The 60,948-nt window shown below is 40.7% G+C and overlaps 1 protein-coding gene across 2 annotated transcripts; it reads left to right on the top strand.

The window, feature by feature from the left end:
* The first annotated feature begins 12,194 nt into the window (after window positions 1–12,194).
* LOC106560940 (DET1 homolog) lies at window positions 12,195–30,526 on the top strand. 2 transcript variants are annotated; one of them, XM_014124412.3, is made up of 7 exons: window positions 12,195–12,466; window positions 12,950–13,013; window positions 15,756–16,546; window positions 16,681–17,034; window positions 27,291–27,481; window positions 27,702–27,893; window positions 28,877–30,526. In XM_014124412.3, the coding sequence occupies exons 3-7, from the start codon at window positions 15,818–15,820 to the stop codon at window positions 29,064–29,066; spliced, it is 1,656 nt and encodes a 551-aa protein (XP_013979887.2). In that variant the 5' UTR covers window positions 12,195–12,466; window positions 12,950–13,013; window positions 15,756–15,817; the 3' UTR covers window positions 29,067–30,526. The 2 variants fall into 2 exon arrangements, with proteins under 2 accessions (XP_013979887.2, XP_013979888.2); XM_014124413.3 differs by lacking the exon at window positions 12,950–13,013.
* The last annotated feature ends 30,422 nt before the right edge of the window (window positions 30,527–60,948 follow it).

Below are 60,948 nucleotides of genomic sequence, written 5' to 3'. Positions count from 1 at the left end.
ACATGCAGCTCGAATGTTGTACACTCATCCTTCCATTACATTTCAGTAAGCATCATGGTTAGAAAAAAAGTTGGGGGTACTGGAATGCAAAAAACCTCATTCAAAAAAAGTGTACACTCATAGTCCTGTCCTACACTGTGCGAACAAATGATGATCCATGTAACCCGATAACTCTCCTGTGAGCCTATCCATAAACCTTAAGGTGGCCCACACCTTCCATGCCCTCAATTTATAATTCAATTATTGTCTCATCAAATGACTATGTCCTTTCAGAGAGCATGGTGCGTGCACCTTAAAAGGCTGTTCATTCACCCCTTAAATTCATTAGCTGAACATCTCTCCCAAGGCACTGACTGAACAGAGTTAAGTATGCTACTTAGAGGCACAGGGGTGACTTCCTCCCTTTCTCTCCAGCCCTCCCCTCATTGATTCTGTCTTAGCAAGGCTAACTATGATGGTCATTGGGGTATGTAAGCAGGGCCGGACGGGGCTACTGCACGGCACGGACATCTCCTGGGCCATTGGTCATGGGTTAAGACTATCATATTAACTGCCATGCTCTGCACTGCAGACAGAGGCTTGGGATGCACATTATCCATGGCCTGCAATTTACTTTAATTAGCTTGAATTGTGTGCATCTGCGTACAAGTGGAATCAACCAGGGCAAAATAGAGTATTAAAGAAAGAAATACTGTCACACTGCAACAGCTGACACAGATAAGTCAAAATGGTCTTAAAATACTAGATGGTACATCTTTATTCAATATTTATTTTCAATGAATACATGTATTTTACCCCCCCCCCCCCCCCAATCCCCTTCTCTTGTAGGACAATTGACTTGCGGTAAGCCCCTACAAGCAACATCTATTTTGACTATAGAAGTTACACATGTAAATGGTACATGGCATAATTGCTATTGTTGTAAAAATGCTATGAGGAGAGTGAGGCTGCCAGGAAAGGCGGACAGACAGATCCACTGTAATTAGAGCCAGTAAGAGCATATGATTTGTGGTAATTGCCTTGACAAGGGGCTGAGCGTAGCTCCACTTAATTACCTGTGCTTGCTCTTTCCTAGGAGCCCTGTGGGAAATGGGCTTTCATTTTTCATTGCTGAAATTGGAAGGATGTGGGGGTGGGAAATGTGTTCTGCTCCCCTCTGCATCTGTCAAAGTGACAAAAAAAATTCTCAAGTACAGTAAGCATGTGTCTTTACCGAAGCCTAGTGCACCATATTTCATATGATGACAGGCCATTTGCCTTTTAGATGCTGTACAGGTGCACTCTGCCTGCTTTGAGTATGGCATCCTCATCAGCAACGCAGAAAGCTAAGGACCCAATTCAATCAATCAGAGATAAAGGAAAACTGCATTTTGGGTTTACTCACAACATTTACTCTGTATTTTCATGTCAGAGGTGGTTTCAAGTCAATATCAAATGACAATATTGCTTTCTAACCAAGGCAGCAACAAAGAAGTGGCTGAAGGAGAAAAACACAAGCACCCAGGCAAAACCTCAGAAGCATATAGCCTACTCTGGCTGCTGCCAAATCAATTCATCCAATTTTCTCTACACTGTAAGATACCATGTACAAGTCCTCATGCCAACTACTCTGAAATCGAATCAGCATTCCCACCATGCGTACAATTCAATACAATAGAAAAATAGTACATATAAACTGGACACATCAATCATGGCTTTAAAATGACATCAAGCACATTTAGCCAACCTGGATGAGCAGGTTACAACAGCTCGGTGCTTCTCCCCCCTAGACGCACTGCTGTCATCAACGCAGTTGTAGCCTATTTTCGTGGAAGTTTCACAAAATGATTGCTACTCTAAAAATGACAAAGGAAGCAGAGAGCTAGAATGGATAGACTGATAGAACACTGAACACTATTGTGTTCTGTCAGAGCCAACGGGTCAGCAGCATGTGATCATGGCTGTGATCACCACTCATGGGTAAAAGGATTGCATAGGGAGAGTTCAGTGACCCCATGCTATGGCGCTTTCCTGTGGATGCATGCTGGAGACGAGGCTAGCGGTGGGGGAGCTCTGGCTGTGGCAGTGGTGGGGGAAAGGCGGTCTAGCTGTGGGGGAGCTCTGGCTGTAGGAGTGGTGGGGGAAAGGCGGTCTAGCTGTGGGGGAGCTCTGGCTGTAGGAGTGGTGGGGGAGAGGTGGTCTAGCTGTGGGGGAGAGGTATGTGCCTGACGGGCTTTGTGACTTAAGGCCACTCGCTGGGTCCATCTCTGATGTTGAGTTTCTACCCTTGTCTGAGATTGCCCATCCTTCATCATCCCCTACCTCGCCCCCCATCCCCCTACCTCCCACTGACTTCCTTTTGGTTTGATATCTAGCTCGTACACCAGGACATTGTAAGGCTTTTTGTATTCCAGCCGGCTTCTCCAACCGGGTTGTGCACCTGTGTGCCACTCAGAACAAAGATTCATAGCAACCAGAGAAGGAGAACGCATCTGTAGGATAACACCTGTCATATCTTTAGGAACACTCATTGAAAGTAGCGGTAACCAAAGCAATCACATCTAAATTGAATAGAGTTCCAGTGAATGGGCTGGGTTTACAAGCTTCACACAGAGGCACACTAATCATCCACAGAAACTCTCTGACACAAATAGAGGTGATAGAAAAATGGCATTGCCACATACAGATATATAGATGAATGTACTTACAATACACCAGTGGAGAAGAAGGCAATGCTCGGCATGTCACTTCACACAACCGAGACCTTGAAAAATAAGCGGGGAATTTAATTGTTCAATCGATTCACATTTTTTGTAACGTAATACAATTAAGTGACAGATCCAGAACTGAAATTCTTGTTTGCAATTCTGTTGCAATTCTAACAATATATCACATTAACATCTTGGAGCCTCAATGGTAACTTATTGCCGAGACCAAGCTGAATCCACACGTATGCAACATGCAAATATTACAATCTGTGTCTTTCTGCAAAGAAAATGTTCCTCTGACTCACTTCCAGATCCATAATTAAATGTTACATTTCCATGAACACTCACTCTGTTGGAGAAAAACAGACCCTGTCAGCCAGAACCCTTGAGATCTGTCTCTGAGAATTGTCTTCAGAAAGAAACAAAGGCAATGTTAACCCATTTCACACATTTACACGGGGCGTAAGCATGGCACTTTAGATGTCACTTTGTGTCAGGATAAATCATTTACATGCAAAACGGGTTAGACAAACATGCTTGCTTTTGAGCATGCAATGACTCATGTAATGTCTTTATCGACAGAGTAGCTCAGCCTAACTGATGACAGTACATCGTATCTTATTATCACATTAACCCACCTCAGACACAAAACTGATCAGTCTCAATGCCATCTGCTTGTAAGAACTCTGGAGAAGCCCCTATGTTAATGTTCAGCCTGGTTATTCTCTCTCGCTCGCTCTCTCTACTGCTCTCTCTCTCTGTTCTCTCTATGCTGCTTGGGGGCACCTGGTCACCCCGGTTCATTCTGTGTTGTGCGGAGAAAAACGTTCATTCTTCAGACCCCAGTGAAAAGGCCAGATCAAACAGTGGTCTCAGCCTTCCTTGCTGCTCAGTGGGGCATCGATGCTGAGGGAAGAACAACACTGTCACTGCCATGCGTGCTGATTGTGATTGCACTTCAGACACAGCGACAAATGGCTCCCGCTTTACACAGATTCTGCTGTGTTTTGATGTCCCTCTAAAATGTCCCTATGGCGCTATTCATTGTTTGTTTTCCCTTAAAAGCCGCAAAAATGGAAGGTGGAGGGGAGGTTTTGTGTGAAGGTACACCTTAAAAACAGCAGATTGCCCTCTTTGGGATAAAACACCACAGCATGATGAGCTCCTGTCTGAAGGTCTCAATAGTACTGGTTCCACACATATTCATTTAGAACATTACCTCGTATTCCTTTAAAGTATTTATGATCCAAAACAATGGACATGATGGCCAATCATTCCACAAAGGGAAGCCATTATAAGTCAAATGTACTACAAAGAAGGCAGCAAGCTATCTATGTGTGCTAAGAGGGGAATGGGTAAATACTTACCCCCTGGGTATCTTAGCAAACAGAAGATGGTTGCTATTGTACAATACAATTGGATTTATTTGATATTAAATACATTTGTTTGCTGTAAAGACATAAGCCTACAGTCTCAAACAATCTGTTGAAACAGATAATGTCTGGATGTGTTTGTAGGTGTGGGGGTTTGGTTTAATTTAAGGCATGTGTGGGGTTCACACATCAGTGAATTCAGACAGGTGTTTTCCCCTAGAGATAGCAACTGCATACTTCTCCTTTATCCCTGCATGCACTCGTTGGACATTATTAAGTCGTAACCAAGCTGCCTCTAATTGTATTCATTGGATCAATGCACAAACTGTCTTGTTTTAACACCTGCTGTAAATTACTGTATTTCCTGTGTACAGACTGCATATGTAGCACATCCTTTCTGGCACCGTTATGGGGAGTGTTTCGCCACGTAAATGTGTAATCGTGACGCTTTACAGACAACCTGCCAGCCAGTGTGTTCAACATAGACACCGTGCAGAAGTCTATGAGAGCTGAAATACGGCTATACGATGCTCAAATTGTATAGAGCAGTAAGATATAAGGATCATCTCTAAATATGAAGTCCTTTTAAACAACCTCCTCATCTAATAAATGCAGGAAGTTACAATTAGGACGACCCACACTGTAACCTAATTAGTAGTCTAAAACATGTATGCCTAACAAGTGAATGGAAACATTTTATTGCGCTTTGGCTAAAAAAAAAATTGTTCAAAATATATATTCCATTCGTCTAAAATGGCCCTGAGTATTAGGACTAAACCGCAGTGCTGAAAATGACTAGCCACGAGCAGGAACGTTTCCTTCTCTACAGCCTACACAACATTGGAGCTGTCCACCCCGGTGGTGCTGAAATGGTTAGCGAACGTGTTTTTAACAAGTTGCTTCAAGCTAAATAGACAAGCACGTGCTTTTTTGTGTTATCCGCCTATATTTTCTGGAAATGTGAGTAAATGTTCATGATATTTTCTTGATTTCCAAGGCGGACTATTATAAAGTAATTTACTTGCTATGGTCTTTCAAAAACAACTTATTTATGTAAGCTTCCAGAGATCATCAACGCGTAGCTTACTTGGCTATGGTCATGCCAAAACGAGTTCACAACTTCCCTGTGACATGACATTATACTCAATTACTTATCAAATGCAAAAAATGACAATGAATCATTATTTAAACCATCAAACTGAAGTGGCTATAGCTTGATGGTCGAGGCTGCACGGGAGCATGTGTTCATACAGTATATTAGTCCATAGTAGGCCTATAAGATATCAAATAGAACGATAAATGAGTCACCCTAAAACAAAAGTATTGTAGGCTTCCCTGAATAAAAGGCAACCTGGGACAAGATTGTCCATCACAAAAAAATATGAAGATGTAGCCAACTGGCTGATATTGGATTTGTCAGGGACAACTGTAATAAAGAGCTCTTCAAAACTAATTATAGCCATTATGTAAACACGACAGGGAAATTATCTTTCTTTGCGGGGGGCTTTCCTATAATCAATAGAACCTATTCCCAAGCCTTTAGTATTCTCATTCTAACTGTCAGAGAGAAACCAGAACAATCTCACATTGTGAAACAGAAACAAAATGATCACATTTTTTTTATGGAGAGTTTAACGGATATCGTAGGCTAGGCTACTAATAATAGGTTATTATTCACATTGCCCATTTCTCATGCGAAAATATAAAGCCACAGTTTATGCTATAGCCACCTTTACAAATAATGAAAACAAGTTGTGCTCGCTGAGTTCTACCTGTTGATGTGATCACCATCCCATCGGGCTTGATCTCTTGTGGTCTCACCCCTCGTCCCCCGTAATATCTGAAAGTGTGGTAGAGTATGAAAAAAGGAATCAATATGAAAGTCACATTTCTGAAATAGTCAAATGATCAACTCAACAGAGGCACATTAGCCCAGGATAGCCTACAGTGAGTAACATATAGGCATATACATAATCTCCTTTCTATGCATTTCAGCTCACCCTCTCAAGTCTCAGCTTCATTAAATAGAAGGAAAGCCTTCTCGATGCCAAGCTTATAATAGTGGCAATGCTTATTTTTGTTCTTGGTCAATCAAAATCGGCGCACGCTTGTTGTTTGCAAAACATGATATATAGACAAGAGAAGACACTACCCTCCTTACATACTTGTGTTTCTTCAAATCCATACCTTATTCATTATTGTATTATTCAACCAACATAAAACAACACGAGTGGATCAGAGAGAGACTTAAGGTATACCTTGCAGATGTTGTCCGCGCCGCCGATGGTACTGGAACTGGAACCGAATGTATTGACCGTTCATCTTTGTGCCATGTGCGGTAACACAACCTCCAGTTTATGCGACGGACGTATCTCTTTAAATCCCGACTCTTCCCCGGGTGGCCTGTCAATTTCACGAGCGTGACGTCAACGAATGGAGGAAAGACATAAAAATCCCCCTTTCATAACAAAAGTCCTATAGAGGATGTATTTCAGAATGAGATGATATGCTTCAAATACATTTGACAATAATATCGTGCAAAAAATTACCTACAGGTGAAAAGAGTCAACTACACAAATAAGCATATGCTGCCACATTCTGTTCGGAAATGGTTTCTACATGTACTATAAACAGATCTAAAGAACAGACAGAGAAAATCTAGCCCCTATTATAGCAACAGAGGGAAATAGGATATACACGGATTTGTATGCATTATATGTTGTATTTGAGGTTTCTACCACGAATCTCAATACTCATGACTATTCTGATTTCCATGACACCAGATGCTGTTCTACTCAGTGATTCAATTAGCAGAAAATACAACATAGCCATTGTCTATACATTCAATACAAAAGCTACCCGAGAGACACAGAAAGAACTAAACAACTTTAATAATGTAATAACCTAGCATGTCATGTGCTATTTGAATGCCTTGTATTTTGATGACCAACAACAACCCCCCCATCCCCCAATACATTTTCTATGCCTCTTTTTTAGTCCGAATCCTTCATAGAAAGAGCCTCTCCCAGTCAGCACCATCTCCTTCACTGCAATAATAAGTGGGACTAAATTGCTGTCTATGCTCAACAAAGAAATTGAAAAATGTTGTTAGATTTGACTTTATGTGGATTTGACCAACATAGCAGATGACAGCTGCAAAAGCAGAATCCGCCATTGTACCTGCCCATGATTTTTGAAGAAAAAGCTGTACAACAGGTGTATTTTCAAACACAAATGTGCTACCCCATTGTGCTGAGAACTATTGTGCTCTCTTCCCAGACTCAAAAATGATTGAAATGCTTGATTCATTAAATTTGTGTCTCTGTGTGTGTCTCCATGTGTGTGTGTGTGTGTGTGTGTGTGTGTGTGTGTGTGTGTGTGTGTGTGTGTGTGGTGTGTGTGCGTGCACGTGTGCATGCATGTGATGGTGTTTATTCATGGAGGTGTGTGTGCATACTGTATCTTGACAAATGTTTCCTTTGAAATGCAAGTAAAGACCGTTTTTTTATTCTGACATGTATTTGAGGCCCCACTGAAACCTCACAATGGCTCTATTGTGTCTGATTCACAAGGCTGGGCCATTTTACAGAGCTACCGAACAATTACATCTTTAAGTATCAGGGCAGTTAGCTGTATATAGGGATACTGAAAAAATACCTCTGTCTGTAAGTGTCTGTACACTCTAAGAAAAAAGTAAAACATTTATTTTTTCGGCTGTCCCCACTGGTTCCAGGTAGAACCCTTTTTGGTTTCAGGTAGATCGCTTTTGGGTTCCATGTAGAACCCTTTCCACAGAATCAAAAAGTGTTCTACCTGGAACAAAAAATGGTTCTTCAAAGGGTTCTCCTATGGGGACAACCAAAGAACCCTTTAATGTTCTAGATAGCACTTTTTTTTCTCCTGAGTGGAGTGTTTTCTGTCTAGCCAACAGACCATTAGACACTAGTGTTTGAGGTTTTCCCTTACAGATACAAGGTCATATCATTCTGAGTGGAATGTGTACGCCTCTAACATAATGAAATATAACAACCAATACTTCAGGAACAGAGTGCTGTGTGGTTTCAGGGCTCCTGTTATGAGGATACAACATGTTTGACAACAACAATATGGTTTTAATATAGAAATGTCTTCACGCCAGGGATAATGTCCATTTAACAAGGTTTAGTAAGCCATGGGGGTCAATTTGGGGTTGTTGGGATGTTGTTTTTTATTCAAAGGGGGATAGTCTTCATCTAATGGTTTTAATCAGCTGTACAGCACTACAGCACAACTGATAAGAGTTCGGTTACCTATCGCTAAAGAGCAGCCAAGTTCAAAAGTTGCACTAGCAGATGTCCATATCAGTGTTATGCAAACCTGCGCAGAGCAATTCCTTGTTTGCCTAAGCGGCCTATAAGTAATTCATTGTGTTCAGTGAGACGGAGCATCTGTTCATCCATACCCCTGACCCACCAAGAAGCCCTGAACACCTGACACAAGGTGTCTCTTTTCCAGGTAACTGCGCTCATCAGATAATGACCTCGACTCGGGTTAATACTTACAAACAAGGGATTCTTTTTCTGGCAAAGCAGGGCCTACTGCTAGACTTTTAGACAGGGGGACTTTTAAAGAAAAAGGGAAAGAGTGCAAACAATCAGGATAGTCACATCAAACTCTTGCTGGGGTCAGAGTGGAAGTGTGCAATAGACGGACAAGTTCCAGTTGCACTAATGCGTCTTCAAGCCTACACTCAGCAGAGAAGTAGTAACAGAAAAGTGCCCATCACTCTTCTCTCAGCCGTATTCAGAAAGGGCAAAAATTGCCACCCTCTAAATCGACGGAGAAGTTGCGGCACGGACATGCGCAACGGTTACGTCCCTCACTGAGGCCCGCTTAGCTTTCCAGGAGAGGTAAGAGGGTAGCTCAGCCAGGGCCAGGCACTATTGCTTGACCTCTCACCTCTCACTCTCCTTTTAAGGCTAATTTCTTTCCCCAACTTCTCATCCATCCCCAGCTGACCTGAACTCCAAGGCCTGCTATAAAAGTATTGGCATTCGCCTGTTGTGTTCTTCACTTCACACAGTCCTTATGTGCTTCTTAAAAGCTTAATAATAGGGAGATGTAAAAGTGAAAATCAATGATAGAAATATAACTATAAAGAAAAACAGGAAAGTCTTATAACTGGATATAATAGCACTCTAAAGATTTTCATGTTTGAGATTATAAACTGGGTGGTTCGAGCCTGAACGCTGATTGGCTGAATGTCGGGGTATATCAGACCATATACCACGGGTATGACAAAACATTTATTTTTACTGTTCTAATTACATTGGTAACCAGTTTATAATAGCAATATAGCACCTCCGGGTTTGTGGTATATGGCCAATATACCACAGCTAAGGGCTGTATCCAGGCACTCTGCGTTGCGTCATGCATAAAAACAGCACTTAGCCGTGGTATATTGGCAATATACCACACCCCCTCGGGCCAAATTGCTTAATTATAGCATGAATCATACGAGCACACACATGATACTAATCACAAACACACATATAAATGTGCCAACAAGTAAGGCATGACTACATCCTATATGGCTGTGCTCCTTCTCTTCCTCTTTACTTTGAATACATTATTAATTCATCATTGAGAGATTTCTGTGGTAAACCAGCCTTTAAAATCATGCCATACTTGAAGAAAATTGAAAATGTGGAATGTTGAGCGGTAGGGTACCCCATTACGCGAGAACAAGGATGGAGCTTGGGGGGCTAAACACTATGTTCAGCCGGGAAATGGGCTTCAGAAAAACATTCCGAAATATAAATATGTCCTGTGATGCAGTTTCATTCAATAATCAATCAAACACAAAATGTTAAATTGAAGCTGCAGGTTCTGAAAGTACTTTCGTAAATAGGTGAAATGAAATTCAGGAATATTAAAATGTCATGGACACGTGACCACATACAAATTACATTTGGAATTCCATTTCATTATAAATATTTTAGAACTGTATTCCAAATAATCAAATATTGTAACTACTGTAAATAGATAATATTATGTAACAATTAATACTATCAACTATCCTGACACCAAATTGTTCCATAAGAAAATTCTGCAGGCTTTCCATTCCATTCCAAATTATTAATGATAATCCAATAATGACAGCCATCCAACAAAATGTGTTTCCTTTGAAAACCAAGTAATGCTCTCCTATATGAAATTAATAGAGAGTTGCACTATTGGAACTGATTGTCTGTGTGCATGCCAAGTAACTGATGTAGTTTGTAACATTCTCATTTACTTCATTTCTTTGTATGTTAAACTACTGAAAGTTGATGCATTGAAATTAACCTATGAGGACGACGTAACTTCTCTGAAAAGCAGAAATTCACAAAGACTTGAAAAGTTCAGGTGGGTAGAGTTACGCAGAAAGCATTCTATAATGCCGGTGAATTTAGTGTGCCTTGTAAAGTTAAAAGCTTTTCCAAAATGTCAAATAAAACCTTTTAGTGACATAGGCATACAAAAATGGTAAAACAATGCATGTCTGCCTGTTCTTTGTACTAAGAGCAACCTTTCCAAACTGCTATTTCAGCTTCAAGAGGAATTTCGCAAATATGTTATTTAGAGTGATTAATTGACACAAGAAATGCACAATTATTAACTATCAACATGTCATTTTCCTTCAAAAGTACTAGCCTACTATATGCTTCTACAGGTCTACATTTATTCTATATATGATTATTTTCCATTAGCTGGTAAACATAAGTCTCTGAAATGGTCCCTTGAGGTCTCTTGTCCTTATCCCAGTCCGCTCACAGAATTACAGCCTCCATGTGTCTGTGAAGTGTATGAAGGAAGCAAATGGATCTACAGTTGTAGGATCTTAATTTGATCAGTCTTTTGTTGATAGGAATTTTTCTGCCCAGCAGGAAATGCAAACTCGTAGTGTATTTGAGTTTTGAAAAGGCTTATAAAGTTAGAAATGTCAAATTTTAGCCTTGATTTGCTCTAATGACAAACGTATCAACCCCTACAAAAATGGCCATTAATTATAATCCTCATAATAATTCACATAATAATTCCTTTTGTTGCAGGATAATTTTCCTGCTGTAGCAAACTGGCTCAAATTAAGATCCTACATATGTATGCTCTATCCCTGTATTCCTCTAGAGTAGCCCAAGAGCGTTTGAATACCCCTTCTGCCACGTCCTTTTCTCAACCCAAATCATACTTTGCAAACAGCTGCTAAAAGCTGAGGTGAAAGGGGTATGGGATATTAGAAATGAATGAGTTGATAAACAAAAACTCAAAAGAAAAGTGTGGGAGAGGATACTCTCCCTGAAGAAGTTATTGATGGGCTACACACATCCCCTCTGAGTTGTAGAGCACCAGCTATTATTTTTGGCTATTCAAAAAAATACCATAGAAGGCCTACATTGCGTTACATGGTAAAAACTGCAGTACTTTGAAAAGTGGACTATTTAATTTTTCTTGACAATGTTTTTAGCACTATCTTTATGTGTTCACCGCACACTCTTACTGGAAATTAACGACTTGTAATCTACGAGACACGTGGGTTAGGGATAATTGCACATAAGTCCATTATCATGCTCTCAAGGCCAAGCATGAGGGCTTTCTTCTGTTGTCCTTCCTTCTGCTTTTTCTGTTCAATATTGGAGTCTTAAGAACAAGATGCATTTTTGGGTTTCATAGACAATTTAATAATTAAGCCCAATTTCTCTCTATACACTACTTTATAATGGGTTCAGATGATTTGACCTACTAGTATGGACAGGAGTGCACCAAGACCAAGAAAAACTTTGATCAGGTCATTGATCAGGTCACATGGCAAGGAAAACTCCTAAACAGAATTAATCAGGACTATGTGAGTGAGGTTGTTTCATTAAATAGCTACAGGCTTACTACCAGTTCGTATTTTTAATACAGACACTCCTGACCTGCAAACCAATATTTAATTTCAGAATTGGTAAAAATTAGGTTAGGGTCAGGGTTAAGGGTTTGGTTAAGGTTAGGGTTAAAGTACGTTTTGGATTTTGATTAGTCGTTGTGCAGGTCAGTTTCCTTAGTCTCCCCTTTGGTCAAGTGTGGCGTCTACGTGATGCGATACTATTTTCAACCTGAGTTTGCCGTGGCGCTGTGAGGATTGAGGAACAGTTCCACTGTAGAGGATACATCTCTTGCTGCCCTTGGCTCTCTCTTAGCTTGTTATCTAGCTATCTATCTAATGCTAACATGAAACATGATTCATGTTCAGAACAAATGTTCCAAGCTTGCCACATAATCGCATTTTATTGCCTGCCCCAAGACTGTAACTAACAAACGTTATTCCCGCATTTGATAATCTGATCGTTTTTGTAGCTAGATAGCATAATGTTACTGGCTTGACAAATTCACAGCAAGCAACAGGTGAGTAACGTTATTGTTAGATAATGAATTCTGCTGGCTCTGTAACGGCCTATGACTTGCTCCAAATGAATGAATGTTTAGCTTGCGATTCGGGAAGCTTGTGCCGTGGCATAAAATATGGAACACAAGCGAGCTAGTTTAGACTGTTTAGTTAACGGTAGTTTGTATGTAACGTTACTGTAAGGAGAAACGTGCCCAGTTGAAAAAAGTTACTGTATCTATCTCGATTTCGCCTAACGGGTACGATTAAATGCATAGAAATATAATGAATTGAACGGGTTTACACATTCAAATAAATGATTCGTCCGTTCTATTCATTATATGTGTAACTATGCATTTCAAAACGTTTTTAATCGAACACGAGATGTTTTAGGTCTAGTTATAGTGAAACACGTTAATTCTGGTTATTATTTTGACAGTTCGTTTTGGAAAAGTTATATATTTTGGTATTTTAGGAGTAAATCTAGCTCTTTTTACCCCTAGCGGTTCAACTCTACCATTGAAATCGTGATGTAGGGTCACGAAAAGGTGCCTACGTCATCTCAAGGTAGGGGTTCAGCATGAAATACACACCTTCTACTGACGCGTTCAACACAACTGGGAACTCGGGAAACAACGAACTCCGACTGGGAAAATCGTTTTGAACTGTCATCCAACTCGACTTTCCAACCTGAAGATCACTGACTTCATGATTTTGACCTCGTATTTTTCCGAATTCTCAGTTGTTTTGTACGCAGCATACACGTGCTGGATGGTACTACCTCAAGGCTTACTATAAAATCAGGCGTCGACGCGCCTTATTTGACAAAGGTCTTGATAAGTGGAGTGTGCCAATATAGCACTGTAGATAGCTAATTAGCACAGGTGGTTACCTCTCTTCCGGCAGTCTTCCGTAAACAAACGCCGTAACATGGAGATATGGCAGGGTGGGAACACTAACCCTATAAAGCCTTTAGTAAAGGTTTGTAGTAATTTAACCTTTTTGTTTTTTGAAAATTATTTATCGTTAATATGATAGATACGTTCCTTATGTTTCCAAAACCGTACCGCAAGCAATGCGTGTTAACATTTAGCGCAAGCAAAAGTCCGCCAGGAAGAAGATATATGCCTTCATCAATAGGCGCTAACTCTCTGAACCAAAATATAAATGCAAACATTTCAAGATTTTACTGATTTACAGTTAATGAGAAAATCAGTCAATTTAAATAAATTAGGCCCTAATCTCTGGATTTAACATGACCTGGCTCCCCAGTGGGTGGGCCTGTGAGGACATAGGCCCACCCACATTGGAGCCTGGCCACAAAATGACTTTATTACAGACAGAAATACTCCTCAGTTTCATCAGCTGTCTGGTATCAGACGATCCCGCAGGTAAAGAAGCCGGATGTGGAAGTCATGGTTACATGTGGTCTGTGGTTTTTAGTCCAGTAGGAGGTACTGACAAATACTCTAAAAAGATGTCGGGGGTGGCTTATGGTAGAGAAATGAACATTTAATTCTCTGGCAACTGCTCTGGTGGACATTCATGCAGTCAGCATGCAATTTGCACACTCCCTCAAAACCTGAGGCATTGTGTTGTGTGACAAAACTGCACATTTTAGAGTGGCATTTTATTGTCCCCAGTACAAGGTGCACCTGTGTAATGATCATGCCGTTTAATCAGCTTCTTGATATGCCACACCTGTCAGGTGGATGGATTATCTTGGCAAAGCAGAAATGCTCACTAACACTAAACAAATTTGGGCACAACATTTGAGAGAAATAAGCTTTTGTGCGTATGGAACATTTCTGGGATCTTTTATTCCAGCTCATGAAACATGGGACCAACACTTTACATGTTGCATTTATAATTTTGTTTAGTATAGTTAGTGTCTATGAATGGGCTAGTGAATGACTAGCTACAGATTGTATGCTAGATAATGTGAAATAACCAAATATATTTGGTGACCATTACTGGGTGGCAGGTAGCCTAGCGCGTTAGAACGTTGGGCCAGTAACCGAAAGGTTCCTAGTTCGAATCTCCTCACTGACAATGTGATACATTTGTCGATGTGTCCTTGAGCAAGGCCCTAAACCCTAATTTCTCCAAAGTCGCCATTGATAATGGCAGACCCTGGCTGTGACCCCACTCCAAGGGTGTCTCAAGGAGAGTTGGGGTATGCAAAAACACATTTCCAATTCACACGTGTATAATACACACTTGTACATTTGTAGTTGGATAAATATAAACACCCACCAAATTATTATTATAAACGGCCGCTATAGCTTTAAAAAAAAAAAAACAGCGATAACTCAAAGATATTAAATCCATGTTTTGTACCGTGCAAGGAGGTTCCTCACCATCTTAGCTGCTGCACATCTAGCATTTCCCAGCATCTTTGCAGGAACTAGGGTGTAGTCGTTTCTATGCGTCACAGTCATGTGTTGAAGTAAATGACTGCGCGTCACAATGCAACCAAAACAAATATCTACTCACATACCAGAGACATATCTCACACAATAAAAAACATGGATTTAATATCTTTCTGAATTTTCTGTTGGTTTTGTAGAACCACCTGCAATTGGAAACTGACATTTCTAAGATACTTTTTTCAACGAATCGAGAATGAAGTATCGCCAAGAACAGGTTAGTTAAAAAAAATCTATGGAGGTGGTTTGTATGGGGCTTTCCTGTAACAGCCAATAATGGACCTCACAAATCTTTGGTTATATCACATTATCAGGCATACAATCTGCAGCTAGTGAACAACATTACACCTGGGGTGCGTTCAGTACGACAGAAAGGTTTTCAAAGTTTAATTAAACAAACAGTACTATACAGAATGACCAGGAGTTTAGCAATTTCAAATGACCACACCTTGCCACACCCACCAAATGGGAGCAAATGTATTTCAAAGGCTGTTGAAAAACGGTGCACACCGTTTGGGGGAAATGTGTCATTCAGTACTACAAACTGTCACGAAGCGTAGCGTTAAATCGAACTAAGGGCAGCCCATTAGTATTCATTAGGTGTATTCATTAGTCGGACACTATTGCAAAACATTTTGCACCAAAACAAGATGATTTGCAATGGAAACCTATTCTATTGGACAGATAGGTTCCTCCATTTTTCGTTTTCCTTTGTTTCTGTTTGCTTCCGATGGTTCCAATTGGATCCTAGTGAATACACCCCTGATGTAACTAATTTGAGTTAGAAATTACCTGTGTGATATTACAATGCTGATAAGCTGTTGCACTTTCAAATTAATTGTGTATTGATTTAATTGTTTTGTATTACCTCTTTAACTAGTTGCCATACAGAGAGATTTGTGATGTAGCTACCAGTTGGTGGGAGTTGGCAACAATCAAACAATGGAAGATGATTCCCCGACTCTGAAACCCAGGCGCATCCAGAACCAGAATGTGGTCCATCGACTGGAGCGGCGGCGGATCTTCTCTGGCCGGGCTGCAGCCCACTGGTACCGCGGGCGCTGCTTCCACCAGAACCTTTTCCCAAACTTCACTGTGGTAAATGTAGAGAAGCCTCCTTGCTTCCTACGCAAGTTCTCCCCAGATGGACGCTGCTTCATAGCCTTCTCCTCTGACCAGACCTCCCTGGAGATCTATGAGTACCAGGGCTGCCATGCAGCGGAGGATCTGCTGCTGGGGCAGGATGGGGAGACCCTGGCCAACGGCAATGACCAGCGCTCCCTCAACATCTGCGGCCGCCTCTTTGAGCGCTTCTTTTCCCTCCTGCACGTCACTAACGTGGCTTCCAATGGAGAGCACCTGAACCGAGAGTGCAGCCTGTTCACTGATGACTGTCGCTATGTGATCGTGGGCTCAGCGGTCTACGTGCCCGAGGAGCCCTCTCCACACTTCTTTGAGGTGTACCGCAACAACGAGTCTGTGACTCCCAACCCTCGCTCTCCTCTGGAGGACTACTCACTGCACGTCATTGACCTGCACACTGGCCGGCTTTGTGACACCAGGTCCTTCAAGTGTGACAAGATCATCCTCTCGCACAACCAGGGACTCTACCTCTACCGTAACATACTGGCTGTTCTTTCTGTTCAGCAGCAGACAATCCATGTCTTTCAGGTGTATATTTCAGCCTGCCTCATCTTCTGTACCCTATGCTTACCTGGTAGTGAGATTATAACATTAAACCATCTTGATTGAATGTTTTTATGAAATTAAATGAATGTTTTTATAGTTCTAATGTCATCCTGTAGGTGACATCAGAGGGGTTGTTTCTGGACGTGCGGACCATCGGTCGGTTCTGCTACGAGGACGACCTCCTGACTCTGTCTTTGGTGTACACTGAGGCCCGGGCCGAGGGCCAGCCAGGCTTCTCCCGCCTCTACAAGGAGAAGACCATCAACTCCCTGAAGCACAGACTACTGGTCTACCTGTGGAGACGGGCTGAGAAGGACGGCAGCGCCACCGCCAAGCGACGCTTCTTCCAGTTCTTTGACCAGCTGAGACAGCTGAGGATGTGGAAGATGCAGCTGCTGGATGAGCACCACCTCTTCATTAAATACACCAGCGAGGATGTGGTCACCCTGCGAGTCACTGACCCCTCCCAGGTACACTTAATTAAGGATCTCTAGTGGTAATTTGCAACCAAATTATTTTTGGCAGTGGATAACAGAGCTAGGCAGGGGATAACAGAGCTAGGCAGGGGATAACAGAGCTAGGCAGGGGATAAGAGAGCTAGGCAGGGGATAAGAGAGCTAGGCAGGGGATAACAGAGCTAGGCAGGGGATAACAGAGCTAGGCAGTGGATAACAGAGCAGAGCTAGGCAGGGGATAACAGAGCTAGGCAGGGGATAACAGAGCTAGGCAGTGGATAACAGAGCTAGGCAGTGGATAACAGAGCTAGGCAGGGGATAACAGAGCTAGGCAGTGGATAACAGAGCTAGGCAGGGGATAACAGAGCTAGGCAGTGGATAACAGAGCTAGGCAGTGGATAACAGAGCTAGGCAGTGGATAACAGAGCTAGGCAGGGGGGCCTGTCCCACCTGTATAATGGTAGAGGAAACTGTGTAAAGCACTATCTGGAAATCCACTGTCTGCGATTGATTGAATTAGTTCTTCTATATCCTACATAAGGGGACTGTGGAATAGTAACCAAATCAAATGTTATTTGTCACATGCCGAATACAACTGGTGTAGACTTTACTGTGAAAGGCTTGCTTACGAGTCCTTCCCAACGATTCAGAGGGGGAAAAAACGAACACAAGAAGCGTAAAATAAAAACACAAGAATGGAGCTATGTACAGGAAGTACCAGTACCATATTAATAAGCAGAGGTACAAGGTATTTGAGGTAGATATGTACATGAAAGCAGGGTAAAGTGACTAGGCATCAGGATAGATAATAATAAGGTATTTGAGGTAGATATGTACATGAAGGCAGGGTAAAGTGACTAGGCATCAGGATAGATAATAATAAGGTATTTGAGGTAGATATGTACATGAAGGCAGGGTAAAGTGACTAGGCATCAGGATAGATGAGAGTTAAATAAAGAACAGCAGAGCAACAGCAAATTATGAGTGTAAAAGTGTGTAATGTGTGTGTTGTCGGTATGCGTTTGTGTTATGTCAATGTAGTGTGTGAGTGTGTTCATAGTGTGTGTGTATATATAGTCTAGTGAGTGTGTTCATGGTGTGTGTGTATATATAGTCTAGTGAGTGTGTGTGTATATATATTCTAGTGAGTGTGTATATAGTGTGTATATATAGTCTAGTGAGTGTGTATATAGTAGAGGTCGACCGATTAATCAGAATGGCCGATTTAATTAGGGCCGATTTCAGGTTTTCATAACAATCGGTATTTTTGGCCACCAATTTGCCGATTTTTAATATATATATATATATATATATATATAAATATATATATTTTTTTTACACCTTTATTTAACTAGGCAAGTCAGATTAAGAACACATTCTTATTTTCAATGACGGCCTAGGAACGGGGGTTAACTGTCTTGTTCAGGGGGGATTCGGGGATTCGTTTTTGCAACCTTCCGGTTACTAGTCCAACACTCTAACCACCTGCCTTACATTGCACTCCACGAGGAGCCTGCATGGCAGGCTGACTACCTGTTACGCAGGGCAGCAAGAAGCCAAGGTAAGTTGCTAGCTAGCATTAAACTTATCTTATAAAAACTTATCAATCTTAACATAATCACTAGTTAACTACACATGGTTGATGATATTACTAGTTTATCTAACGTGTCCTGCGTTGCATATAATCAATGCGGTGCCTGTTAATTTATCATTGAATCATAGCCTACTTTGCCAAACGGGTGTTGATTTAACAAGCGCATTTGCGAAAAAAGCACTGTCGTTGCACCAATGTACCTAACCATAAACATCAATGCCTTTCTTTAAAATCAATACACAAGTATATATTTTTAAACCTGCATATTTAGTTAATATTGCCTGCTAACATGAATTTCTTATAACTAGGGGAGTTGTGTCACTTCTCTTGTGTTCCGTGCAAGCAGTCAGGGTATATACAGCAGTTTGGGCCGCCTGGCTCATTGCGAACTGTGAAGTCCATTTATTCCAATTTGTAAGTCGCTCTGGATAAGAGCGTCTGCTAAATGACTTAAATGTAAATGTATTCCTAACAAAGGCGGTAATTAATTTGCCAGAATTGTACATAATTATGACATAACATTGAAGGTTGTGCAATGTAACAGGAATATTTAGACTTAGGGATGCCACCCATTAGATAAAATATGGAAGGGTTCCGTATTTCACTGAAATAATAAATGTTTCGTTTTCAAAATGATAGTTTCCGGATTCGACCATATTAATGACCAAAGGCTCGTATTTCTGTGTGTTATTATGTTATAATTAAGTCTATGATTTGATAGAGCAGTCTGACTGAGCGAAGGTAGGCAGCAGCAGGCTCGTAAGCGTTCATTCAAACAGCACTTTTGTGCGTTTGCCAGCAGCCCTTCGCAATGCATTGCGCTGTTTGACTTCAAGCCTGTCAACTCCCAAGATTAGGCTGGTGTAACCGATGTAAAATGGCTAGCTAGTTAGCCGGGTGCGCGCTAATAGCGTTTCAAACGTCACTCGCTCTGAGACTTGGAGTAGTTGTTTCCCCTTGCTCTACATGGGTAACGCTGCTTCTAGGGTGGCTGTTGTCTATGTGTTCCTGGTTCGAGCCCAGGTAGGAGCGAGGAGAGGGACGAAAGCTATACTGTTACACTGGCAATACTAAAGTGCCTATAAGAACATCCAATAGTCAAAGGTATATGAAATACAAATCGTATAGAGAGAAATAGTCCTTTAATTCCTATAATAACTACAACCTAAAACTTCTTACCTGGGAATATTGAAGACTCATGTTAAAAGGAACAACAGCTTTCATATGTTCTCATGTTCTGAGCAAGGAACTTAAACGTTAGCTTTTTTACATGGCACATATTGCACTTTTACTTTCTTCTCCAACACTTTGTTTTTGCATTATTTAAACCAAATTGAACATGTTTCATTATTTATTTGAGGCTAAATAGATTTTATTGATGTATATTAAGTTAAAATAAGTGTTCATTCAGTATTGTTGTAATTGTCATTATTACAAATAAAAAAATCTGCCGATTAATCGGTATCGGATTTTTTTTGGTCCTCCAATAATCAGTATCGGTATCGGCATTGAAAAATCATAATCGGTCCACCTCTAGTATATAGTGTATATATAGTCTAGTGACTGTGTGTATATATAGTCTAGTGAGTGTGCGTAGGGTCAGTGCAAGATAGTCAGTGCAGATAGTTCAGGTACCATTAATTGATTATTTAGCCACCTGGCTATTTAGCAGTCATATGTTTTGGGGTAGAAGCTGTCTCGGAACCTGTTGGTCTGAGATCCGGTGCTCCGGTACCATTTGCCGGACGTATGGCTTAGTTGGCTGAAGTCTTTGTCAATTTTTCGGGCCTTACACTGCCTGATATAGAGGGTCTGCATGGCAGGGGAGCTTGGCCCCAGTGATGTACTGAGATGTCCGAACCACCCTCTGTAGCGCTTTGAAGTTAAGGGTGGTGCATTTGCCATGCCAAGCGGTGATGCAACCAGTCAAGATGCTGTCAATGGTGCAGTTGTAGAACTTTTTGAGGATCCAAGGGCCCATGACAAATCTTTTCAGCCTCCTTAGGGGGTAGAGGTGCTGCTGTGCCCTCTTCACGACTATGTGGGTGTGTGTGGACCCGTGTCAGTCAGTGCCGTTTATGAGGGAGGACAAACATTTTTTTCCATGATTATTTCTATTACAGCATGTTGGATGACTGTCATTCATATTCCATTCACCCAGCTCAATGTAACATTGATAGGTTTAGACTACTACATGATACTCAAATTTTCTCTATGCCCGTCATGAGGTTACTACAACCTAGCCTATGAAAGAAAGTTTACAACGTAGGTGAACACAGGTCGAGATACATTTTTTAGATGACAGACAGAGACACATGGACAGTGACAAATTCAATACCGCATAACACTCTCTTGCCTACATCTAGCTTATCTAGGGTGTAGTCATTAGTCCAAGAGTTTCTATTGGACAAATTCAGGTATTTTTATCCCTGTTTTGTGTGATGCGTGGTTAAGAAACGTTTTTCAACAGAATCGGTGGATTGAATACACCTCTGATCACGCAGTAACAGAGTTAATTTTCATAACAGCCACATTGTATTCATTCTAGCCTCTATGCACTCTCCTCCTCTCACCTTTTCCCTTCTTTTGTGGACTCCAATGGAAAACGCATCAGCTGTATGTGACCAGGCGAAAAAACCTTTCCAAGCTTAATCATGTCATAACCGCTACACACAGCCTACCTCATTGTCACCATATTAGCTAAAGTAACGTCATAGTCAACATAGCTAATAGAACTAAAGCGTTAGTAAACCCGCTACAATCATACTGTAATGTTACAGTGTATAGTCAGTAAGCAGTTAGACCGGCGGGCCTCACTGGCAATACATTAATAAAACCAAAAGCTTACCTTGACTTGGAAGAGTGTTGTGTTGGATAGTCATAGCCAGCTAGCTATCATAGCATCCCTCTGTTTGAGCCGGGTGTTTGAGTAACTAGCCAGCTGCATTTGCTAGCTAAGTAAGTGAAACTGAAAAAAATTACACTTTCTCTTGCTTCTCCTTCATTTTTGAAGAAATTAATTTGTTGAAAACTGTTCAACTATTTTCTTTCTCTGAGTCAACTACTCACCACATTTTATGCACTGCACTGCAGTGCTAGCTAGCTGTAGCTTATGCTTTCAGTACTAGATTCATTCTCTGATCCTTTGATTGGGTGGACAACATGTCAGTTCATGCTGCAAGAGCTCTGATAGGTTGGAGGACGTCCTTCGGAAGTTGTCATAATTACTGTGTAAGTCTGTGGATGGGGCTGAGAACCAAGAGCCTCCTAGGTTTTGTATTGATGTAAATGTACCAAGAGGAGGACGGAAGCCAGCTGTCCTCCGGCTACACCTTGGTGCTACCCTACTGCTGTTGAGGCTACTGTAGACCTTCATTACAAAATAATCAATTATTTAGTGATGTGAATATATTTAGTATAGTTTTATCTGAAAAGGATCACTTCAATGTTTTACCATATTTATTTTTATGAAATTCACTGAGGAGTATGGTCCCCTTCCTCCTCTGAGGAGCCTCCACTGGTGTGGACCATGTTAAGTCCTTAGTGATGTGGACGCCAAGGAACTTGACGCTAATGTTCCCTCTAAACTACGGGCGGGCGCACAGCTCCCCTGGAATTGCCGAGCAACAGAAATACTGTATCAGCCCATGGAGAGAAGAACGAGAGTGAACTTCACTCAATTTTCTAGAGTTTTCCCTGTTAACCGTGTCAGTGTTTCCCTTTACTGTGGCAATTGTGATCGAATCAATGCAATATTAGCCACTTTCAATGCAACATACTGAAACAAAACAAACTATGCAAGAGATGTTGTAGGCAGAACACGTCGGAGTAGGATTCTATTGCATTGACACACACTACTCAGCCCGTACTGTACATAGACCAGTGCGGCATAACCAATCAGAGCTGCAGTAGGCCTATATGCAAATAGACCATTGCCATATATGGATCTGTGCCATTTACTTTGACCTGGACTGTCTTTACAGCTGTGGTCGTGAGTAGATGTGCTTGTGTTGAGATCAAAGCGACAGCTGCATGTAGCCACGTGTGCACATTTTGTTCATATTCTTTGCTAGTTAGTGAGTTATTAGCCCAGTTATAGATCATTTGTTGTCAGCAATAGGAGAGTGATTGCTTCCTACAAGAGCACGAAATGTGTGTACATTTCTAGACGTCTTTGAAAGTGAGTCAGGTAAATAACTTTTTTATGTGTTAAAGGGGCAGTGTTGTATTTTGAGACAGGCTTGAATAAACTACGTAGCCAATAGGCAGAGGGCATAATAGCATAATTTGTCTGATTCTATGTAATAATGGTATGGGATTAATAATACATTTTATTTTGTAAAGTGGTTTCTTGCATCAAACAACATGTTCAGTCACCTCCTTGTTTAAAGGATAAGTGGATAAGCAGGTTAATGTCAAGCCCTGCATGTTTTTTCACAAGTCTCATGGAATGTAGTCCTACTCAATGGGATGCATTTTCTCCATTGTTTTTGATGGTAGGCCACTATGGTAGGCCTACATGATGATCAAATTGCCACAGTAGCCTACTTGGCCACTTATAAAACTGTAACTTAAAGCGGGTACAGCCTGTGTTCACAGTAAACGTGAATCTTCAAAACACTCAAGTTTGCGCTCGGGGAGCATTGCTTGACACTCTACACAGTCCACAACAGCCCCGTCGATGTGGGCGTACTCTCCCCTCTTTCTCCTATAGTTCACGATCAGCTCCTTGGTCTTACTCACGTTTAGGGAGAGGTTGTTTTCCTGGCATCAAACGGTTAAGTTTCTGACCTCCTTGTAGGCTAACTCCTCGCTGTCGGTGATCAGTCCAACCACAGTCGTGTCTTCAGCAAACTTGATTACTAAGCACACACCCCTGAGGGGGCCCCCGTGTTGAGGGTCAGAGTGGCGGAGGTGTTGTTTGCCTACCCTCACCACCTGGTGCCGCCCCGTCGGGAAATCCAGGGAGCCTCATTTATCAATCATGGGTAGGCACAAATCTGTGCGTAAACCATTTGTGGGATAATTTCCATGCAAAGTGTGAGATTTATCAATATGAACGTTGGCTTGAGTGTGTGTAAATTTACGCACAGCCTTGACCATGCGCACGCACAGTGCCAAGTGGTGGAAAAGGAACTGCTTGTCAAGCGTAGAGTGGGGAAAATGTGTGAAATTGTGAGTAATCATTAAATAATTTTCCAATTTCATTGTATTCCCATTATGAATTCATGCAACATATCTTGACATGCCAATTTGACCATATCAGTGCATTTGTTAGGATAATCCATATAAAGTTTAGGTCATTTGTTAAATTAGAGGTACTGTAGGACTATGTGTGAAAGTGAAACCATTGTTGATATACTATAAAATACTGAGATAATGGGAAATCGAAATGAGAAATGGCTGATCTTGCTCTGTTGGAAGATTTGGTATTTGCTGCATTTCAAAGTGTTTTTTTTTAAAGACTGGTGGTGGTTTTTCTGCAGAAAGTACAGATTGGTTTTGGGAAATTATATCTGATGATCCAATCTTATAGGATTTTTGCAAGAATTTAAAACACATTTTTGGTTATGTAGTGTATGTGGACACCTGCTTGTCAAACATTTCAGTCCAAAATCATGGATATTAATATGGAGTTGGTCCCCCCTTTGCTGCTATAACAGCCTCCATTCTTCTGCGAAGGCTTTCCACTAGATGTTGGAACATTGCTGCAGGGATTTGCTTCCATTCAGCCACAAGAGCATTAGTGAAGTCAGTTCCAATTCATCCTAAATGTGTTCTTTGGGGTTGAGGTCAGGGCTCCGTGCAGGCCAGTCAAGTTCTTCCACACCGATCTTGACAAACCATTTCTGTATGGACCTTGCTTTGTGCACAGGGGCATTGTCATGCTGAAACAGGAAAGGGTCTTCCCCAATAACAGCACTTACAGTTGACCGGGGCAGCTCTAGCAGGGCAGCAATGTGACGAACTGACTTGTTGGAAAGGTGGCATCCTATGAGAGTGCCACATTGAAAGTCACTGAGCTCTTCAGTAAGGCCATTGTACTGCCAATGTTGTCTATGGAGATTGTTTGGCAGTGTGCTTTATTTTATACACCTGTCAGCAATGGGTGTGGCTGAAATAGCTGAATCCACTAATTTGAAGGGGTGTCCACATACTTTTGTATATATAGTGTACTTTAAAAAAGACAAACTCATGCCATTCCGGTCCATATCCAAGTGCTATCAACCCTTGGGTTTTTGGCAACAGGCACTTTTCAGCAGGAGCTTGCTGATCGGCATCTCACAGCCCTCAATGTTTTGGTTGCCATCATCAGCAAAACAAACTGTAATGTATACAATTTCCATACACCATCGCACAACAGGTTGAAGTCGAGGGGTTTCTTTGCCATGTTTTATCAATGGATTCCCAAATACGAACAGCGCAATAGACGGCACCCACCACATCGCCATAAAATCACCATCCCTAAACAAGGCTTCCACTCTTTATGTGCAAGTTTTGTGATGCACAAAATAAGCTGCTGAATGTGGTGGCAAGCAGTGGTGTAAAGTACTTAAGTAAAAATACTTTAAAGTACTACTTTAAAGTTTTGGTGCTGTCTGGTTAGCTTAATATAAGGAATTTGAAATTATTTATACTTTTATGTTTGATGCTTAAGTATATTTGAGCAATTACATTTAGTTTTGATATGTATAAGTATATTTAAAACCAAATACTTTTAGGCTTTTGCTCAAGTAGTATTTTACTGGGTGACTCACTTTTACTTGAGTAATTATCTATTAAGGTATCTTTACTTTTACTCAAGTATGACAATTGGGTACTTTTCCCACCACTGGTGACCAGGTGGAACGCATGACTCGTTCATTCTGCAGAATAGCAATTTTGGACTATGGGCCTACGCATAAAGGACAGAGCTGTTGAGGATGAATGGCTTATTGAGTGTTGTCTACTCATTTTAAGTATTTTTGCCATTGATAAAGCAACTTGAATTATCCTAACGGTCCTCTTTGTAGCTATTTAAAAAAAATAATTACTGAGCAAGCCACAACTGAGCTAGCCAAATAAAACCTTTTGGTTGTACTCAATCTCTGACACTAGCACCTCTATTTCAGTCTGTATTTAATGGTACGGGTTAAAGGGATGATTTTGACCATATATACACTGAACAAAAATCTAAAGGCAACATGTAAAGTGTTGCATGAGCTGAAATAAAAGATCCCAGAAATGTTTCATACGCGCAAAAAGCTTATTTCTCTCAAATGTGTTTGTTTACAACTCTGTTAGTGAGCATTTCTCCTTTGCCAAGATAATCCATCCACCTGACAGGTGTGGCATAACAAGAAGCTGATTAAACAGCATGATCATTACACAGGTGCACCTTGTGCTGGGGACAATAAAAGGCCACTTTAAAATGTGCAGTTTTGTTACACAACACAATGCCACAGATGTCTCAAGTTTTGAAGGAGCGTGCAATTGGCATGCTGACTGCAGGAATGTCCACCAGAGCCTTTGGCAGAGAATTGAATGTTCATTTCTCTACCATAAGCCACCTCCAACGTCGTTTTAGAGAATTTGTGAGTACGTCCAACCGGCCTCACAACCGCAGACGACGTATAACCACGTCAGCCCAGGACCCCCACATCCGTCTTCTTCACCTGCGGGATCATCTGAGACCAGCCACCCTGACAGCTGATGAGACTGAGGAGTATTTCTGTTTGTAATAAAGCCCTTTTGTGGGGAAAAACTAATTCTGATTGGCTGCTCCCAAGTGGGTTGGCCTATGCCACCCACAGCTGCACCCCTGTCCAGTCGTGAAGTCTTATTGATTAATAAGGTCCCAGGATCCAGTTGCAGAGGGAGTGGTTCAGTCCCAGAGCTTGGATGGGACTATGGTGTTGAACGCTGAGCTGTAGTCTATGAACAGCATTCTCACATAGTTATTTCCCCTCTTGTCCAGGTGGGAGAGGGGCAGTTTGCGGTATGCAAATTGGAGTGGTTCTAGGGTGTATGGGATGATGGTGTTGATGTGTGTCATGACCAGCTTTTCAAAGCAATTCATAATCACAGATGTGAGTACTACAGGGCGATGGTCATTTAGGAAGGTTAACTTGGAGTACTTGGGGAACTGGGACAATGGTGGTCAGTTTGAAACATGTTGGAATTGCAGACTGGGACAAGGAGAGATTGAAAATGTCTCTGAAGACACTTGCTGGCTGGTCTGCGCATGCTTGGAGAACGCACCCTGGTATTCCGTTAATCTGTTTAAGCGTTTTGCTCACATTTGCCATGGAGAGCTGGTTGACATAGTTATCCGGACAAACTTGGGCTTGCACGCAAGGCAATGTTATATTCCTCGAAGCGAGCATAAAAGGCATTTGGCTCGTTTGGGAGTTCTGCATCGCTGGGCAACTCATGGCTGGGTTTCCCTTTTGTAATCCGCCATCTGCAAGCCCTGCCACATACGACGAGCATCTGAGCCGGGTTAATAGGATTCCACCTTCCTCCTATACTGTAGGTCGGGGCTCATGCTCAGTCTCTATTGTGTAGAAAACGTATTCTGATTTGAAATATTGATTCTGTCTCCGAGTGCAGCTATATTTCAAATATGATTTCTTGCTAATGTGAAAGTGCATATCCTTTTAATTCCTAACTTCATATCTGTCTGCTCTTCTCTCAGCCCTCATTCTTTGTGGTGTACAACATGGTGTCGACAGAGGTGTTGGCAGTCTTTGAGAACACTTCTGACAAACTTCTGGCGCTGTTTGAGGACTTCTGTGACCTGTTTCGTAACGCTTCGCTCCACAGCGAAGCTGTTCAGTTCCCCTGCTCAGCCTCCAGCAACAACTTTGCACGGCAGGTTCAGAGAAGGTATTGTTGGTCGGGGAGGGAGGCTTACCACAGGGATAACATGAAAATAACTCCATACTGTGTGGCACAATCCAAAGGCTAGTAAATTGAACTGATTTAGAGAAATTAGCATCTAAAAACAGAGTATTCCTTAAAAAAATTCTGCTAAGTGACTCTGAAATTACACCTTTTTTTGTTCCATTGACAATGTGAATTCCTACTGTTTATCCCTCGTGGTCAGGTTCAAAGACACCATAGTTAATGCAAAGTACGGCGGTCACACTGAGGCGGTGAGGAGGCTGCTGGGACAGCTGCCAATTAGTGCTCAGTCCTACAGCAGCAGCCCCTACCTGGATCTTTCCCTCTTCAGCTACGACGACAAGTGGGTATCTGTGATGGAGCGGCCCAAAACATGTGGAGACCACCCCATCCGGTAACATTGGCAAGATAATGCTGATTTCTAAAATGTGTTTTTCTGTCAAATAAACATTTGTGTGTTGTGCCCTGGTAAATATTACATTTAATCAATTTCTACCCTAAAACCGTCAATTAATAGAACAGGTGTTTATTTGCTTGAACCGCTGAGCTGCCTTGGTGTCTGTTGGAGACATCAATCATTCAGGGCGAGATAGAAATTCTCTTTGATTCCACCGGAGCAGACTGGCAAAATGAGTGAATGCATAATTCCACTTTTTTGACCAGCCGTTTATTAAAGACGAGCATTCATTATTATTATTAGCTAAAATGTGAAACGATACCCAGACATTATAAGAGGCCGGCACTTGTTGGATACTGTGTTTAATGGAAGTTTTATGGTAATGGTAAGCTCTCTTGTTATTGGAAGTATTACATTTGTTTGGAAATGGAAACTACAATAACTAATACATTATATGACAACTTTTGGTATACCTGTGTGTTCCTAGATACAAACCTTTTTTAGATACTGCGAGATTCTGGCAATTAAACCCTTCTACTTATACAGAGTTAGAATAACTCGTGGACACCCTTATTATCTCTGCGTGCAGTATGAAGAAAGTTGGGTAGTTTCGCAAGCCAATGCTAACTAGCATTAGCGCAATGACTTGAAGTTTAAAGGTACACTAGCATATGCAAAAATATGAAAATATCTAAGAACTAAGATATCTTGCTTGTTACAGGAAAAAAAAAAAACAATCTACTGTGTTGACTGCATTTTTGGGATTCTCCAATGCATAATCTAGCATGGCTTCCAGTCATTGTGCTAATGCTAGTTAGCATTGGCTCGCAAGACTATCTCTAACTTAATTTAGACTGCACGCAGAGACATAAAAATGGTTTCCACGATTTCATCTGACCGGGTAAGTATAGAAATCTCATTGTATCCCTTTAAACTTGCATTTGAAAAAGCTTAGACTGTGTTTTTCTTATTAACTGTAGATTTTATGCTCGGGATTCTGGATTGCTGAAGTTCAAGATCCAGGCAGGCCTGCTGGGCCGGCCCATTAACCATGCTGTCCGGCGGCTGGTGGCATTCACATTCCACCCCTTTGAGCCATTCGCCATCTCAGTACAGAGGACCAACGCTGAGTATGTGGTGAATTTCCACATGCGGCACGTCTGTGTATGAGAGGAAAGCAGTGGACTAGACCTGGAGAACTGTGTAGAGCAAACAGCGGCCATTCTGCCTTTTCCTCTCCCCCTAGTGTGAGGAACAAAATAAGACTGGACTGTGGGAGGATCCAGTTGACGTTGAAATGGGGAGCTTGGGATGGGGGCGTGGATTCCTTACAAGACCAAATATGTTTTGGCTTGCTCTCAAAATCTGTTTTTCCCTATCACCACATACCTTTGTTTTTGGTCAAATTTTATTCTTACACATGTATTTTTGTTTTGTGTTTTATTTGTATTTTATTTCAATAAGTGATTTAATCATTGATTGTGATTCTTTAAGGTTATTATGAATATTTTGCTACAGTAAAAGCTATTTTTCATAATATGCTTTGCGGAGTGGACCTAGTTATTAGCCTGATTGCCCCCTTGTAGCTCAGTGGCCTCATTTATATAACCGTTCAACACTAAATATCTGCGTGCGGCATTTCTGAAAAGATTGCGCACGTACAAAAATATACGCCTGTTTCAAGTTAGCTTTGGGACACAACATTGGCAGTCTTTATATTGGTTGGACTCCCTGAGTTGTGCGTCGTTCTGGTGGGTGGTGACGAAAAATAACCCTAACACAATTTAGCTGGCTTCACCAAAACATTACGTTTCCTGTAAACAAAACCATATGTATAGTCTCTAGAAACTCTACTTACCAGACGTAAAGTGAAATGTGTCACTCGCTATCAAATAAACATCTGAATCCAACTTTTGTTCAAACCACACCATATTCCTGCTGTGTAAACAGTGTTAGATGTTGTGGTAGGAAGTCCCGCGTGAAGGTCTAATGGCAGCCCGCTGTTTAATTTCGCAGGAATATGGTGCGGTTGGACAAAATTTGGATTCTGACGTTTATTTGCCACAATTCACTTTACATCTGGTAAGTAAAGTTCCTAGAGCAGGGTTCTCCAACCTATTCTAACATGAGAGCTACATGTCATGAGTTACTCATTTTTTATAGCTTTCAAATAAGCACATTCTTCTCTCCCCTGCAACTCTTCCCAGGTCCTTAGTGTACAAGAGAAAGTAGTGCATGTTTTTTTTGTCAATATACCTGGTAAAATAGTGGTTAATAAACAACTCTGAGGGGGGCCCTATAAAATAATATTTTTTCCCTCAAATTCTGTTTGATATTTTCCCAAGTTATGTTTCCTGAGTTGTATTTTTCTTGGTTTTAGATTTTTTTATTTATTTACTCTCAAAATTGCAATTGTTTATAGAGAAACAACGAAATTTGATGTTCTGAGTCAATGTCAATGATTAAATCACATCTGAAGACCATTTTCTTAAGGTCTGGAAGTAATTCTACTTTAATTGCGCCTGTAGCAAGTGAGGAGTGTGCTGGTCTGGCAATGGTTCTGTACTGCTGCTGCTCATTTCATGGCAAAGTTAGCAAATAACAAAAAATACATACAAATGTTATACACACTCGTGATATACTTCTACCAGGTAAGCCTATTCTTCGGTTAACATTTCTTTGACGGTTTTGGGGAAAGTATTAATGTCAACCCACAAGACGGTTATCACATCAACTGGCTACACACAGAGTGATAGACAAACGCGCGCACCACACAGACAGACAGGGCAATGTTGCTGGAAATTCATTGGCAGATATTTTGTTAGGTTTGGCTTTTTATGCCAATAGTCGCTAACCAGGAGTGGGATAATGTCAAAGTTGCGTTGATTAGATAGTAGCTGGGAGCTTGGAGTGTCTGATATTTGTTTATGACAGTATGCAGTGGAACACTGAAAATTGCATGTACTTTCACATGTTGTGCCAACCACCAGAACGAAGGACATTTCAGGGAGTCCAACCAAGACTCCCGCTGTTGTGTCCCAAAGTTAGTTTCCAGTTATAAATCAGACTCCTTCCTGAAACTGCGCGCGTGAACGAGCATTAAAACGGCCTGAAAAACACCCACCATTCGCCTTTTTATACCGACAATAACACCATTATTTGCTGTATACTTTGGATGTATTGGAATTAGGCCAAGGCCGTTTCTAAAAGGAAATAGCAATGGCTAACTTGATCGAATGTCTTTGGAGGTGATGGCAGAATATTACACTAGCAGTGACATTTGCAGTAGGCCTAGGCTATCTGACAGACAAAACGTTTCTGAAAGACAAAAACAATTGCAAATTGCTGTGGACCTGTTAATCGATCGTTTGAATTGAATAGGGCCGAATGTTGGGATTTACTTTTTCTCGAACATATATGCTGCACTGCCCGCGAATGCTGAAACATTGTCTACTTAGGTGCTAGCCATACACACTTCAACGAAAAATATAAATGGTCTGTTCACCTGTTAAATTCTACTCTATGTTATAATCCCCGATTCCTTTCTGATGCATAGAGAAAAATACTTGAAATAATAGCCTATCTAATAGGCCCAATTAAAAGAGATACATATGGTAATTTGTTGAGTCAATGGCTACTTCGGGAATATGCACCCATAGCCAGAAATGGTGAGGAATTTATTCTGCAATGGTATGGAAATATGTAGGCTATTATGTTTATAAATTAAATATTTGCTACTCGCGAAGTATGACATTACGGTATTCAGACTTAAGCTACAGAAGTAGCCTACCTACAGTCGTCTATTCCACCGTTAAACAACTGCGCTCTGGATCGGATGGCATACAGCGAAATACTTGAAAGTCTATCAATTTACTACTGTGAAGTGGGTCCAATTAAACGAGAGTTGGGACGAATGGTTTCCTAAGATGTAGGCATATAGGCTACCTCGTGAGTATGAAACCATCACAGAAAAGGTGATGAATTTATTATGCATGGGGTTAAATAAATTATAGCCTAGCAAATAGATGCCTATTTCTAATTATACTGAACAAGAATATAAACGCAACATGCAAAAATGTCAACGATTTTACTGAATTACAGTTCATAGAAGGAAATCAGTCAAATGAAATAAATTCATTAGGCCCTAATATATGGATTTCACATGACTGGGCAGGGGCTCATCAATGGGTGGCCCACCCACTTGGGAGCCAGGACCACCCACTGTGAAGCCAGGCCCAGACAATCAGAATGATTTTTTTCCCCACAAAAAGGCTTTATTACAGATGGAAATACTCCTCAGTTTCATCAGCTGTCGTGGTGGCTGGTCTAAGACGATACCGCAGGTGAAGAAGCCGGATGCGGAGGTCCTGGGCTGGCGTGCTTACATGTGGTCTGCGGTTGTGAGGTCGTTTGGACGTACTGCAAAATTCTCTCAAATGACGTTGGCTTATGGAAGAGAAATGAACATTCAGTTCTCTGGCAACAGCTCTGGTGGACATCTTGTAGTCAGCATCCCAATTGCATGCTCCCTAAAAACTTGAGACATCTGTGGCATTATGTTATGTGACAAAACTGCACATTTTAGAGTGGCATTTTATTGTCCCCAGCACAAGGTGCACCTGTGTGACAATCATGCTGTTTAATCAGCTTCTTGATATGCCACACCTGTCAGGTGGATGGATTATCTTGGCAAAGCAGAAATGCTCACTAACAGGAATGTAAACAAATTTGTGCACAACATTTGAGAGAAATAAGCTTTTTGTGTGCACAGAAAATTTCTGGGATCTTTTATATAGCTCATGAAACGTGGGACCAACACTTTAAATGTTGCGTTTATATTTTTGTTCAGTATATTTTAGAATGCAAAAATAAACTAACAGCAAATGATTGCATCTTGTTATTATGTCCATCATATCCCTCATTTTCACAAAATACTAGGCTACTTGTCTGGTTGCAATGCAATGCTTTAACCACTAGAAACTGCATATACATGGTCTAAGTTTACGGGAAGGTGAACACATTCTCACGGCAAGCTCAGTTTTTATAAATGCCAACTTTTGCATGAGAACTGGCGCGCACATGTTTTGGGGTATATTTTGTAGGTACGCACAGTTGATAAACGAGGCTCCAGGTCATGTTAAGTTAGTTTTAGCCCATTTGTAATGTATTTCCCTCTTTTTAAAGTACACATTTAAGAAAATGGTTGTATTCATACCACTTAGTTAGCTACTGTATTCTGCTAACCTAGTTCATATTAAAATGTAAATACCCCAAATAATGTGCCTTCTACAGGTATAATGCCCTTTAATGTTCTTCTTAGAAAAGACAGCTTCCTTGTTAACCCTATCACCACAGACAAAAAGTCAACATTTCTTTAAATGCTTTAATCATTTAGCAGACACTTATCCAGAGTGACTTACAATTCGTGCATTCATCTTAAGATAGCTAGGTGATACAACCAGACATCTCAGTTCTAGTAAGTGACATGTTCAGTGAAGAGGTAGGGTTTGATGTTTTCAGAAGATGCAGGGACTCTGCTGTCCTAATGTCAGCGGAAGCTCGTTCCAACATTGGGTTGCCAAGACAGAGAAGAGTCTTTTATTTTCATTTTTTACATGGAACCTTTATTTAACTAGGCAAGTCAGTTAAGAACAAATTCTTATTTACAATGACGGCCTACAGCCAAGTATGAATACTTTTAAGAGGAGTGTACTACTGTAGTGCACTCATAGCTGTAGCTGTATTTTGAATACATTGAATGTTATTTACAGTTCAGCAGATGGTATTACCAAGAACAAATTCAATTTGTAGGTACAGTTTTTGTGCTGCTTTATCTCAGGTTGCTGTTGGCACCATTGGGAGTGTACAACCATGCTAGTAATTTCCCCAAGGTGTATGAATTTGACCTAACATGTCTTGCTCGTTAATGAAAAAACATCTCTTGTGAAGTGGCTGCATTCTTGGATTCACCATTCTTGGGATTCTTTGCCTGTAGGAAATGTGGAGTGAACAGTCTTGGCTAAGCAGTGGAATAAGAGGTGTGATCTGACTGTAACTTTCTGACTGTAACTTTCTGTGGGGGTGGGAGGATGTCTGTGTACATGTACACTACATGATCAAAAGTATGTGGACACCCCTTCAAATGAGTGGATTCGGCTATTTTAGCCACACATGTTGCTGACAAGTGTATAAAATCGAGCACACAGCCATGCAATCTTCATAGACAAACATTAGCAGTAGAAAAGCCCGTACTGAAGAGCTCAGTGACTTTCAACGTGGCACCGTCATAGGATGCCACCTTTCCAACAAGTCAGTTCGGCAAATTTCTGCCCTGATAGAGCAGCTCCGGTCAACTGTATTGGAAATGTGAATTGGAAACGTCTAGGAGCAACAACAGCTCAGGCGCAAAGTGGTAGGCCACTCAAGCTCACAGAACAGGACCACCAAGTGCTACTGCCAATAGTCTGTCTTTGGTTGCGACACTCACTACCGAGTTCCAAGCTGCCTCTGGAAGCAACGTCAGTCAGAACTGTTCGCCGGCAGCTTCATGAAATGGAATTCCATGGCCGAGGAGCCGCACACAAGCCTAAGATCACCATGAGCAATGCCAAGTGTTGGCTGGAGTGGTGTGAAGCTCGCTGCCATTGGACTCTGGAGCAGTGGAAACACATTCTCTGGAGTGATGAATCATGCTTCACTCTCTAGCAGTCCGAGGGACGAATCTGGCTTTGACGGATGAAAGGAGAACGCTACCTGCCTGAATGAAAGTGCCAACTGTAAAGTTTGGTGGAGGAGGAATAATGGTCTGGGGCTGTTTTTCATGGTTCGGGCTAGGCCCCTTAGTTCCAGTGAAGGGAAATCATGATGCTACAGCATACAATGACATTCTAGACAATTTTGTATTTACAACTTTGTGGCAACAGTTTGGGGAAGGCCCTTTCCTGTTTCCGCATGACAATGCCCCCATGCACAAAGCGAGGTCCATACAGAAATGGTTTGTCGAGGTCGTTGTAGAAGAACTTGACTGGCCTGCACAGAGCCCTGACCTCAACCCCATCGCACACCTTTGGGATGAATTGGATCGCCGACTGTGAGCCAGGCCTAATCGCCCAACATTAGTGTCCAACCTCACTAATGCTGTTGTGGCTGAATGGAAGCAAGTCCCTGCAACAATGTTCCAACATCTAGTGGAAATCTTTCCCAGAAGAGTGGAGGCTGTTATAGCAGCAAAGGGGGGACCAACTCCATATTAATGCCCATGATTTTGGAATTAGATGTTTGACGAGCAGGTGTCCACATATTTTTGGCCATGTAGTTTATCTCCTTTCTCATATAATTCAGTCATAATGATACTGCAGAAAAACGGAAACCAAAAAGACAAAAAATTGCAATCAGCTCAGTTTTTCACAACAGGGAAAAAGTGAAATTCGCAGAGCACTTGATTGAGAACATGAAATGACAGAGATTATATGTGATTGCATTATTCACCCATTTCCCCCTTTTTTATGTTGATTTTTTATCAAGCTCATTCATCTATCACAGAAGGCTTCTACAACATAGATTTATCACTGAAGTGAAAGAGGTGATGACATTCATGTCCACTAACGTTCATCAGATGTATTCTGTACTGTTCTCACTTAAGCACATCTCAAGGTTAAATGCCTCTGCGTTCTGTGTCTATGGACTCAATGGAAAAAAACTGTTACCATATTGTGGTAACAGCCAGGCTTTATTCCAGAATACAAAGGTGTGTCCTGGTGCATTGGTTCATTCGGGGCTGAAATATTTAAGCCTACAGTATGTATCCCATCTGAATAACTCATAGTGTATTTGGCAGTTAGGTGAGCTCTACAGTAGGCTTTGAACTCTTTCTAAACCTATAGCATGGTGCTCCTTAATTTCCGAGCTCATTCTTCAGTAAGAAATCATTCCTGAAACATATCTTATTAACCAAATGTAAGAATACATGTATTAGTCATAAAGGTGATGCCCAGCTGGTTGCCTGTCACCCTGCTCTAAAATAATCTAGAATCAGATAGTGGGAGGAAGTCCAGGGCAGCTGCACAAATGGTCAAGCGTAGTGATATCCTGCCTGCCCTCATCAGAGGCCCAGCTCTCTGGGGTTAACCTGTGAACAGACAGCAGGTGCTGTGGGATTAAGTGTTCACCCTGCCTCTGGTTACACAGGCTAATTGAACACATTCAAACACCCACTGGACAGCTGGGGGAGGATTCTGCTGCTGGGATGGGTATGGGCAACAGGGGGGGGGGGAGGGGGTAGTGGTGATGGTGATGAGAGGATAGGTAGGGGTTCCAGCAGCCAGTTGATTAATTTGTCATATTTCCTCATGTAGAATGATTTTAATCTCTTGTAGTCAGAGCTCATTAGGTTTCACAGTAGAGTGAAATCTAGCATTGGAGTGAGTGATGGAGCGTAAGGTAGGCTGTTTTTCCCTTCTTTGCATTGAAAGTTAACCCACCCTTACGTCTTGTTTTATACTGGAGTTATACTGCACTCTGACTGCAATCTTTTTTCTGTAAGGGGGTGCACCTTATTTGAGATTTATTTACTAATTTGGAAGAAAGGGTGACAGTAAAATATGAGTAAGTATGAACAATGTGCAGGAGATGATCTCATTGACAAACACACTGCATCACATTCTAATGTAGGTCTTGCAGAAATACATGAACATTAATATCTATAAAAAATACTTGTTTTTGTTATTAATGAATGGACTCAGTCAGACACCCCATGCTTATTTACTGTATGTTTAGTCACACTGTATGATCAGGCAAGGCCTTCATGTGGAATATGTGTGTTCTGTAGCACAGCTAAGGAGCCAGCAGACAAGCGTTCCGCTGTTGGCCTGACCTTGGTTGCTATGGCTACGAGGTGCATAGAGTTATAGCCACTGTCTGCCTGGTAACCCAGTCTCTGCTAATTGCTGTTGTCTTGGCAACGCTGTGACCAATGTAATCCTGGGAAAGGGCAACAATCATAAATGTGTCCTCGTTTTCATAGTAATCGGCTGCTTGCTTGTCATGTATCGGAGACTGCCAGGATGATGTTGCCATTCTAATGTTTATGACTAGAGCACCAGACCATTAATTAGATCAGGACTCTTCAACCCTGTTCCTGGAGAGCTATCATCCTGTAGGCTTTCACTCCAACCCTAATCTAGCACAACTGATTCTAATAATTAGCTGGTTGATAAAATGAATTAAGTTAGTTACAACTGGGATTAGAGTGAAAACCTACAGAAGAGTATAGCCAAAGATGTTTTTATAACTAACCCCAGATAGATCAAAGTCTGTTGTTTCCAATGGGAGCAAATTAATCATATAGTGGGCAGAAGAAGCAAGGAGGTGGGCAGAGCCAAGTACGAGCTAGTGAGATCCTATTGGTGCATTCTAGCATTTATTTGCATATTTCCGTTAGAGAGCGCCTACTCTGTGAAGTGCGCGTGTGCAATAACTCAATTCGCCTTTGCACTCCTCCTAAACAACGAAAAAAAATTCAACCTTTGGCAAAGGGTAAAGTCTACAAAATGCAGTCCACTCTGTTTGTTACAGATTCTAGTTTTGGAAACAGAAAACTGTATGGAGAGAAAATGTTTCTTCGATGAGAAAATTTGCGGAATGTTTGCCAAAATCCATCTCGTTCCATCTTCTCCCACTGCCGGCCACTGAGCTCCGTCTCATCACCATATTTGGTAGTGAGTGGAAACGCCAACCGGATGCTTCACATTTATACATCCGGTGAAATATCTATCTCCTTCTGTCTGTGGTATAGCTCTTCAGGAACATTGTTGGAGAGTGGATTAGATGCTCCCAGTTTACAACCAGTGTCACAGTTGCTTCAAATAGGCTGTCTGTGCCTGCCACCGCCACCTGTTCAACTACTTCTAATATGAACCGGAAAGAGCCTGTTTTAGCAGGGTCATTTTCAGACCTTAATGTAATACAGTGGAAGCATACTGCACTGATTTTCACCAGTTACCCATAACTCAGTTTTGTATTTGTATTTATTAGGGATCCCCATTAGACTCTCCCTGGGATCAAACACATTAAGGCTCTTAAATTACATATAAAACCTAAATAAAACAGTACATCATATAACATTATTACACCACTACATATCTACAATTCAAAATGCATAATACCACCATACAACAATATTACAATGTACATGTGTAGAGTGCGTTTGCTAGTGCTTTTGTGCGTATGTGTGTGTCTGTACCTTTGTGTGTCTCTTCACAGTCCCTGTTGTTCCAAAAGGTGTATTTTTACCTGTTTTTTAAATCTGATTCTATTGCTTGCATCAGTTATCTGATGTGGAATAGAGTTCCATGTAGTCATTGCTCTATGTAGTACTGTGTGCCTCCCATATCTTGTTCCGGACTTGGAGATTGTGAAGAGACCTCTGTCCTGTGCGGTATGCATGGGTGTCTGACAGCTCGGTACATTCAGTTTGTCAACAAATCTTACAAAAACAAGTAGTGATGAAGTCAAGCTCTCCTCCACTTTGAGCCAGGAAAGATTGACATGCATATTATTAATGTTAGAACTCTGTGTACATTTAAGGGCCAGCCGTGCTGCCCTGTTCAGATCCAATTGTCATTTTCCTAAGTCCCTCTTTGTGGCACCTGACCACACTCCTGAACAGTAGTCCAGGTGTGACAATACTAGGGTGTGTAGGACCTGCCTTGTTGATAGTGTTGTAAAGAAGGCAGAGCAGCGCTTTATTATGGATAGACTTCTCCCCATCTTTGCTACTGTTGTATCAATATCTTTTTACCATGACAGTTTACAATCCAGGGTTACTCCAAGCAGTTAATTTCCTCAACTTGCTCAATTTCCACATTATTCATTACAAGATTTAGTTGAGGTTTAGGGTTTAGTGAATGATTTGTCCCAAATACAATGTTTTTAGTTTTTTTACTATTTAGAACTAACATATTCCTTGCCACCCATTCTGAAACTAACTGCAGCTCTTTGTTAAGTGTTGCAGTCATTTCAGTCTATGTAGTAGCTGACATGTATAGTGTTGAGTCATCCGCAAACATAAACACACTGGCTTTGCTCAAAAGTTATTAGTAAAGATTTTAAAAAGTAAGGGCCCTAAACAGCTGCCCTGGGGAATTCCTGATTCTACCTGGATTATGTTGGAGAGACTTCCATTAAAGAACACCCTCTGTGTTCTGTTAGACAGGTATCTCTTTATCCACAGTATAGCAGGAGGCGTAAAGCCATAACAGATATGTTTTTCCAACAGCAGACTATGATCAGTAATGTAAACAGCCGCACTGAAGTCTAACAAAACAGCCCCAACAACCTTTTTATCATTATTCAGAGATGATCTGAAAAGAAATTGATATGATATTATAATTTTCTAATCAACAACCTTTGTTCAATTATTTAATTTAGTGTTTCATTATCTTCTCAAATGTACAACCCTTTAAGAAAGTGTCTGCTACGTAAAATGCAAGGCCATTATTTCTTGGATGAATTTGAAATGTATACTTTGATTAAAATGAAAGACACTAATCTGAAGTGGTGTATAACTACAGTATATGACATCGTCTTGTGTTTTAGTTCAGATACTGTCTAAGGTGAGTTGTGAGTAGGTGATGGATGGAAGGTGTTGAGAGTGCCTGCTGCTATGTCAGGAAATTATAATTCATTACAGCAATGAGGTTTGGTCTGGCAAGACACAGGTGCAGACACTGAGGCTGCATGGAGAAAGTCATTATGTACCTAAATGAACTGCACCAGTGGTACAGTCAATGTGCTAGTACAGAGTGTAACACATTTGTTAAAATGTTTAGTTTGCTATAACTATGCTATATAGATGGTCCCAGAGTCTTGTAAACTACAGATCATTTAGAACTATTGATTACTGGATACTAGCTTATCACTAGCTAAACCTTTTCACGGCGGTGCTATGTGAATGCTTCCATACAGCCGTTACACATTAGCCAGGGTAAAGCATAGCAGGCACATTTTAAACGAACCTGTTCTTGGCGCTACTTTTTCATTTTCGATTCGGGAGAAAAGTGTATCCTATAAATGTTAGTGTACAGTTACAGGTGGTTCTCCAAAAACCAGAGAATGTTTAGTAAGATATTAAATCCACGTTTTGCAGAGTGAGGAGTTCCTTCGTAATTTTAGCTGCCAGACATCTTGCATTTCCCAATGTCTTTGCAGGAACTAGTCGTTTCTATGCGAAGCGCCCACCGCCACGTGTAGACATAGATGAGAGCGCCTCACAGAGTGCGACCAAAACAAAGATCTACACACATGCAAGAAGCCTTTCTCACTCAATAAAACATTTGGATTTAATATATTTTTGAATATTCTCTGGTTTTTGGAGAAACAACTGCAACTGGACACAGACATTTATCAGATCCATTTTTCTCCTGAATCAAGAATGAAGAAACTATCGCTAAGAACAGGTTAGTTGAAAACGGAACTGCTATGCTTTACACTAGCTAATGTTTAACGACTGTATGGAAGCATTCAAATAGCACAGGGTGTAACAACGTGTAGCTAGCATATCACAATCATCCCTTTCTCCTTAGGTCAATGTCATCTGTAACCACAGAAAAACACACTAACTGTTACCTGTCCCATGGCAGAATGCAGAACCTCTGATAGCCAGACAGGTATCTACTCGTGTAGACCAGTGACCAGAGAGTTAACTACTCCAATAAGCCGCTCCAGTGGGTGTGTCAGTCAGTCAGAGTAGTTGGGCCTTTCAGCCACAGGAATCGCTTCCATCTGTGAGCTCATTAGGAAGACATGCATGAGCAGTGCTATGATAATGAAGACAACCTGACCCCCATGCCAGGCATGGACGAGAGACCTTCCTCATGTTACATCATCCATACCAGAGGAGTGAATAGATTAGAACACGGTGGGTTGGTATGTTCTTTATAACTGTTGTTCATTCACCTGCACTGTACATGAGACTAAGCAGTACCCTGTGGAAAAATTGACCAAATGTCTTTTGAGAGCACATTTCAACTATACAACATCTACACACTCACTGGCACACTAACACATCCTCTTCATCAGGCCTCACTCTACTTTGCCTGTGAGTTTGTGGGTACATACTGTACAAAAACAAAATGCCTCAAAATATATCCATCAACAGGAGTGGTAGTTTGGAAAAAGGGTTCTTCCTTTTCAAGAATTACTCAGATGCACTTTGCTGCAAGAAGGCTTTTTTTGTGTGACCGGGAAAAATATTTTGGATGGAAAACTAAAAGCACTTTATATTGCCAGTGACAAGGAAGGTTTGTGAAGTGCATTTCCAGAACATAGTTCCTTTTTACAGGGTTTTGTTCTGGGGACTGTACAAGGAACATGTGACATAAATAGTACTCTAGTTGGACCTTTCATGTACAGAAAAAATATTCATAGAATACTGATTGTATTGTTTCTCAGTTTAAACAAACAGACAGATAGAAAGAGACCAGCAATGCAAAAAGAACCTGTAACATTACATTATAATGTGCTACTGTTGTTATTACAATAACACAGTAAGAAGAACCTGTAGCACTACATTATGTGCTACTGTTCTTATTACAATAACACAGTAAGAAGAACCTGTAACATTACATTATAATGTGCTACTGTTCTTATTACAATAACACAGTAAGAAGAACCTGTAACATTACATTATAATGTGCTACTGTTCTTATTACAATAACACAGTAATAAGAACCTGTAGCATTACATTATAATGTGCTACTGTTGTTATTACAATAACACAGTAAGAAGAACCTGTAGCACTACATTATGTGCTACTGTTCTTATTACAATAACACAGTAAGAAGAACCTGTAGCACTACATTATGTGCTACTGTTCTTATTACAATAACACAGTAATAAGAACCTGTAGCACTACATTATAATGTGCTACTGTTCTTATTACACTAACACAGTAATAAGAACCTGTAGCACTACATTATAATGTGCTACTGTTCTTATTACACTAACACAGTAATAAGAACCTGTAGCATTACATTATAATGTGCTACTGTTGTTATTACAATAACACAGTAATAAGAACCTGTAGCACTACATTATAATGTGCTACTGTTCTTATTACAATAACACAGTAATAAGAACCTGTAGCACTACATTATAATGTGCTACTGTTCTTATTACAATAACACAGTAATAAGAACCTGTAGCATTACATTATAATGTGCTACTGTTCTTATTACAATAACACAGTAATAAGAACCTGTAGCATTACATTATAATGTGCTACTGTTCTTATTACAATAACACAGTAAGAAGAACCTGTAGCACTACATTATAATGTGCTACTGTTGTTATTACAATAGCACAGTAAGAAGAAACTGTACTGTAAAGTGTTAACCGAATATACTTCCGCTTTATGATACTGCATAAATATTACTGTATCTATATATCCTACAAGTGTGCAATGTATCATAGTGCAAGTTGGAAAGATAATTCAATCTACTCAATACAATGTACTCACCCCCCCCCCCCCCCCCCCCCCCCCCCCACAAAGCATCGATCATTCTACCTTCACACCGCTCTTGTTGCGCATTTCTTGAATACTGTGCCAACATTTAATATCAGCCAGCTTATTAGTTTTCAGAGACTGTCAAAATAGATTGAGAGTAGCAGTTCATTTCATTTGAGCACCACAGTGGGTTGATGGTTCTGACTATAAAACTAAAATACACTCTATTAAATGAGTTTTTGGTGGAAAGACGAACAAGACTAAATATTGACAGCAAATATTTGACTTGGGTTTGCCATCCCCCGGGTTGTCATGTCTTATCAGAATTTCCAGCTGTCTGTAAATTGATGGTGGTGGGAAACACACTCCCACAGGTCCTCAGAGACCCCCCCACCCCACAGCCCCCCATGGCGAGGGAGACGTAGGCCTACACGCCTCATTGTGTAACCAGCGTTGACTTCATTTCCGTCGTAGGCACACACCTGATTTGGCCTCAGCGGGTGGCTTCAGGTGTAAGTCCGCCACAAGGCAGCAAACTCAGTAGCACGGCTGCACTATAAATATAAGAAAAAGGATATGCATAAGCTACCTAAATGCCATCCCCTACATGGCAACAAGTCGTAACATTCACATGTAGGCGTGTACTGTACTTCAGAACAGGAAAAGAGATTTACTCAACTGAAACAAATTACTTTTATTGACTAATTCAATTGTCTGTCCTGTCTGCAGATACGGTGCCTTCAGAAAGTATCCACACCCCTTCCACATTTTGTTGTGTTAAAAATTGGGATTAAAATTGATTTAATTTTCTTTTCAATGGTCTACACAGAATACTCTAATGTCAAAGTGGAAGAAAAATTATATATATTTTTAAGATGATGAAAAATAAAACACTAATATATACAGTATATCTTGATTAGATAAATATTCAATTCACAGAGTCAATACATGTTAGAATCACCTTTGGCAGTGATTACAGCTGTCAGTCTATTTGGGTAAGTCTCGAGGAGCTTTGCACACCTGTACAATATTTGCCCATTATTCTTTTCTAAACTCTTCAAGCTCTGTCAAGATGGTTGTTGATCATTGCTAGACAACCATTTTCAAGTCTTGCCATGGATTTTTCAAGATGATTTTAGTCAAAACTGTAACTATGCCTCTCAGGAACATTCAATGTTGTCTTGGTAAGCAGCTCCAGTGTACTATTTGGCCTTGTGTTTTAGGTTATCGTCCTGCTGAATGGTGGATTTGTCTCCCAGTGTCCGTTGGAAAGCCGACCGAACAAGGTTTTCTTCTAGGATGCCTGTGCTCTATTCTGTTTATTTTTATCCTAGTAAAACTCCCTAGGCCTTGCCGATGATGAGCATACCCATAAAATGATGAAGCCACCACCATGCTTGAGAGTGGTACTCAGTGATGTGTTGTTTAGGATTTGCCCCAAATATAATGCTTTGTATTGAAGACAAAAAGTTATTTTCTTTTCCACATTTGTTGCAGTAGTACTTTAGTGCCTTGTTGCAAACAGGATGCATGTTTTGGAATACTTCCTTCTTTTCCCTCTGTCATTTAGGTTAGTATTGTGGAGTAACTACAATGTTGTTGATCCATCCTCAGTTTTCTCCTATCACAGCCATTAAACTCTGTAACTGTTTTAAAATCACCATTGTTCTCATGGTGAAATCCCTGAGCGGTTTCATTCCTCTCTGGCAATTGTGTTAGGAAGGACGTCTGTATCTTTGTAGTGACTGCGCCTATTGATACACCATCCAAAGCGTAATTAATAACTTCGCCATGCTCAAAGGGATATTCAATATCTGCTTCTTTTTTTAAAACTCTCTCCCAATAGGTGCCCTTCTTTGCGAGGTATTGGACAATCTTCCTGGTTTTTATGGTTGAATCTGTGCTTGAAATTCACTACTCGACTGAAGGGACCTTACAGATAATTGTATGTGTGGGGTAGAGAGATGGGGTAATCATTCAAAAATCATGTTAAACACTATTATTGCACATAGAGTTAGTCCATGCAACTTATTATGTGACATGTTAAGCACATTTTTACTTCTGAATGTATTTAGGCTCGCCATAACAAAGGGATTGAATACTTATTGACGCAAGACATTTCAGATTTTCATTTTGTATTAATGCGTAAACATTTCAAAAAACATAATTCCGCTTTGACATTATGGGGTATTGTGTGTAGACCAGTGACCAAAAATCCAAATTGAATCAAATTTAAATTCAGGCTGTAACACAGCAAAATGTGGAAAAAGTCAGGGGGGAGTAAAAATACTTTCTGAAGGCACTGTAGGCTATAATAAAAATCTTTTGTTACAGAAAATACTGCAACAGTCTGATTGTGATTTCTCGAGAAGTGTAACATGTGACGTGTTTGTGAAATCCAAAGAATAGATTACAGAACAAATCAATCTACATTATCTTTGTTTGAGTGATGCATATTTGAGTTACAGAGTAAAGGATGGACATAAGGATAGAGGGGAAATGGTTAGAATGAAAGACAGAAAATGAGAAAAGCAAAAAATAACAAACAAAAAAACATTTGAATGTGACCAGTGAGTCAGCAGAATAATTCAGCATCATCTGGTGAGCCATGAATCTTCTCTAATGAATGGCTGCCTCGCATATGGTATCATATTCCCTTTATAGTGCACTACTTTTGACCAGAACCCTATGGGTCAGAAGTAGTGCACTATACAGGGAATAGGTTGCCATGCCCTGGTCAAAAGTAGTGCACGAAGAAGGGAATAGGTTGCCATTGGGGATGCAGACAACGGCGCCAATGGAGAGAGACAGGATCAGAGGTATTCAGTAAAGTTATTCTAACTGGGAGCATAAACATACCTAAGAGAGAGCAGAACACTGCAGAACAATCAGCACAGAGAGATTGATATTGACAGCTCTGGACAGGGGTATGGCTTTTCTCCACAGGATGTGGTCATGCCATTATGGGTGAACGGACGTGTTCCGTTGTCTGTATCATTTACATTACATTTACATTTAAGTCATTTAGCAGACGCTCTTATCCAGAGCGACTTACAAATTGGTGCATTCACCTTATGATATCCAGTGGAACAACCACTTTACAATAGTGCATCTAAATCTTTTAAGGGGGGGGGGGGGGGGGGGGGGGGTTAGAAGGATTACTTTATCCTATCCTAGGTATTCCGTATCAATAAGCATTTAGACCATGAGGGTGCTAAGGGTATTAGCCTACCCCAAAAAACCCTGTCTAGCTCGACCAGAGGTTCAGAACTAGACATGGTTGAACACAGACATCGAATTGTATAAATATTGTCAGTGCTGTGATGATGTTGCCACCTTGTGGAAACATAATGAAACACTGTTGTAAGTAGAGAACGAAAGGGAATGATGATTTGCAGTAATGTGGGGGGAAGCTTAGCATACTAAATCCAATGTTCAATATATAATTACACACAAATAACAGCCCCTCAAGGAACCAGACCCATCAAGGTCTCCGTTTTATTTTCAACACACATATCCTGGACTGGTAGCAGGTTTGTTGATGTTTTAGCCAGCTCCTCTAGTGTGTTTGTTATCATGCCAAACATGTGTCGCAGCATGAAAATGAATGACAAACACATCTGCAGCCAGACGAGAGTTCATCTAACCTAGCCTACAGCACAGCTGTTGAAGGAATTCAGTGACAGGGAATATATTGAGCATTTTATTTATATGCTCAAGTGTCATTGAGACAGGACATCCATCTTAGCTCTAATTTTTGAACTGTCTGTATGAAGTTTTCGATCAAGTATTTTTCTCACATAGGCTCTCACGAGATATTATCATTAGGCAACTATTATTATCAACATAGTGTTACTATTTTCTTTGATTACAGAATCAAACCACTAGGGGCAGCCAATCATACATAAAAAGCATACACACCACATGCTTGAAGGCAGCTTCCAAACAAGCAGTAATACAGCCCTATATTATGACTACTGCAAGAGCAGATGCTTTATCCCGTTGTCTACTAGCTCTACTCTGTATTCCTGTATTAACATCACCGTGAAGTTGCTTTGTCTCTTTTTGGTGCCATCGACAGATGTTGCTGAAGATGTGCCTCAATCCCCACCCTTTCATTGGTCCTCTACCTGTTACGCCACAAGAAAGTCTCCTTCAAGAGAAATGGTTTCATTTCAATTATTTCTGCAGATTCCAGACCCAACGAGCCAATCAAGCCAGCAGTGAGCCGAACATAACTGTGAACATGACAGTGAAAAGGTGAGGGCCAACATGCTAGAGAGCACAGCACAGCCTAGTTGTTCACACTCCTCCGACATGATCTCTGAATAGATTTGATACAGAGGGCTACCTGTGTCTATCAACTTGTCTTGAGTGATTGTCATTATTAGACGACACCTTGTAATCAAATGTTCCATCCTTCATCCTCACAGACCAGATATACTGCAGCTGCACATGGATAGCCACCTGAAATCCTTCATGATCCTGACACACAGACAGTAACACAGACAGTAACACAGACAGTAACACACAACACGCGTTAGGGTCAGGAATTACTAGGAACTTCACGATACGATATTACCATGATACTTAGGTGCTGATACGGTATGTATTGCGATTCTCACGATTCTCAAATTTGTGTATGTATTGCAATTCAATACTGCAATTTTATTGCAATTTGATGTTCCAAACATATTGTCCGCTATACTGTATGTCTGCTGAAGAGAGACGAGAGAGAGCATGAGAAAATGAGTTTTGATCAGTCATGGAAATAAAAGTGGTGAAAACATGTTGGCTCGTTATTTGAAAAGAAGACGGAGAAGAAGCTATAGGGGAGAAAAATAACGTTTTAGCACAGGTACAGCTGACTAGGGCAAGATAATGCTACCTAGCAAATAAATACAAAAAGTCTACTTTATTTTTTACAAATCAATACTTGGAGTTAAAGTATCAATATTATATTGTCCAAAATAATATAATGATATGTAACTATCGATTTTTGCACCCATCACTAGTAAGCATGATATGGTAAGTCTCTCATTACATTTTCCAGTAAATAATATCACACACACACACACACACAGACACAGATAGAGCGTCTTATCTACCATGGTTTCAGGGGCGGACTGGGACAAAAATTCATCCCTGGCATTTCAGCCACACCAGCCTGGTAAAACAGTGACCGGTAAAACAAAGTGCTCCTCCTTTTTTGACTAAGTATTTTTAACCAGCTCATACAACATGTAATTCACTACTATAACTGTGCCTCTGTTGCCTCCATGCTGTGCAGTCTGTCTCTGCTGTCACTCTGTCTCCGTCTGTCTGTTCATCTGTCTGTTAATCTGTCTGTGATTCTCCTTGCGCTCCTCGTCTGTCTGTCTGTCTGTCTGTCTGTCTGTCTGTCTGTCTGTCTGTCTGTCTGTCTGTCTGTCTGTCTGTCTGTCACTCCTAAGTGTTAATAGCTATTATAGAGACAACATATTAAGGAACTGGCAGTACATCTGTGTCTCTCTGTTTTCTTCCTCCCTCCACTACACTCACCTCTGATCTGTTGCTGCTAAGCCTAGTGTCGTGTCTTTGGGCACCATTAACTGAAGACATGTTTATCAAAATAACTCCCTGTAATTATTATCACGCGATTAAACTGATTAATCGTTTAACTGTAATTAACTAGGAGATCGGGGCACCAAGGAAAATATTCAGATTACAAAGTTATAATTTTCCTAATATAACTTTCCTATATTATAACATTATATATTATATTATATTATAGTATAGGCCAATTATCTTCTGGTTTAAATTGTTTATTTTACCTCGCGTCCAGTCTCATTCCAAACGTCGTAAATTGTTGTATCTGCACGAACCCAGCCTTTACTAAGTCATCCATACATCAACTGTCTTAAAATCATTTATTTACTAAACAAAGTAATTCACAGAAAGTATACAAATAGTAATTATCGTCACAAAGAATTGGTAGAGTAATGTGCCCTAGTGGGCTAAACAGGCATGGCTGGTGTCTTGTTAAAACAAAGGGTCATAAAGGGCAGCTGAGAAGACACTACAGAGTTGATAAATATTAACAATTGATATGCTAATCCTTTGCACATGAATGCTCACTCATTCGGGAACAATTGCAATCAATATATATTTACGCTCAGTGTGTCGTCGGGATCCTTGTTGGAGAGTTTTTGTCCTGTTGGAGAGTTTTTGTCTGTGTTCTCTCTCTCTCTCGGTTAGAATGGATCTTTCATAGTGACTTTCATTAATGTCTTATAGAATGGATGTTTCGTCGGTCTTCGCATTCAATGATAGAATTTCTAGCTGCAGACTATTAATTAATATCAAAGACTTGTTATTATTCTGTAGGTATCGATAGTCTAAAAGTTTAACCACGTGGTATGGTTAAAGTTAAGTAGAGGGATGCAGGGTCAAACCTATTGGCCAACTCGTAATGGAGTGGAGGCCTGGTCTGAAGAAAGTAAATCTGGGTGGGGGTTTTATTCGGAATGACAGAAAAAGGCTCTCATGACGCCAGGTCTTGTCTGTGTCCCTGGGGGCGTGCCGATGACTGAGTTAAGCTTTGAACAGAAATACAATTCTATCACATTAACATCAGTACATAGCCTCTCAACATATTCCAAATAGCTTTAATCTTATTAAATCATTGTATACAACCATTTAGATGCAAGTCCCATAGCCGAGGCTCTTATATAAACCTTAGTATGGTAATATGGTACTATTGTCTCCAATGGGTATCACAAAATTGTACCAAGCGGACCAGTTCGTAGCTGGATTCTTCACCGATCTTTTATACATTCTCCAGAACATAAATGTCGTTTGGTTCCCCAATTCTGTGAGTTGGAAGAATTTCCTTTGTCTCTCTATGAAACCCCTCTCTGTCTCAACTGGGCCATGCGGCAGGACATTCTCCTTTAGAATTTTACGACCGCCTTCACAGGGCCTGGGTAGGGAGAGGTAGGTAGGGGGATGGTGCAAGGGGGAGGGGGTCAACTGTGCTCCCTGTACTCAAAGAGGGCAACGTCATGACACTAGCATCCTTTCCCACATCCCTGGTACCAGAAGACCAGGGGACCACATTGCCCATGTTTTTGTGAGAAATTAAACTGGTCACTCAACATTTATAAAGTATTTATAAAGTATAAATATCACTCACTTTTTAGATTAGGGACTGCAAAAAGACTTTACTAACAAATAGTAAATGGTTTATTAATGTGGGTGTAGTGATTAATAAATGGTGAACACACAATTTATAAATGCTTTATATATTATTTATTACGGACCCTTAAAAGAAAGAGTTACCCATCCTAGTTGTGAATGAATAAATACATACAGTGCCAGTCAAAATTGTGGACACATATACTCATTCAAGGGTTTTTCTTTAGTTTTACTATTTACTACATTTTAGAATAATAGTGAAGACATCACAACTATGAAGTAACACATATGGAATCATGTAGTAACCAAAAAAGTGTTAAACAAATCAAAATATATTTTCAATTTTAGATTCTTCAAAGTAACCATGCTTTGCCTTGATGACAGCTTTGCACGTGCTTGTCATTCTCTCAACCAGCATCAACTGAAATGCTTTTCCAACAGTCTTGAAGGAGTTTCTGAAAGGACCGATGCCGGAGATGAGAAGCAGGTATGGGGAGTTCAACATTTAATGCGGAACAGACAGGTAACAAGACAGGAACCGTGTCAGCACATGTGTAACAATGACAAACAAACATTAATGCAGCAGCGGGGAACAGAGCTGGGGAAATGACAAATATAGGGGAGGTAATAAACAGGTGATTGAGTCCAGGTCAGTCCAGTAATCGCTGATGCACGTGACGGGGGAAAGCAGGTGTGTGTACTGATGGTGGCAGGAGTTCGTAATGCTGGGGAGCCTGGCGCCTTTGAGCGCCAGGGAGGGGGAGTGGGAGCAGGCGTGACAGTTCCCACATATGCTGAGCACTTGTTGGTTGCTTTTCCTTCACTCTGCGGTCCAACTCATCCCAAACCATTTCAATTGGGTTGAGGTTGGGTGATTGTGGAGGCCAGGTCATCTGATGCAGCACTCCATCACTCTCTTTCTTGGTCAAATAGCCCTTACACAGCCTGGAGGTGTGTTGGGTCAATGTCCTGTTGAATAAAAATGATACTCCCACTAAGCGCAAACCAAATGGGATGTTGTATTGCAGCAGAATGATGTAGTAGCCATGCTGGTTAAGTGTGCCTTGAATTCTTAATATATCACAGACAGTGTCACCAGCATCATTCAGCATCACACCTTCTCCGTTCACCTACTCTGCGTGTCACAAAGACACGGTGGTTGGAACCAAAAATCTCAAATTTGCACTCATCAGACCAAAGGAAAGACTTCCACTGGTCTAATGTCCATTGCTCGTGTTTCTAGGCCCAAGCAAGTCTCTTCTTATTATTGGTGTCCTTTAGTAGTGGTTTCTTTGCAGCAATTCTACCACGAAGGCCTGATTCACACAGTCTCTTCTGAACAGTTGATGTTGAGATGTGTCTGTTACTAGAACTCTGTGAAGCATTTATTTGGGCTGCAATTTCAGAGGCTGGTAACTCTAATGAACTTATCCTCTGCAGCAGAGGTCTTCCTTTCCTGTGGCAGTCCTCATGAGAGCCAGTTTCATCATAGAGTTTGATGGTTTTTGCACCTGCATTTGAAGAAACGTTCAAAGTTCATGTCTTAAAGTAATGATGGACTGTCGTTTCTCTTTGCTTATTGTTTTATTTTTTATTTAACCTTCATTTAACTAGGCAAGTCAGTTAAGAACAAATTATTATTTACAATGACGGCCTACACCGGCAAAACCCGGACGACGCTGGGCCAATTGTGCGCCGCCCTATGGGACTCCCAATCACGGCCGGTTGTGATTATAGCCTGGATTCGAATCAGGGTGTTTGTAGTGATGCCGTGATGCAGTGCCCAAGCTGTTCTTGCTATAATATGGACTTGGTATTTTACCAAATAGGTATTTTACCAAATAGGTATTTTACCAAATGGGGCTATCTTCTGTATACCACCCTTACCTTGTCACAACACAACTGATTGGCTCAAACGCATTAAGAATGGAAGAACTTTCATAAATTAACTGGTGACTACCTCATGAAGCTGGTTGAGAGAATGCCAAGAGTGTGTAAAGTTGTTATCAAGGCAAAGGGTCGCTACTTTGAAGAATCTAAAATATAACATTTATTTTGATTTATTTAACACTTTTTTGGTTACTACATGATTCCATATGTTATTTCATAGTTTTGACTATTATTCTACAATGTAGAAAATAGTACAATTAATGATAAACCCTTGAATGAGTAGGTGTGTCCAAACTTTTGACTAGTACTATATGTAAATAAGGTTTTTCTGTTTTCATTTTTTTTTATAAATTAGCAAACATTTCTGAATAACAGTTTTGCTTCGTTATTAATGGGTTTTGTGTGTAGATTGATGAGAAAAAAAATCTGATTTAATCATTTTAAAATAAGTCTGTAACGTAACAAAATGTGGAAAAAGTCAATGGGTCTGAATACTTTCCGAATGCACTGTATGTCGGCTCAATCGAAAAATTACCTTTACATTTTAACACAGATCTTCTGCGATAACTTGCGATTCCGATTGAATCCAGCCCAATGTTTTTCCATTGGATTTCGGTTGTGCTTTTACATGGTTGAAAGCATAGTGATAACACATGGGAAATTCAACTAACTTTTGGCTGTCTTTTGGAGTTGGCGAATATATGTTGTAGGCTAATCTCATTGATCAATGTCACAACCTAATATTACACAATTATCTATGTTTAAATGACATGGTGTGCCCAGTTCATTACTTCTCACTTACTCCTCAGTCATCATCTCCAACATTGTGATCTTCCATTATAGAGCTTTGCTTGTGTGTGGATTCAGGACTATACATTCATATCACTTGTGTTCGTTATTTCTATTGTGGATTGTGTTTCTGTGTAACAATGGAAAGTGTACAAAACTATGAGCAAACCAGCCTACATGGAATTGGATTGGGATGATACTGATGAATGAATCCTGCTCACAATGTGCTTATTTTTTTATACGCATAAAAATAGTAATTGTCCATAATCGTGCGCCGTTGGATAGTTGTACTTCCAATTTTGATCATCATGATTTAGTTACTGCAAAAAAAGATGTATTGATCTACTGTATTTGTAAAAGACAGGCAAACTTTCTGATTGGTCTGCTTAGACTCAACTCAAGAGACAAGTATGGTTTCCTTTGCATTTTTTCAGGTTCTTTCAATTAATTGTGAATGTATAATATAGTTTTGATGAATGTATTTATGTTTTGAGAAGGCAACTACATTTTGAGGCATCAACGAGCATTGCAGTACTACCCGAAGAAATGACCTAAAATCACCAGTGGCCAGACATTTTCATGAGGCTAATCATGCTGTGACTGATCTTAAGTTCTGTGTTATTTACCGCGTTCTTTCAAGCCGCAGATTCCGAAATACGGATGAGCGCCTTCTCCAGTGCAAAGCCCGATGGATCTTCTACTTAAAAACTCTACATCCCCAAGGGCTTAATGAGGAATTGGACCCTGTATATTTCTTGTAGTGTTGTGTACACACACTAGCAGTCCCCGCCGCTCTTTGAGCTTTTTAGCCTTCTCGGGTTATTTCATATCTATGGCTTCTGGTATTGCTATGTAGCCCAGATGGTTCTCTTCCCAATTATACGTGACATATGAATTACAAATGTTTGATAGTCATCTATATATTCCTTGTTAATATGCATTGACTCCCTATTCGCCAGTTTCTAATTAAAGACAAGACTCTCGTTAACTATCTGCGTGCACCTGGTGCGGCTGTTACGCACAGCAGGTGTTTTAAGTACGTGTCTTCTTGATTTGTTTGTACAGCACTGATGAAGGCATAAGGCCGAAACGTATGCTTTGTTTATTTTTTATTAGCACCTGGCACTTTCACTTTTTGTATTATTTTGAGCATGTATTAAATTAATTATATTGTTTTCGCATCTCGGCCTCCTTGGGTTTTGAGTGCGAGTACTTTTTGAATTCTACAGATATTTTCTCTCCCACGAACTGGCCGCCTTTCTCTATTTTGCAAAAGGCCACAGAGTACTGTGTCTTGTGGACAATGTTCCAAAAGAATGCATGTACGTGACAGAGAAACTGTAAAAACATGCATTTTCTACTTGGGAGATGTGGTAATGCTGCACTGTGCCACTGGATGGCAGAAGGTAGATGCTGATCTGAAGACAGATTGTAACTGCCCTCTGTTCTTGACCAGAGGCTGAGAATAAGCAACATTAAGAATGATCAAGTAAGGAGCTATAGCCAAAGATTAAAATCAATTAACTGTAACATCCCCCTCTGAGAATCAATGTACAGTGCTCCATGCTGACACTGTTGTCCTCAGCTAATATATTCTAAGCGTAGTTCGTTTGTGTTAGTTGTACAGTATGTGTGGAACTTATTTACATTCTCACATAAACCTCTTAGATTTGATCTGGCTTGGATGAACAATTGTTCCAGGCTTTTGAGTTTGGACTGCCACAACAACCAACCAACATACTTTTTGTTTTCTATGTACATGGTTACTATCAGCTAATAGGAGAACCAGGCTAAATGTACGCCCTGGAAATAGTTATACACCCTGTTACATAATTAATGGTCCTCTCATTCCGTCTGCCTGCTTCTGGTGAGTCTGGGCCATGGCTGAATCCTTCTGTCTTCAAAGACAGACAGGTGAAGAAGATCATCCTTGACTGCCTCCAACTGTTTGGATTTTTTCAGTCTCTTGCTCCGTATGTCAATATTGAGCACCTTTTCTATTCCTGATCCGCTTCCCTGTAGGAAGCCCTTTGTGAGCTGACAATTTCATTGCCTTTGACAGACTGTTGTTGACTGCGATTCCAGTCAGAGGTCTCGGCCCACTCTGTCTCGTTGCCACGGTTATTTTTAGCTTATTTTCTCGGTTTGGCAGTCTGCTATCTTAGAGTGATGGACCACACACTATCCCAGCTGCAGAGGTTAGGACGGAAGACTGCTGGGTCAGGGATGGGCCTGGAAATGAACGGATCAGCAGAACTGACTGAGTATTGTCAAGATAATTGTCTTCTCCCTCTGATGTTCTATTAAAACAGTGACTGTCATGCTCCTCCCATGACAAACACTGTCATTACACTGGTATAGAGGCAGATTGGCAGTTGAATTTTTGACATACACCAAAGAACTTGATAAGATTGGATAGTATGAAAGCAATGTGGTGTATTGTGTAATAAAGTGGTGCTTATGATGCTTGTCATAGGATTATGGCACCCCAATCTGGCATCCATTGACATTATCCATTAAACTATGTCACTACACTATAATAAGACAAGTACGCCAGCATGATGATCTCAACTATGGTATTATCAAACCATAATCCTACCACCAACATGAATTGATAATATTCATGACAGATCTGTGAAAGTAATTGCCCCATTAGCAAATCACAATCCTTGGATTTACCCTGCTTTCCCCCTGTAAAATCTCTGCTTGTATAACCCCTTTCTCTATGTGAGGATGGCAGACAGGCTTTTACCAGGGAACGCCTCTCCACTCCCCTCTTCTCTGGCTTTTAGTGTTCATCTCCCATCCATAGCAGCACAGCAGGCCCTTCCTCTGGTCCACCTGTCAGATTATGCCCCTCCTCTCCTCATGGAGGAGCACCAAAATATTTGCTTTGTTAGCATCGCATCCCACACAATTTGTCTCCGGAATCGTTGACCATAAACTTGTGCTGCCCAGAATAGCCGCTGCACAGATTGCTGTTTTATCTCCCTCTCTAAACTGTGGTGTTATCACACGCTCCATAGCATAAGGGTTGGTAAAATCTTCCACTTTAGCGTTGCGATCTGCAATCCCATTGGATACATCTTCCTGTATAATAGAAGTGTACAGATGAAGGATCTTAATTTGATCACGCTGTTGCATGAGAACTTTCCTGCAATGCAGGAAATGTAAAATGTATAGTGTATTTGAGGTTTAAAAAATGCATCTAAAGTTTGTAATTTAAGACTGGATATTCTCTTTCGAAAAATGCATCAACCCCTACAAAAATGTACATGAATTATAATCCACATTATAATTCCCATTTCCTGTTGCCTCAAGACTATTTTCCTGCTGTAGCAAACTGGCTCAAATTAAGATTCTACATCTGTTTTTCTGTCTTGTGGGTTTTCACAGAGGGAATATAATGGTGAATGTTACTGATTTTCTTTTTTAGGTACTGAACCACAGAACAACAAAAAATGTAGTGAACCGAACAAACAACAAAAAATGCACTGAACCACCATTTTTTTAATCAGGATAACTGGGCAACAAACCAAGCCTATTTTCTTTTTTGCTGCTACTCCCACTGTCAATGTGATACTGTTGCAGACAGTTGCAATGTGTTTGTTTGATAGCCTGGGCCCTCCATATGATAGAGGTCCACAGTAGATGGGTAAACGGAAGATGAAATGTGTGGTTAGATTGGGTGGTGAGGGATTCCAGCCTGGAAGGAGATAGAAGCCACATGATCTGGGAGATTGTATGGGGAGTTGTAACCCACCGAAGCCGAGGGATAGTCACAGGATTGGTAGTGCTGCCTGCAATCTGGGAACAAAAGACTGATATTCAGCCACAACACCACTGTATGTTTTGAAGTAAATATCATGACTGCAATTTGTTGCAGAGTTAAGTGGAACATACAGAGGTGACATGTTTTCTATATTTTTCCAGTAGATTGCCAGTCAAAGAATATAGCACACTGCATCCACTGTCAAGTGTTTCCTGTGATTCCCTGCTATAAAAGAACACATGGAAAATAAGAGTATGCCAGAATCAAATCAAATCAAATCAAATTGTATTTGTCACAGGTGTAGACCTTACAGTGAAATGCTTACTTATAAGCCCTTAACCAACAATGCAGTTTTAAGAAAAATAAGTCTTAAGAAAGTATTTACTAAAATAAACTGAAGTAAAAAATTATTTTTTGAAAAATAACAAATAATTAATGAGCAACAATAAAATAACAGTAGCGAGGTTATATACTGGGGGTACCGGTAAAGAGTCAATGTGCGGGGGCACAGGTTAGTTGAGGTAATTGAGGTAATATGTACAGTACAAGTAGGTAGAGGTAAAATGACTGCATAGATAATAAACAGAGAGTAGCAGCAGTGTAAAAATTGGGGTGGGGGTGTCAAAGCAAATAGCCCGGAAGCCATTTGATTAGCTGTTCAGGAGTCTTATGGGTAGAAGCTGTTAAGAAGCCGTTAAGAAGCCTTTTGGATCTAGACTTGGCGCTCCGGTACCGCTTGCCATGTTGTAGCAGAGAGAAAAGTCTATGACTAGAGAGAACAGTCTATGACTAGGGTGGCTGGTGTCTTTGGCAATTTTTAGAGCCTTCCTCTGACACCGACTGTTATAGAGGTCCTGGATGGCAAGAAGCTTGGCCCCAGTGATGTACTGGGCCATACCCACTACCCTCTGTAGTGCCTTGCGGTTGGAGGCCGAGCAGTTTCCATACCAGGCAGTGATGCAACCAGTCAGGATGCTCTCGATGGTGCAGCTGTAGAACCTTTTGAGGATCTGAGGACTCTTGCCAAATATTTTTAGTCTCCTGAGGGGGAATAGGCATTGTCGTGCCCTCTTCACGACTGTCTTGGTGTGCTTGGACCATGATAGTTTGTTGGTGATGTGGACACCAAGGAACTTGAAGCTCTCAACCTGCTCCACTACAGCCCCGTCGATGAGAATGGGGGCGTGTTCGGCCCTCCTTTTCCTGTAGTTCACGGTCATCTCCTTTGTCTTGATCACGCTAAGGGAGAGGTTGTTATCCTGGCACCACACCGCAGGTCTCGGACTTCCTCCCTATAGGCTGTCTCATTGTTGTCGGTGATCAGGCCGACCACTGTTGTTTTGTCAGCAAACTTAATGATAGTGTTGGAGTCGTGCTTGGCCATGCAGTCATGGGTGAACAGGGAGTACAGGAGGGGACTGAACACGCACCCCTGAGAGGGCCCCGTGTTGAGGATCAGCGTGGCAGATGTGTTGTTACCTACACTTACCACCTGGGGGCGACCCGTCAGGAAGTCCAGGATCCAGTTGCAGAGGGAGGTGTTTAGTCCCGGGGTCCTTAGCTTATTGATGAGCTTTGAGGGCACTATGGTGTTGAACGCTGAGCTGTAGTCAATGAATAGAATTCTCACATAGGTGTTCCTTTTGTCCAGGTGGGAAAGGGCAGTGTGGAGTGCAATAAAGATTGCGTCATCTGTGGATCTGTTGGCACAGTATGAAAATTGGAGTGGGTCTAGGGTTTCTGGGATAATGGTGTAGATGTGAGCCATGACCAGCCTTTCAAAGCACTTAATGGCTACAGACGTGAGTGCTACAGGCAGTGGTCATTTAGGCAGATTACCTTGGTTGTTCTTGGACACAGGGGCTATGGTGGTCTGCTTGAAACATGTTGGTATTACAGACTCGATCAGGGAGAGGTTGAAAATGTCAGTGAATACATTTGCCAGTTGGTCAGCGCATGCTCTAAGTACACGTCCTGGTAATCAGTCTGGCCCTGCGGCCCTGTTTAAAGGTCTTACTCACAACGGCTATGGAGAGTGTGATCACACAGTCGTCCGGAACAGCTTGTGCTCTTATGAATGCTTCGGTGTTGCTTGCCTCGATGCGAGCATTGAAGTAATTTAGCTTGTCTGGTAGGCTCGTGTCACAGGGCAGCTCGCGGCTTTGCTTCCCTTTGTAGTCCGTAATAGTTTGCAAGCCCTGCCACATCCGACAAGTGTCGGAGCCGGTATAGTAGGATTCAATCTTAGTCCTGTATTGACGCTTTGCCTGTTTGATGGATCCTTATGGTTGGTGTTTGAATTAGATATCTAGTCCACTGCGTTTCCATTTTCGTCTCCATTTCTTTGAGAGGCCTCAGCAATTTTGCTATATCGGTTATGTTTGTGAGACTACATTTTTGCTATTACTGCCTGTTGAGGATCAGTGCATTAGAAATGGCATCATTTTCATATCGCCATTGTCTGACATAACTGTCCTTTGAAATGTTCCCTTTTATCATACCAGTACATAGCCAAGGGAAGTAAGGGTGCTGAGGGTGTTGTAGCACCCCCTGAAAAATCTGAATTTAAAATATCTTATATTTTTGGGAGAAATGTTTTTTCTCACAAAATTAGTTCTCCTGGCCTTTACTAGTATTAGTGGACCGATATTGACATCTGTAGCGCCGGCAAAAACATTTTTTCAACGTTTCAGCTTAAAGGTTGTTGAATGATTTTAAGAACAGTATCTTGATGGTTTCAATAGTTGGAATTCTAAGAGTTGTTGCTCTGTCCCTTTCTCTGTGATTTGCCTTCTAGTGAAATCCAGAAAGAACAAAACCCTGTGCTCAAACACACAAAACATCCACATCAAATTAAACCATTTTCTTGATCAGATAACATGGAAAACAACCCCTTTTTGTGCTGTATTCATTTACAAACCACTTTATGTAACTGCATTGTACATAGGCTGATCATCTAGGTTTGTATCTGATCTGTATACTTTCCATTGCCATGGGAAAAAAACGATGCACAATACAGTAATTGAGTACATTGAGTCATCAAGTGGTTTGTGATGTGGCTCAGTTGGTAGAGCATGGCGCTTGCAATGCTAGGGTTGTGGGTTTGATTCCTATGGGGGACCAGTACGAAAGTGTATGCACTCACTGCTGCAAGTTTCTGTGGATAAGAGCGTCTACTGAAAACACTACTAAACAGTCAAATATATTTAGTTAAAATTTTCACAAAAGTAGTGCATTGAGCCTTTACTATTTATTTTACTAGGCAAGTCAGTTAAGAACAAATTCTTATTTACAATGATGGCCTAGGAACAGTGGGTTAACTGCCTTGTTCAGGGGAAGAACGACTGATTTTTACCTTGTCAACTCAGAGGATTTGATCTTGCAACCTTTCAATTACTAGTCCAACGCTCTAACCACTAGGCTACCTGCCACCCCAGGTAGTCATGTATTACTAGTAATGTATTTGCTGACCAATATATTTATATATAAAATCCTGCACAAAAAGTCAAAGCACCCACTACTTCCTGCTGCTATATACTAGTGTACTGTAATATCAGATTTATGGTTATTTTGTTGAATCATCAGATTTGATTAGAAAGGCTGGGTTGTAATCTACTTTGAAACAAAAGTATACACTTCACACACAAGGTTATTGGCTTTGAAAAAAGAACACACCTGACCTGTACCATGTCATATAGAGTTGACATGTATTCCATTTTGAGTTTGCATCCCAATAGTACACTTTATATACATCACGGAAGACTGAAATATAACAAAACCATAGAAACACCAGATTTTAAGCCTTTGATTAGATTTTTTTTAAATTAATTATGAAATAATGAAAGAAATGTACATTCCACCCATGAGGCCACTAGTGGGCTATTTAGTCAATTGACTGCAGGAAACATAATATTATCAGCACATAGGTGAAGGATATTCCTGTGATCAGTACTCAGGTGAACTAGTGATATATGTCATATATTTACCAGAGACTATAGTGATATACAGTACCTGTCAAAAGTTTGGACACACCTACTCATTCAAGCTTTTATTTATTTTTTACTATTTTATACATAGTAGAATAATAGTGAAGACATCAACACTATGAAATTACACATATGTAGTAACCCAAAAAGTGTTAAACAAATCAAAATATATTTTGTATTTGAGATTCTTCAAAGCACCCTTTGCCTTGATGACAGCTTTGCACACTCTTGGCATTCTTTGACTACCTTGAGATGGAATGCTTGAAGGAGTTCCCACATTTGCTGAGCACTTGTTGGCAAATGTTCCTTCATTCTGCGGTCCAACTCATTCCAAACCATCTCAATTGGGTTGAAGTCGGGTGATTGTGGAGGCCCGTAGCACTCAAGCTGGTTGAGAGAATGCCAAGCGTGTGCAAAGCTGTCATGAAGGCAAAGGGTGGCTATTTGAAGAATCTCAAATATACAATATATTTTGATTTGTTTAACACTTTTTTGGTTACTACATGATTCAATATGTGTTCTTTCATAGATTTGATGTCTTCACTATTATTTTACAATGTAGAAAATAGTAAAAATTAAGAAAAACCCTTGAATGAGTAGGTGTGTCCAAAGTATTGACTGGTACTGTAGGTAATATATTTACCAGAGAGACTTTAACTGTACTTCTCTAACACTTAATTAAAATGTCCATTAAAATAATTGAAACAATGCCCATATTCCTGTTTTATTATTCCTGACACTATAACATTGGAGGGCTATGATTATATAAGAAAGTGTGATTAGAGTGCTGGCATAGTCTCTTAGGCTAATATTTCATTACAATAGCAGGAGGAGTTAAAATCTATAATTTACTTCATGTAGTTATAATTCAAGGCTGTTAAACGTATCTTTCCCTTAAGTGCCTATAAATCCTTTTAAATCGAGACTGTCCATAAC

The sequence above is a fragment of the Salmo salar genome, chromosome 10 (assembly GCF_965601325.2).
Source record: "Salmo salar chromosome 10, fSalSal1, whole genome shotgun sequence".
NCBI classification, from domain to species: Eukaryota; Metazoa; Chordata; class Actinopteri; order Salmoniformes; family Salmonidae; genus Salmo; species Salmo salar.
This window is presented reverse-complemented; position numbering and strand designations above follow the sequence as displayed.

Bases quoted from the DNA above. Each gene is read 5' to 3' on its own strand.
- LOC106560940 (XM_014124413.3), top strand. From the start codon at position 15,818: ATGGAAGATGATTCCCCGACTCTGAAACCCAGGCGCATCCAGAACCAG. The intron at 16,547-16,680 runs GTGTATATTTCA...GTCATCCTGTAG, and splicing joins AGACAATCCATGTCTTTCAG to GTGACATCAGAGGGGTTGTT. The intron at 27,894-28,876 runs GTAACATTGGCA...TATTAACTGTAG, and splicing joins TGTGGAGACCACCCCATCCG to ATTTTATGCTCGGGATTCTG.